Genomic DNA, 70,465 nt, shown 5'->3' on the forward strand with positions numbered 1-70,465 from the left:
TAAAAAAAAAAAGAGGAAACAGGTACAAATTGCCATTTGTTATATGCTAACCAACGCCTGAATGTTCGTACCCCTCAAATACAGGGCATGCTGATAGAAACCGGAAGCCTTCAGAACAAGCAGCACATCATGATGAGTTATTTATAGACTCACTGCATACTCCAGCCAATGGGATTCAACTGGACAAAAAGCCTCTTCATGGATCAGAGCGAGATGGCTCAGCCTATAAAGCACTTGCTGTATAGACTCATGACCTGAGTTTGACCCCTGGGACCTATGTAAAGTGGAAGAAAAGAACTGACTTCACAGAAATATCCTCTGACCTCATATGCATTTCATAGAGCACACATAACAATAACAACAATAATTATTATTTATAATTTTTAAAAAGCCTTTTCTGAGATCCTAATTAATGTATCCCACTATGATTCCCCTTCTATAACGCATCTAAAGCAGCCAAACTTGTAGAAATACAGCGCAGAATAATGGTGGACTGATGGAAGATGTCATTCTGTAAATATGTCTCTCTTATTGGCTGATGAATAAAACACTGTTGGCCAATAAGGAAGCAAGATAGGTGGGACTAGGCGATAAAGAGGATTCTGGGAAATGTAGTAGGAAGTCACCACGTGAGTCCCCTGAGGGAAGGACGCATGAGTCCCAGGCGTTCTAAGTAAGATAAGTAAGACCTTGTAGAAATACATATATTAGTAGTTATGGGTTAATACTTAAGACAGAGCTAGCCAATAAGAAGCCCTAAACATTGGCTAACAGCATAGTAACTAATAGAGTCTCCGTGTGTTATTTGGGGTTGACGCAGCACTGGGACCAGGCTGACGGGAAGAGTTATTGTAACAGTGGACAGGGGCTGGGGGCAAGGTGGCTAAGACATTAGTAGCAGTGTACTATGCATACAGTTTCATCTGGGTCAGATCCTAAAGTTTTGGGGATGGATAGTGATGATGGCCAAGCCACAGAGGCAGTTGAGTTGCACACTTAGAATGGGGTGGGGTCATGCATAGTTAAGAACTTCCAGAATCTTCAGATTCAAATGTCCTCTATCTTGCAGTTGAATGTGCTGCCATACTGCTCAAACCAGCATTGGGGAGCACACCTCACTCCTCCTCACGGCCTGACCACTCCGGGTCCATCTCGTGCCTGAGTGAGTGTCCATCTGTCAGCGTTCCCTTATTCTCTACCATCTTCTTGGACCAAGCAGCCTTCATTTCTCACTTGAATCCCTAAAGGATTCCCATCATAGTTTTCCTGCATCCTGCTAGGTCCAGCTCCCCATAGGCTGTTCCCCACCAACCTCCATGCTGAGCCTTTACAGACTGAAAGAAGGGGCTGCTGTGTCCTGCTTGGATGCTTCCGGCCACACGTGGAACAGACTCTGGGCACCTCTCCCAGCAGTCCTTGTCCCTGCACTCGGCAGATCTATCCCAACCTGTGGCACATTCTTCCTTCGTCTGCCTGCTCCACATACTTTGAAACTCCTTTAGGTTCTCAAAGCAACTAGGTTTCCGGCTGACTCACAGCCTTTATCTACAGCAGTGCCTTTGCCTGGAACATCCTTCCCTCCATCCTTTGCTTGGCCAAATCCTCCTTTGATGTCAGCTACCAGCAGAAATGGAATTTTATTAAAGTTTCTGTCAGTGATGCCATGGCTATCTTCTACCCTCCCTAGTGTTCTCCTCTCTTCCCCTGCCCACAACACTTTCTCTTTATCCATATTAGTCTCTTCCTTCCCAGACTGTCAGATTCCTGAGGTAGCAATCATAGCTGTCTTAATAACCCTGGCACCGGGGAGAGATGGCTCAGAGGTTAAGAGCACTAACTGCTCTTCCAGAGGTCCTGAGTTCAATTCCCAGCAACCACATGGTGGCTCACAACCATCAATTATGAGATCTGGTGCCCTCTTCTGGTGTGCAGATATACATGGAAGCAGAATGTTGTATACATAATAAATAATAAAATCTTTAAAAAAAAAAATAACCCTGGCACCTAATACAGTACATGGTGAACCATAGGCACTCAGTAAGTGTATGTTGAATGAATCAATAAACCAAGGAAAGGATCATCTTTTAGGGCACCCTAACAGAGAAATGAAAAAATCTATCTTTAGCCCAGGCAGCCTGTGCCTTCTGCTTCTCTGGATACCCAGAGAAGTTTCTGCACAGCGATCCAAACCTGCTCTGTGTACACTATTACATGATCCCACTGAAAGCCACTCAACAAGTACACATACACTCAAAGGTCCTTGAGAAAGAACTTCACCTTTCCTGAGACAGTGTCAGTGTGACCTTCACCAAGGACAGCCCCTCTCTGTGCTGAAATAAAGCCACTGACAAGTGCCACCCACCTGTTCCCTACCCTTGATTTTCAAAGGCATCCTGCCTTCTGCACAAGTGAATAAATTCCTTGAAACCGCATGAGAATGGTAATAGAGATAAAATACAAGACGGTCTGTGGCTGCCAAGTGCCCCAAAGCAGTCCCTATGCCTTATTCAGCAGTAATGAGCCAGCCACAGCTCCTTCTGTAGACATGCCTCTTGCTGGAGACCTTCTCCTAGGTAATGCTCCAACAAAAAGTACTTGGGTAAAGACCAATGCTACAGTGATTGTTATTGTTATGGACTCTATTTTATTCTCATTTAATTAGTAATTATATTAAATTACCTGCCTGAAGTGTTGTTACAGTGGATATTTCCTGGCCCTTGGTGGTTCATTCTCTATCAATGCAAAAATATGGGCTATTTTGAGTTCAGCCATTAAAGGCTGGAGTGATGAACACCCCTCAATGCAATAAAGGGAAGTCTAAACCTAGTGTCTTTTCACAAGTCTAACTTCTGTTGCCCTTATAGAGAAAAGTGTGAAAATTGTCTTCTCTCTAGATAAAGCTCCCATGATGGCAAGCTCTTGAGTGTTAGAGAGAGGGGAACTCAACGACCTTCAGTATGGATGGATGTGGCCCCCTTCATAAAGAATGTTCAAATTAACAACAACAAGAAGAAAAAAAAAGAGTTTAGACAGGACATGGCGGTACTCACTTTTAATCCCAACATTGTAGAGGAAGGCCGATCTCTGATTTCAAGGCCCAGCCTGGTCCAGGACAGCCAGGGCAAAATAAACAAAAAAGAATACTCAAGTTTACAGCCAGCCCTTACTTATGTGACTATGATAATTGCACCTCATCTTTTGGAATTGATATCTGGTAACAGTGGGTATTCTTGAGCCTGCCTGCCTAGGGTGTACATATGAAATAAACTGGGGAACTTGTTCTCTCTTTAAATTTTAAATATGCTGTCTTTAAAATTATTGAATCCAAGGACTGAGTGGGATGAGCTTAGAATATCTTTTGTGTCATAAAGTAAGGAAATGTCCCAGCACTCAGGAGGCAGAGGCAGCCGGATCTCTGTGAGTTCGAGGCCAGCCTGGTCTCCAGAGCGAGTGCCAGGATAGGCTCCAAAGCTACACAGAGAAACCCTGTCTCGAAAATACAAAAAAATAAAAAATTAAAAAAAAATAAAGTAAGGAAATGTTCAAAACAATGATGAAGAGGTATCTAAAGAAAGAAAGAAAAAAGAAAGAGAAAGGAAAAAAGAAGGAAGGAAGGAAGGAAAAGAAAGGTAAAGAAACTAAGTTGAAGAAACTCCCACTGACCAAATTGGGAACTCTGAGCATTAAAATAAATATAAACAGAAGGGCTGGAGAGTTGACTCAGCAATTAAAAGCAATTGTGGCTCTCCTAGAGGACCTAAGCTCAACTTTCAGCAACACAGGGGTTCAAAACAGTCTGAAACTCCAGTTCCAGAGAATATAATGCCCTCTTGTGGCCTCTACAGGCACCCACACATGTGGTACACAGACATACATGCAGGCAAAACACCCATACACATGAAATGATTTTTATATTTATAAAGAAATAAATACAAACAGTGCTGAGAAGATGGCTCAGTGGTTAATTAAGATGCTTACTGCTCTGGCAGAGGACCCAGCTTGGCAGCTCACAGCCACCTGTTAATTCCAGTTCTGAGGGATCTGACTCCTCTTCTGAACTCTGCCCACTGCTGCATACACATGGTATGCATACATATATTCAAGCACACACATACTCATATAAAATAACTGATTTTTAATAAATAAATAAATACAGGCAAAGACTGGGAAGATAGTTCAGTAGATAGAAGTAATTGTTGCATAAACATGAGGAGGTCTAAGTTTTAATCTCCAGCCCCCACATAAAAAGATGGACATGGCTCCATTCATACTTATAACCCTATTGCTGTGGAAGGCAGAGACAGGAAGGTTGCTAGGGCTTGATGGCTGCCAGGGTTCAACAAGAGACCCTGTCTACAGAAAATAAAGTGGAAGGTAATAGAACAGGACACCTGATGTCCTCCTCCAACCTCCACATGTATGTAGGCCTATGCGCGCGCGCGCGCACACACACACACACACACACACACACACACACACACACACACACACACGTTTACATACACACATGGTGTGTGTGTGTGTGTGTGTGTGTGTGTGTGTAAGTAAAAAAAAGTAAATAGCAACATCTTATAATCTCTCGAATAAGATGGACACCATGACAACCATGATAGTAGTAATTAATTCAGGCAAGAAACATCAATGGCTGCTGAAACTCTAGCAAGTGGCAGGTTGATAAGGAAAGAGACATTCACAAGGTCTCAAAGTATATCCTCACAGGATATTAATTACAATGAGAATAACGTGTGACTTTGCCATGGTGACAGGGGCCAGCCTAAGTAACTGAAGTTAAATGCACAGCAACCAAGTAACCACACTACCACTGCAGCCAAAATGCGGCTTAGAGCATACCATGAGGAAACAGGGAAAGAGCAGAAAGGAAGAGTCTGCAAAATGCCTGCCCTACAATCTCCATTTATGTCTAGCTCTTGAATGTCAGGGGAAAACTGAGGAGCTGTTGCTCCAGGCTGAAAGAAACTAGAGAGACAGGGAATCTGGATGCTGAGCCTGAACTTAAACAGGACCCTCAGCAATCAAGAGCACTGCTGACACAATTGATGTCAGAGGATCTCTTTATATGCCACAGATCTGTATAGTTGCTATGCTTTGCCTTTGCAATGTCCCCCTCGGCTCACATGCGTGCACACCTGGTTTCCAGCTGTTGGCCTTGTTTTGGAAGTCATGGAACCATCAATAAGTAGAGCCCAGGGCTGGAGAGATGGCTCAGAGGTTAAGAGCACTGGTTGCTCTTCCAGAGGTCTTGAGTTCAATTCCCAGCAACCATATGATAGCTCACAGCCATCCGTAATGAGATCTGGTGACCTCTTCTGGTCTTTAGGGATACATGTATACTGCATACAGAATACTATATACATAATAAATAAATATTAAAAAAATAAAAAGAAGTGGAAGCCAACTTAAGGAAGTGGGTCACTGAAGACAACCATGAGATCTTATAGTGCAGCCCCACTTCCTGTTTCCTTTTCCACCACCACATGAGGAGGTAAAGAGTCCCAGGTGTGCATCCCTGTCGCCATACCTTCCTCACCATAGCCTCTCAAAAGGTGAGCCAAAATAAGCCCTCCTCCCTTAAGCTGTGTCTATGTTAGGTATTTGATCAAAGCAACAAGAAAAACAATGCAATGTTACCCACAGGACTTGTGTATTTGATGTTATTTCTAAGAACTAAAGGGTGAAGCTCTATGTTGTAAAGTTGAAGATGCATGAGACACCTGGCTTTGGTCTGTAGCACTGTTTATTCTGAAAGCTTTTCGTTAGGTGACATCTTCATTTTTTCAGAAGCAGGTGACCTGTTTTTGATAATGGTGTATATGAGATATACTTCCATTTTTCCATCCTAAGAAAAAGTGTAAGTATAATGAAGAATGGCACTTGGCACTAGAAATATTTATTTCTTTGGTAAAAATAAAGTCATTAAATAATTAAGAAAGCCAAGGTTGAGAATTTGTAATTTTATATGCAAAGATGCACAACTTCACCCATTATTCAGAAAATACAAATCAAAACCAGAATATAGCAGGCTTTTTCTTTTGGGCCACCAACCAGCTCCCAAATCGTGACACAGAGACTTATTATTAGTTTTACATGCTCAGCCTAGCTTAGGCAAGTTTCTGGCTAACTCTTTTAACTTAAATTAGCCTGTTTCTCTTTATCTACCTTTTGCCTTGGGTCTTTTTACCTTTTCTTGCTTTCTTTTTATTTCTGTGTCTGGTTGACTGACGACTGCCTGGCTTTTGGCTCCGGGTGTGTCCCTCAATCTCTCCTCCTTCTCCTCATCCTTCTTGTTCTCTTGAGCCTAAATTTCTCCTCCTATTTGTTCTCTCTGCCTGGCAGCCCTGCCTGTCCCTTTCCTGTCTAGCTATTGGCCATTCAACTTTTTATTAGACCAATCAGGTGTCTTAAGCAGGCAGGTGAAACAGATGCAACACATCTTTTCATAATTAAACAAATGCAGCATAAACAAAAGTAACACACATTTGCACAGTTAAAGCAATATTCTGTAGCATAAACAAATGTAACACATCTTTGCCCAGTTAAAATAATATTCCACAGTCTGGAGAGATGGCTCAGCAGTTAAGAGATCCTGAGTTCAATTCCCAGCAACCATATGGTAGCTCACAACCATCTATAATAAGATCTGGTGACCTCCTCTGGCCTGCAGGCATACATGCAGGTGGAACACTGTACATAATAAATACATAAATCTTTAAAAATAATAAGAATATTCCACAACACTGGAATGAGGTATTGCCCTGCACTATCATGATGGCTAGGACAGAAACACACATACAGCAAGTGCTAGGAAATACATGGAGAAGGTGGACACTCTGTGCATTGCTGGTAGGAATACAAATAGAGCAACAAGCATGGAAAACTATTTCCAAGCAAATATTCAAAAGTGAAGGCAACTCTTCAGAGATTTGCTAACCAATGTTCACAGCAACAGCATTCACAACAACCAAAGGGTAGTCATCCCCCAAGTGTCCATCAGTGATGAAGGTGGAAAAAAGTACATAGTGGGAAAAAAAAAAAAAAAACAATGGAGTACAAGCCAGCCTTTAAAAAGACATTCTGGCACATCCTACAACATAGATGAACCTTGAAGATATTATGTTAAATGAAATAAGCCAGTCACAAAAAAAAAAGTAAAGTCGGACGTGGTAGCACACTATTTCAACACCAACACTAGAAGCAGGCAGATCTCTGTGAGTACAAGGCCAGCCTGGGCCACACAGTGAACTTCAGGCCCACCAGGAATACACAGTGAGATCCTGTCTATAAATAAATAAATAAATAAATAAATAAATAAATAAATAAATTCACTTTAGTCAAATTCCATTAGCTTGAAATATCTGGGACATTCAAATACATAGAGATTAAATGTCACCACACTTCAGGGAGGGAAAGGGGGAGGGATAATCATTTAATGGATAAAGTGATTGGTGTTGGTGCTCGGCAAGCATTCCAGCTGTACTTAGTTCCACAGAATTACACACTTTAAATGGCTAGGATGGTAAATTTTATGTTATCTGTATTTTATCACAATTTTAAAAATTCATTTCAACTGTGACGTCAACTCTGAATTTGATTTCTAACTCTGCTACCTGTTGAGCTATTGTGGCTAATTATTTCATTTTTCTGACCCTCAGATTTCTTTTTTAGTTCATTAGGTCATGTGTATGAGTGTCTTGCCTGCATGCACGTCTATACAACACACCTATGCAGGTACCAAGGGAGGAATGAAAAGGGTATTGCATCCCCTGCAACTGGATTGTGAGCTGCTGTGTGGGACTAGGAGTCAAGCCCAGGTCCTTGGGAAAAGTAGCCAGTACTTTAAACCACTGAGCAATCTCTCCAGTCCCAGATTTCTAATTAACAAAGCAGAAACCAAATTAAAGCCTATAAAACAAAATGATTATGAGGAGGGAAATGCTTATAAAACACAGACCTAGCACACAGTAGGTGTCTGACCACACTGACAAGACTATATAAACATCTAGAGCACAAGAAAGTGTGTCAGGTGTGAACTAAGTCAAGTTTGGCCTGGATTTATAGGCCAAAAAGAGGTATATAGACTTTATCCCAAGGCCTGTGGAAGGCCATTGGGAGTCATTTAAGTATGCAGTAGGATAGCACAGACTAAGGCAGAGAAGGGCACAAAAGCTAAGCTTAGTATTCAAGGACATAGAAGATGCCTATACATTTCACTTAGCCATGGTCTACCTGCCCACTAACAGAGGCAATTAGCACATCGGCCTAAGGGCAAGCAAATGATGAAGGGAGACTACATCTAACACTCAGCTGATCTGGGGCTCCCTACAGAGAAGTGCCTAGCCAACTGAGCCTTAAGCATGCACTCCCAAAAGAGAACCCTCTTCTTCCCTCCCACTTTAAACACAGGGTGGGGTATAGAGAGAGTGGCTTCCTTTGCTTCAGTTACTTTCCCAAGGCATCCCACTGTGTTCCCCATCTGTCCTGTGCCCTGTGCCAGACCTTCTTTGGACCTTAACATCTGTAACGAGCAGGCCTGAGTCAGAAACAGTTTTGCTCCAGTTGCAAGCTGTGCACACACCTAGACCACAGCTGCATCTAATTCAGCTACATCATATGATCATGTCCTTTCCGTCATCACTTAATGTCCTTTAATTGCCTGCTCCCCCTGCCTTTCTCTCCTCGTGTGAAACCTCAGCTTATCTGAAAAACTCAAGGTAATGAGAAGGCATATTGCATTCCGTAGTCATTGACAGGCACCTACCTGTCCCGATATAGCAGCTGGAGAGAACAGCCTCTTGCTGCCTCCGATATTCATTGTGAACATTCTGTGAGAACTCCGGAAAACTCTGGAACAGGCATGGCAGCCAAATGTCAACTCCCCTTCCCCCTCAGCTATTCCTGATCTACTTGCCACCCCACACATGGATTTCAACAATGTTTTACAGCTTAGCTGGTTTCTTCTCACACTCCATCCTCTCTGACAGAGTCAGGCTGCACAGGCCCCCTCTCCCCTACACCAAGCTCATCTCTCTTGGATTAGGTTACACAGGTCATCACTAACCTTATCTCTCAAGGATTCGACAGGAGTCATAATTTTTGCCATTTGCCTGCTGTTTTCCTCATTGTTGTGGGGGAGCGATGCATTTTTGCAGCTTCCTATCATAAGAAGAAACATAAATCCATTTAAATGACAACTTTGTCCGCTAAGAAATGTGTATCCTGAAGCCTGGCTGAGGACTACTTTGATGGCTACACAAGAAGAATACTGTTTTAATAACAAATCTTTTCCCTAGCTCTGTCAGTCTCCCTTCCATCTTCCAAAATCTCCTCACCCCTTATTAAGCTGCACAGGTGGCCTTAGATTGATATCATCTACTATAAAAACCTGGTGGGTTTTTTTATTAGTATTCAAATGGCCTTACCATTTATTCCTTCAGGTCCTTTGGTGATGCTTTACAATTTTTTTAAAGATTTTATTTATGTATTTATTTATTATGCATACAACATTCTGCTTCCATGTATATCTGCACACCAGAAGAGGGCACCAGATCTCATAACTGATGGTTGTGAGCCACCATGTGGTTGCTGGGAATTGAACTCAGGACCTCTGGAAGAGCAGTTAGTGCTCTTAACCCCTGAGCCATCTCTCCAGCCTGATGCTTTACAATTTTATTTATGTATGCCCAACTGCTTCATTTAGCCCTAAACATTTAGTTTTGTACTAGCTTTTTTATATTACTATCTTGTATTTTCTGATGAATGTTGATTTTTAAGGATAAGCTCTGGGGCTTACAACCTGACTTTCACACCAATTGCCTTACTGAACTCTCCTTATAAGAAACTGGGAGGGGTAGTGTGTGTGTGAAGTATACACATGTGTGCACAAGTATATGGAGGTCGGAAGACAGACTTGAGTGTTATTCCTCATGCACTCTCCACTTTTATTTCCAGCAGAGTCTCTCCCTGGAACTTCACCAAATAGGCTAGGCTAGCTGCTACACAAGCTTCCAGGGGTCCTCCCCCCTGCCCATCTCATCACTGGTGGAAATACAAGAAGCACCACAGAGCCTAGCTTTTGACTTGAGATTCAAAGGTCCTCCACTTACACAGAAAATGTTTACCAACTGAGTCGTCTCTTCAACCCCTTCTAACAGTCCTCACCAGCTTTCTTGGGTTTCTCAGTAATATGCGGTAATAATCTCTTCATTTTCAATAAAATCTCTTGGATTTTTTTTACCACTTTGACGGAACTCTCGGAAAATACTAAATAATAGTGGACGTTGGGCCTTGCCTGACCCTGGTGGGACACACCCAGGAAGTCAGCAAGTATGATTATACGTGGGGCAGAAACTACCTCAGAGCACCAACCTCAAACAATGTTACTGTGAGACTAAAAGAGATGAAGCATGCCAGTGTGCTGGTGGCAACCTGTCATCCCTGGGCTTGGGAAGGGAAAGCAGGAAGACCAGGAAGAGTTCCAGGTCCTCTTCAGCTGCATGGAGAGTTTGAGGCCAACCTGGACTTTGACGGACCTTGTCTCAGGAAAATAAATAAATAAATAAATAAATAAATAAATAGCAAACTAATAAATAAGATGAAGCTAGTCATGTCATAATTTTGTCTAAGAAGACAATAGTAAGGTTATTGTGGCACTCACAAAAAGCCAAACATCTCTTTATTCTGGCTAAAATAGTGACTGTTGAGCCGGCAAGATGGCTCAGTGGATAAAGGCACTTGGCTGCCAAGCCTGACAACCAGAGTTCAATGCTTCAAACTCATATGGTGGAAGGAAAGCACCAACTCCAGAAAGCTGTTAAGATGTTCGAGAGAGAGAGAGAGAGAGAGAGAGAGAGAGAGAGAGAGAGAGAGAGAGAGACCATAGCAAAATACTTACACACAAAATAAGGAAATAACTAAACACAATAAAAGTGACTATTCATTCTTTAACAGACAATGCCTATTTTCTGTCATACCTTGTCTGGGAACTGGCAACAACCATCTGTAACACATTTTGTTTGCTAAAGAAGCCACAAAAGGGACTGGAGAGATAGCTCAGCAGTTAAGAGCGCTGGCTGCTCTTCCAGAGGACCTGGGTTCAATTCCCAGCACTGACATGGCAGCTCACAACTGTCTGTGAACCCTCACACAGACATACATGTAAGGAAACACCAATGTATAGGGAATAAAAATAAATTATTAAAAAAATATTTAAAACAAAAAAAGAGGAAAAGTTGCAAAAATCAACCTAGTTCCAAAGACTCCACCCTCTTAATGACAAGAGCTGCAGAGTCATGCTGCAAAGAGCATGTATATAGGAGAGAGGTGAGGAGGCTCTTGGTGAGCAAGGCTTGCATCATCAACATCAGAACTTCTCACCCCGGAGCCCGTCCGCCACGGACTCTCAGGATTCATGGAGCTGATCTTCAAGGGGTTCAGATATTTTCTCAAATTAACTCCAGAATATGCTCCTCCTCATGTACATTAAACAACACTTTGGGGTTCGTGTGACACTCTTTCCTTAAATTCTACTTTCTTTGACAGTAATATTGCCATCCCCTGCTTTCCAAAGTGAAATTTTTATGATCATTCTTAGGCCATAAGTGAAAAATGATGATTCATTCAAGTCTTTAATGGAGAAATGTTTAAAATGTTTTATTTTAGTGCACAAGTATAATTCACCCGCCAGTATTTCCTCCTTCATTCGATGTACCTACAATATCATAACAGACATATCCTAAATTATACATTTAAAAATTCATAGTAGACCGGTTTAAGAATATAGCCTAGAGCTGGGATGAGGCTTAATTGATAGAATGCTTGCCTGGCATGCAAGAAGAAGCCCTGGGCTTAATCCTCAGCACCATACACAGCAAGTGTGGTGACACAGGCCTAGAATCCCGGCCATGGTAGGTAGAAACAGGAGGACCAGAAGTTCAAGTGCATCCTTGGCTACATAGTGAGCTCAAGGCCAGTCTGGGCTACATGAGACCTTGTCTCAGAAAAAAAAAAGAAAGAAACAAAAGATGCTCATAAAAATATAAACCATGGGGCTGGAAAGATGGCTCAATGGTTAACAGCACTGGCTACTCTTCCAGAGGATCCTGAGTTCTATTCCCAGCACCCATATAGTGGCCCACAACCATCTGTAGTGAGACCTGGTGCCCTCTTCTGGCGTGCAGCATACATGCAGGCAGAACACTGTATAGCTAACAAAAAAATCTTTTAAAAATATATGCATATAAACTATATACTGGACAGTTATCAAGTTCAGAGACTCACCCCTAAAAATGTTAATGTCCTCTTAGTGTTACCTCCTCCTGCTTTGGAATCTGTCTGGGTGCTCACGTAACTCCAAAAACAGTTCCTGTTTTAAAAACACATGTGTAAATGAGCCTCTTCTAATCAGCTAAAATTGGTAGTGTTAATTAAGATGAAATGCAGGGAAAATATCTAATTACACTTCAGCATTTGCAGAGAAACAGATCCATTTTTTATTTTACATTGTCTTCAGGACATGTCACACATCTGTCTCCTTGGACTTAGACAGAGTCCTGAATGGATTATTGAAACCCAGTCATCTCTGAAGGTCATGTGTATGCCATCCTACATTCCACACAGGCCTTGAAGGAGTGGTGTAGTCCTGACGTTCATACTATAAAAACGAATCCCCTTGATTTTCTATAACTCTTTATGGTTCCGTATATTTGTGGATCAATATCTTTACCCTTTTATTTTCATTGCGTCTCTTGTTATTTTAAAGATCGGTTTTGTTTCTTAATTATGGGCAGTGCTCGTAGAGGCCAGCAGAGGGCGGCAGATCCCCTTGGTGCTGGAGTTGCAGGTGGTTGTGAGCTACCAGAGGTGGACACTTAGGAACTAAATATGGGCCCTTTGCAAGCGAGCGCAGTGTATGCTCTTAACTACTGAGCCTTCTCTCCAACCATCATTGTACCTCTTTAAGGAAATAACGACCCAGTATCCTGTCCTTCCAAGTTTGTCACACACAGCACAATCATCACTTTCTATGACTGATTTTTAGCCTCTTTTCCTGTCAAAAATGGACTCCATTGGACAGTAACTGTATTTATTCTGTGTCCTCAGCAGCAGGCATATAATGGGTGCCCAGAGAATTATATGAAGCTGAGCAAAAAAAAAAAAAAAAAAAAAAAAAAGCTGACTACCTTTTTTTTAATTATCTTTTGTTAGTTACTACCCCATGTTGCTGTGCCTGAAGCCTGGCCTGAAGCTTAGCTTAGTCCACAGAGTCCTAAGGTCTTTCCACATGTGAAACAGATTAGCTGGAGAGACCCCAAAACCCATCTGTGCATTTGTTAAAAAATGCAGACGCAGCCACCACAGAAACCTAATATAAATCAAAGTGCTGATATTTACATGCTGCATGACTCTGTGACAATTGCTTGAGTCCTGTGTGCCTCACTTTCTCCCTGTGTAAAGTGGTAAAACAATACATTTGCCTCATGGTGTGAAAGATTGCATCTTAATTAAACACTAGCACAGAGCTCAGCAAATAACAAGGTCCCAGTAAGCAGTGACCATTAATCCATCTTAAGACATGGTACCCCAATTGTGTTCCTCACCAAAATGTTCTCAAGAGTGGGGTGCTGCACCATGTGATCACCTGGAAGTGTTGCTTGAAAGGGGATACATTTCCAGAACTAGCCTGTCACAAGACCTAGTGGATCACAACAGCAGTGGGATCCAGAAGTCTACATTAATAAGCAAGGAACCAGATTCATCCTTTAAAAGATTTATTTCTTTATTAACTATAAAGTATTTCACCTGCATATATGCCTGCAGGTCAGAAGAGGGCATCAGATCTCATTACAAATGGTTGTGAGCCAACATATGGTTGCTAGAAATTGAACTCAGTGCCTCTGGAAGAGCAGCCAGTGCTCTTAACCAGTCTCCAGGCCCCAGACTCTTCCTCTATACAAAGGCGTGAGGTACATTTGACTAGGGCTGTAGAGTGAGTGCTTCTTATCAATGAAAAGGTGTACAGGCAGAGGAGAATACTAATAAATGAATAAGAAATAAGTGAACACCACCTACTGGTTCTCTTTAGGATGTCCAGCTGGAGTTGGGGGGAGATGCTCAGTGGCTCACAGCTCTTCCAGAAGATGTGAGTTTGTTAACTCCAGCTCCAGGGTACCCAGTGCCTCTGGCCTCTGAGGGCATCAGCACTTATAAGCACAGATACACACACACACACACACACACACACACACACACACTCTATGCAATATATATATATATATATATATATATATTCATAATGCAAGGCCTGCCCTTTGAGCTGCCTCAGTGGATAAAGAAAGGTGCTTGCCACCAAGACTGATGACCTGATCTCTGGGATCTACATGGTGGTAGATGAGCACTAACTACTGAAGGTTGTCCCCTGACCTCCATATGTGCACTGTCACACACACACACACACACACACACACACACACACACACACACACACCTATCAATCAATCAGTAGAAATCAAGGCTAAGGTTGATTCCAATCCTTTCTCCATAATTGATTTTGCCTTGGAAAAAAAAAAAAAAAAAAAAAAAAGGATTGATGCTAAATGTATCCAAACTGCAGAAAAGCAGTCTTCTCTTGGTAGTGAATATGAACAAGCAATTTCTTTAACTAGAAGAGAACTTTCAAAATTAAAGCATTTCTGTAGTCTGGAGTTAGTGTACATAATAACTCCTGTCCTGTCACGTCACTGCCAAAACAGTAAAGGAAGATGCAATCCCTCACCCAATCGTCCGTGGCAAAACTAAAAGGAAAAACAGTCGCTAAGTGCCTTAAAACCTTATAGTGAAACACCACAAAGCTCACTGACTTCTACTACCCCTTCCCCTGGTCCCCAGGGAAAAGGAAATTGGGACAAGTATTCTTATCCTGGTGTTCTATTTGATTCTTGTCCTAACTCTGCCACCTACAGGACAAGACTAGAAAAGTTGACCATCCCTCCAAAGCTACTCAAGATGGTGAACCTAATTAGCACTGTTACTATGTTTAAGACTGACTTCCGGTTCTAGTTGCACAGGCCCACACATATGCCCATCACAGAAGATGGGCAAAGCCTTCCAAATAACTATATAAAACTTGCATCTGGGACTGGCAAGATGGCTCAGCCAGTAAAAAGGCTTGCCACAAGCCTGACAAGCCAAGTTCCAGCCTGAGACTCAAATAGTGAAATGAGAGAACGGACTGTCTTGGCTTCAGCAGGCATCATCTTGAGTGCCTGTGCTGACAAGTTTTCTGTCAATTGGACACAAGCTAGAGTCAGTCACCTAGGAAGAGGGACCCTCTGTTGAGAAAATGCCTCTCTAAGACTGGCATGCAGGAAAGAGTGTGAGGCACTTTCCCTCAGATGATGACCTGAGACTTGTAAGCTAAAATAAACTCTTCCTCCTTACATTGCTTTTAGTCATGATAGACAGTACCTCAGGCAGGAGAGAGAGTCTTTCCTCCAGCTTCACAAGGCTGTGGCCATGAGCCTCTCCAATGCCAAAATCAACCTCTGCTATGGTAACAGATGCTTTTCAGGCACCAGCCTCACCCTAAGGCAGACCCAGCTACAGAGAGGAAAAAACAAGAGAACTAGAAGAAAGACTGCCCTCATAGGTCCTGAGGTTGACCAGCTGAACAATCCTGTTCTGACTTGATCCTAATATTACAGGCACTGAACAGTTGGCTAGAAACAATTAACACACACACACACACACAAATGCACACATTTAAAAAATAATGAAAATTGGGGCTGGATAGATGACTCAGGGATTAAAAGGACTTATTTGCAAAGGACCCTGGTTTGGTTCCCAGCACCCATAGAGCGGCTCTCAACTCCCCTAACTCCAGTTCCGCAGGATTCAATGCTTTCTTCTGATTCTTCTGATCTCCATAGTATATGTGCACAGACACACACATAAATAAAATGCCATAGTATATGTACACACAGAGACACATAAATAAAATGCTATAGTATATGTGCACAGACAAACACATAAAGTAAGACAAATAATATTAAAAGAACTTAGAAATGAAGACTATGAATTAATTCTCTTTTTTAAAAAGTAAGATAGCATTTTAAATGTGATATATGTGAAAATGTGTAACTTCTTAGTTTTAATTCATTATAAAACTGTGTCACCTTTAATCTAAGAAGTCAGGAAGCAAAGACAAGCAGATATCTTTGAGCATTTGGCCAGCCTGTTCTAAGTAGTGAGTTCCGGGCCAGCCAGGGCTACACAGTGAGACCCTGTTTCAAAATAAAATAAACTGCCATCCAAGTGTCATCATAATACCTAAATATCTAGCCAGGTGGTGGTGTGCATAACTTTAATCCCAGCACTCAGGAGGCAGAGGTAGGGGCATGGGATGGGGAATCTCTGTGAGTTCAAGGCCAGCCTGGTCTACAGAGGGAATTCCAGGACAGGCTCCAAAGCTACAGAGAAACCCTGTCTTAAAAATAATCTGAACATCTAATAAAACCTGTACTTTTGTCATACATATTTAGGTTCCAATATTTTAACTAAAAAGTACAGAACTTGGATTGATGGGGCTAAGAGCAGAGACTGTGGAGCGAAGCAGGCCTGGATCAAACCTTCATGATCTACTAAGTGAACGGCTCAGGGATGTCACATAACTGTCCACATCCCAGTTCTTTAAAAAGTAAATAGAATAACAGCAACTACTTTATAGATTCCCTAAGGAGCTCAAAGGAGATGCCAAGAAAAGCAGTCATCAGTCTTCCCAGCTGTGAACCATGTGAACTACAACTGAAAAAAACCAAACCAGTCTGGTAAGATATGTCACTGGTGCAACAGTAGCCCCAGTGTTATGGGAGTCACCACTTTCTGATTGAATTTAAGGCCTGCTCCAGAGGACAGCACTCATGCCTGGCACCATTAACTGTGTCAAGAACCCATGGGGTTAGAGAGATCGTAGTCCCCAGGAGAGAACCTAGTACTGCTATTCTGCTAAATGGAAGTCGTATTAAAATGATTCCTATAACTTACTGTTATCCCTGGAGATTGGTGTGTCACTCAACCCCAATCAGAGAAGCTGCTTTTTGCAGTAGATGGTTATCAACACAGAGACACACAACTAATCAATTTGCAGGCTGAGCACTGAACAGGACATGTATATCAAACCCCCTCCTCCAAGCCTCGGGGATTATCAAGGAAGAGGAGGGCACAAAGATTGTAGGAGCCAGAGGCAATGGATGACCACAGCAACATGGTGTTTTCTGAAGCTAACAAGGCAGTTGCACATATGAGCACACAGTGGGCTCTTCACAAGATCAAGTCAGACAAAATCCCAGCATGGAGAGGGGAGGTCAGTAAGCTAAAAGCAGCAGCTGGCAGTTGGTGACCGCTGGGAGAGGGACAGTCTGTTTTCTTTGAGGATGCAGCCCATTGAGAGGTTACCCATCTTTCAGTGGGTGAGCCTATACATATACTGGCAACACTAAGTGAACTCAGTATTTATTTTATATGTATGTATAGGGGTCTTTTACCCACAGGTGTATCTTAGTGTTTATTTTATATGTAATTATAGGGGTGTTTTACCCACGGGTGTATCTTTGCACCACTTGAGTGCCAGGTGCCCACAGAGATCAGAAAAACCAGATGCCATGGAACTAGATGGCTGTGATCTGGCATGTGGGCGCTAGGAATCAAACCCAGATCCTTCGGAAGAGCAGTCAGTGCTCTTAACCACTGAGCCATATCTCCAGCCCCCTGACTCAGTGGATTTAAAAGACAGTTCACACATGACATGAAATCTAGAGGGAACAGAGTGTGTGGGGGGGTGGGGGGTGACAGAGAAGAAATTGGAGGGAGGAATGATCAAAATACATTACATGCATGTTTGAAATCAAAAAAATATAAAAACACAGGGTTGGAGAGGTGGCTCCGAGGTTAAGAACACTAGCTGCTCTTCCAGAGGTCCTAAGTCCAATTCCCAGCAACCACATGGTGGCTCACAACCATCTGTAATGAGACCTGGTGCTGTCCTCTGGCCTGCAGGCAGAACACTGTATACATGAACCTTTTTTTTTAATATATAAAAGTACAAAAATATGGCCAAAATTTAAAATTCTGTCCATACTCTGCGGGGCAGTGTCACACTGGGGAAGCACAGGCAGATTGATCTCTGATCTCTGTGAGTTCCAGGCAAACCAGAGAGACAAAGTGACACCCTCAGATCAAAAAAAAAAAAAAAAAAAAAAAAAAAAAGGAAAGAAAAATGGCATCGGTGGAGCAGAATGCACATGCCACAGCACATATGTTGAGGTTGGAGACAATTTGAGGGAACCTATTTTTCCTTCTACCATGTAGGTCCTGGGCATCAAATTCAGGTCATCAAGTTTGGTGACAAGTACCTTTCATGCTGAGCCATCTCACTGGCCATAAAATAGATTTCTTAATGGTTTAATATCAGTAAGTGTTTCATCCTTATCTCTGCTTTATATACCTCTTGCAGTGGTTTGAGTAAAAACTGTCCCCGAAGGCGCGTGTAATTGAACACTTGTTGCCCAGTTGGTGGCGCTGTTTCCAGAGGCTATGGAACCTTTGGGAGGTTCAGCCTTCCTGGAGGAAGTGGCTTTGAGAGTTTATAGCTTGATTCATTTCCTCCATTGGCTCTTGTTCCTTCCTCCTCACTTTCCCTCTCTGCCAATTAAAATGTGGATCAGCCAGCTTCTGGTTCCCATCAACATATGGACTCTAACCCCCTGGAACCATAATCCAAAATAAACCTTCCTTCCTTAAGCTGCTTTTGATTATGGCATTTTGTCGCAACAACAGAAAAGTAATTACTATAGCTACATATCCCCAGTTACCTAGAAGTTTCTTGGGCAAAAGGTGTCACAAGAAGAAAACGTTTGCGAAGTTCTGGTTTAGATAGAATATGACGCCTAGAGTCATACTGCCTGGATCCAAATCCGTACTGCTGGGTTCAAATCCCAACCTTTCATAAAGTACCTGGCTTTGGGCAGATGACTTGATTTCAGTCTGTCCTTTTAGAATAAAAGTCCTACCTCAGAGGGCTGGTGAGTGAACAACTGCAGGTAAAGATTTAAAACAGGGCCTCCCCGGGTGGATGTTGGTTGTTACTATGGGGCAATCAACAAAAACTTGGAAGCTCCTTCCAGACCGCACACTTTGTTCTGATAAGGGCCCAGTCTTGTCTCCACTCCCAAGAGCCTGATGGTATACCTGGTAGGGAATGAAGAGATGGGGGTGAAGGATAAGCCTTCCCCTGCTCACAATTTCTGTGGATCAGTCCACACGCTGGTGCTGGGCTTGACCCAAGCTCCTGTGGTCTTGAAAACCTACCCAGCAGAGTGACCTTCTCCTTCCTCATTCCCTCCCTCTGCTCCACCACGTGACCGCATTCCGTCCTACACTTGCATTTTCTTCAACCTCTTTGCCAAAATTCAAGGCAGATATCACCATGTCTTGGGGCTTTCCCCTCACTAGCTCTTCTTCCGGGCTCAGAGTCCTGGTATCTATCATCTGTGCGGAATGTGAGTCAGAGCCAATCAGAGTGAGTGGCCCTCTTACACAGATTTCAGATACCTTCACTGCCCTGAGTGGAAATCCAAGCTCGACTTAATCAACATACCCATATATTTTGAAGTAAAAATCAATACAATATCCTAATCATATAAGAAAGTACTAAACTAAAAATTAAATGAGGTCTGACAACAGGGCTCAGTGGGTAGTGTTGCTTGCTGTCAAGCCTGACGACCTGTTGATCCCCAGGTACCTCCCACATGGTGAAAGGAATAGACCTGACTCTTCCACGATGTCTTTGATTACACACACACACCCCGGGGGGTGCGGGGGGGGAGGTAGTGCTTAATTTACAGACGGTTAAAGTGGGAAGCAAAGCGGACACTAGATGGCAGCACCGAGCTCCAGGATCAGAGTTTTGTGGAGGTGTTTGATTTTTTGCGAAGTTTGCTTGCTTGTTGTAAGCCTTTTTCTACATGTGGAACCCTTCTTGTGAAGGGTCTGGGAATAGAAATAAAAAAATATAAATTTGTAAGCCTAAAAGAAATGGGAGCTGACAGTCATCAGCTTTGTCAGCAGCAAGGGATTAACTTTTAACAATGCCTTTTTGCTTTACAACTACCACCTCTGTCAAAGGCCAGGGGTTAAGTTTTAACGATAGCCCCGATGCCCCTTACAGCCGACAACTGTCGTGGACCAAGGTTAACTTTTAATAAGTTGGTCCTACTGACTTTTGACTTTACATTGTTTTGTATCCTTCCCTGCTATGGGAAACCGGTTAGGCCAGAAAAGTTGTAAAGTCCTTTACAAATACTGGGAAGGAAATCTGGAGGCCTCAGTTAACACCATTTTAGCTGAAACATTGCTATCGAAATTTGTAAATCTTTGTGTTTGTTTTTTTGTTTTTCGAGACAGGGTTTCTCTGTGGCTTTGGAGGCTGTCCTGAAACTAGCGCTTGTAGACCAGGCTGGTCTCAAACTCGCAGCGATCCACTTGCCTCTGCCTCAGGAGTGCTGGGATTAAAGCATGCACCACCACCGCCCGGCGAAATTTGTAAATCTTTTTTTCTTTTTTCTGTGAATGTAAACAGTTTTATTGAGACACTGGTCTTTTTTTTTTTTTAATTTGCAAATCACAAAATGTCTCTAAACTTTACCTCGAAATTGTAAAAATTCCTTTGTCTATGTTTAATGCTTACTTCTTGCTATAAAAAGGGGGTCAGAACCCACCCCATTGCCACAGTTTCTGAAGTCTGAACTCTGGACTCTGGCTGTGGTCTCTGCAAGCTAAACTTTTTGTGCCCACGGTGATATTTTTTTTCTGGAAAAAAAGTTTGCTTTAGACTGGAATAAAGTGTCATAGACTTTGGTGGGCAGTCCCCCATCACTGCATGACCCCAACCCAACATTTTGAATGTCTGTTTATTTCCTGATGAGTGTTCTACCCTCTGAGTGTTCTTAAAGATTACCTCAGAGCGGGTTGTTGGTGGCACACGCCTTTAATCCCAGCACTTGGGAGGCAGAGGCAGGTGGATCTCTGAGTTCAAGGCCAGCCTTGAAAAGGCCAGGCTCCAAAACAAGACAGAGAAACCTTGTCTCAAAAAACAACAACAACAAAAAAGTTTAGTTCACACAGCCCGGCAGTCCAGATGTTCCTGTCTCTCTCTTCATGTTGTGGAATACTTGTTTGCACTGTGAAGACATGTCTTTGCCAAGGTGCCTTCTGATTGGTTTAATAAAGAGTGGCCAATAACTAGGCAGGAAAAGGTTAGATGGGACTTTCCAGGACAGAGAGGCCTCTGGGAAGAAGAAAGGTGGGGTCCAGGCAGCACAGAGGAAGCAGAATGGGCAGTATGGAAAGATAAGGTATCGAGCCGCTCAACTGAATGTAGATTTAAAAATATGAGTTAATGCCGGGCGGTGGTGACATTGACCTTTAATCCCAGCTCTCAGAAGGTAGAGATGGGTGGATCTCTGTGAGTTGGAGGACAGTCTAGTCTACAAACCCAGTTCTAGGACAGACTCCAAAGCTACACAGAGAAAACCCTACCTCAAAAACAAACAAACAAAAATGGGTTAATTTAAGTTATAAGAACTAATTGGGGGCTGGAGAGATGGCTCCAAGGTTAAGAGCACTGGTTGCTCTTCCAGAGGACCTAAATTCAATCCCCAGCCAACACACAATGGCTCACAACCATCTATAATGAGATCTGGTGCCTTTTTCTGGTATGCAGGCAGTATGCAGACAGGACACTATATAATAAATAAATAAATAAATCTTTTTTTAAAAAAAAGAAAGAAAAGCCGGGCGTTGGTGGCACACACCTTAATCCCAGCACTCGGGAGGCAGAGGCAGGTGGATCTCTGTGAGTTGGAGACCAGCCTGGTCTACGAGAGCTAGTTCCAGGACAGCCTCCAAAGCCACAGAGAAACCCTGTCTCGAAAAACAAACAAACAAAAAAAAAAAAGAAAGAAAGAAAGAAAAGAAGAAAGAACTAGTTAGGAACAAACCTAAGCTAAAGCCGAGGTTTCATAATTAATAGTAAGTCTCCATGTCATTATTTGTGAGCTGGTAACCCAAAGAAAACTCCATCTACATCCCCTGGTGTGAGTAGTCCCAGGAATACATAGATCTGTGTGACAAGGATGAGCACAGGTATGTGTACACAGGCCTTGTAACCTTGTGCAAGGGTGTCCAAGCTGATAATCCCAGTAGAGGGATAAAACCAGAAACCTGCCAAGTTTTGAGGAAGGTGGAAGATGTGGCCAGGTTCCTGCCAGAGTCTCTGACACCTGGCCAAAAAGCCAGGCTTATCTCTTCACGATGTGCTGCTAGAGGAAATTATATAGGTCTACAGAATGGATAAAGTTTTAGGGAGTCAGGTGTGCAGCACTGGGGGAGTTCTGAGCCTCACAGTAACTGGTTGGCTATAGCCCCCAAGGACATGCATCTCTAACGAGTTCCCTGGCGGTGATCATTAGTGTCTAGGGACACTTTGATATACTAGTCTATACAATTCTTCCTTCCTCACACACATCACTGTTCTGGATTTCTGCTCGCAGACCCCTGACTCCTAGCACCTTCCCAACCCAATGTGTTCTCCAGTACAACTTCTCTGCCCAGATCCACCTTCTAGACTCGTCTCTCTGTTGGACCCTGAGCTACCTCAAGAACATGTATGTCTCACTTCATCTCTGTGTTCCCACACAGACATCTACCTACTTCAGTGTCTGCTCAACAGATTGTATCAAAAGAAGTTATTGCATAGGGAGAGAAAAAGGTATGCCTACCTGTAACCCCAGTGCTGAGGGAGGAAGAGAGCGAACTCCAGGGGCTTGTTGGTTGCCATTCCAGCTTCAAAGAGAGATCTGTCTCAAGGGAGTAAGGTGGAGAGTGACAGGACACCCACACAAGTGAGCATACACCACATACTCACACACAAAAACAGTCCTCTGAGAGCCAAGGAATTTTAACTATAAGCCCTTGTTTAAAAAAAAAAAAAAGTTGAGATGGGAGAGATAAGCTTTAGCATGCCTATAACACAGGAATGATGCCTGGCACAGACCTTCTGGCTTTGCACTGGCATGCTGGGAAGTTCCCAGTCTGTCCCGAAGCAAGGCCCCCATGTCCCTGTTCCCACAATGTCACACCTCCTACCCAACAGTCAGCAACAATGTGCAGGAAGCCAGGTAGTGGTGACACAGGCCTGTAATATCACCACTTGGGAGGCAGGTGGATCTCTGTGAGTTGGAGGCCAGCCTGGTCTACAAAGAGAGTTCCGGGACAGCCAGAGCTGTTACACAGAGAAATCCTGTCACACACACACACACACACACACACACACACAAAGAGTGCAGGGTATTTATGCTTTGAAATTGTAGTACCTTTCTCCGTTTACCCTTGCTGGTGGCTCCCTGTGACAGTGGATGACCCATGTAGCAATTGTAGAAATGGCAGAACTAGCCAACTTGGAGTTAAAGAACAAACCCTGACCTAGAGATGAGCCCATGTCCCACTGAAGGGTAGAAAGGCAGAAGCTAGGAGCCTGCTCTCTGCTGGACTGTCTCCCTTACGAACAGAGGGGTCAGAGGGTGCCTGTACAGACCTGAAACCGACCCCTCGTTTATCTTAACTCTAGTTTGTAAGGACATGGCACCAGTCATTTTCTGGGCCTTATCAGCCCTTGGCTCAAACACATCTCCACAGTGACCCCTTTTGCCCCCACAAGGACCTTTCTCTCGCCATGAGGAGGCAGCCCCTCTTTGCTCTGCTTAGAAAAGGTTAAGATCTGTACAGCCACTTTGGACATCAGTATGGAGGTTCCTCAGGAAAATGGGAATCAGTCTACCTCAAGATTCAGCAATTCCACTCTTAGGCATATACCCAAAGGATGCACATACATACAACAAGGACATCTGTTCAGTTATGATCGTAGCAGCATTATTTGTAATAGCCAGAACCTGGAAGCAACCTAGATGCCCCTCAGTTGAAGAATGGATAAAGAAAATGTGGTACATTTACACAATGGAGTACTACTCAGCGGAAAAAAACACAAACAAACAAACAATGGAATCTTGAAATTTGCAGGCAAATGGATGGAACTAGAAGAAACCATCCTGAGTGAGGTAACCCAGTCACAGAGAGACAAGCATTAGCCTTCATCCAATAGCTGATGGAAGCAGAAGCAGAGACCCACAGCTAAGCACTGAGCTGAACTCCTGGAATCCAGTTGTAGAGAGGGAGGGTTGATAAGCAAAGGGGTCAAGACCATGTTGGGGAAAACCACAGAAACAGCAAGGGGGAGCTCATGCTCCCCAAACTGACAGCTGGGAAATCAGCATAGACCTGAACCAGGCCCCCTAAACATGGGTGTCAGTTAGAAGGCCTATGCAATGGGGCCTCTGGTAGTGGATCAATGTACAAATAGACTTTGGGAGTCCATTCCCCATAGAAGGATACTTTCTCAGCCTAGACACATGAGGGAGGGTCTAGGCCTGCCCCAAAAGATGTGACAGACTTTGATGATCACCCATGGAAGGCCTCACCCTCCCTGGGTGAGGATGGGTGATGGGATGGGGGGTTTGTGTGGGAGGGAACTGGGATTGATATGTAAAATAAGATTGTTTCTAATTTAAAGAAAAAAAAAAAAAAAAAAAAAACAGGGACAAGATCTGCTGAGCTGATTCAGATCCGCTCTCCAGAGCATACCTCTGTATACTGTTCTTGACTTCCACTGTGTTTGCCTTCTTCCATGTGACCAGCTTTATGCTCATGCCTCCTCCCAAGTACTGGGATAGTAGGGCATGTGCCACCATGCCCAGTTCATGGTGATAGATATCAAACCCAGGGCTTCATGCCTACTAGACAAGTACTCTATCAAATGAGGCACATCCCAGACCATTTTTTAAAAAGAAATTTACGGGGAATGATGATGAATTTCTTTCATCCCAGAAGCATCAGTCCGACTTCAGCTTAGTTGGCAAAAATTCTAGGCCACAACTACATAGCCAGACCCTATCTCAGAAGTATAATTTTTAATTAGGTGTATGCCCTTGTCTTTGTTGGGGTATGTGCCCAAGTGCAGGTGCCTTTGGAGATCAGAGGCATCAGACCCCTTGGAGTTGAAGTTGCAGGTGGTTGTAAGCCATACAATGTTTATCAGGACCCTGGACATGCTCGGTTTCAGAACCAGCTCCCCAGACCCTTTCTCTCCCAAAAGCCCCCTCAGGTTTGTTTGTTTTTTGTTTTTGAGACAAGGTTTCCCTGTGTAACAGCCCTAAGCTGTCCTGGCTAGCCTCTGCTTCTCAAGTGCTGGGATTAAAGGTATGTGCCACCACCACCTAGCTCAGGTATTTTTTTTTAAGATTTTATTTATTATGTATACAACATTCTGCTTCCATGTATCTGCACACCAGAAGAGGGCACCAGATGGATGGTTGTGAGTCACCATGTGGTTGCTGGGAATTGAACTCAGGACCTCTGGAAGAGCAGTCAGTGCTCTTACCCTCTGAGCCACCTCTCCAGCCCCTCAGGTATTTCTTAAATGTTGAGCTCTTTCAAACGGAATTTCATGAAAAAGTCTGATTTATTTTCTACTCACTGGGGAGTGAATACAAGGCCTAAGATGTGCCTACTCAAAAATTCTATCAAGCTACAGTCCCTGCCATTACTTTTTTTAAAACTTGTTTTGTTTCTTTTTATGACTTTTTTCTTTTAATTTCTCTCCATCTTAAAAATGTTTTCTTCTTCTTTGGGTGTCTGTTTGTAATGCAGGTGGAAATGGGTTCCCAGAAGACTTAAAAGCAGAAGGCCCAGGGCTCAACTTGCTGAGTTTACAGGACCCCATGTTCTTCTGGGAAAAGCTGAAAAGTAAGAGCAACTAAGGAACTTTTATTTGGGGCAATATTTATTACAAATATATTCTTAGTGGCTGGAGATTGCTCAACAGCTAAATGACCAGGTTCAATTCCAAGCACCTACATATGGCTTACAACCATCTGTAACTCCAGTTTCAAGGGATTCTATACCTTCTTCTGGTCTCTGTGAGCACCAGGCACACACAAGGTGCTCAGACATATATGTAGGCAAAGCACTCATAATAAATAAAAAATAATTCAGTTAAAAAATGTTTGCTGGGCGTTGGTGGCATATGCCTTTAATCCCAGCACTTGGGAGGCAGAGGCAGGTGGATCCCTGTGAGTTCGAGGCCAGCCTGGTCTACAGAGCAAGTTCCAAGACAGGCTCCAAAGCAATACAGAGAAACCCTGTCTCGAAAAAACCAAAAAAAAAAAAAAAAAAAAAAAGAAAGAAAGAAAGAAAGAAAAGAAAAATTCAGTGCTCACAAGTGCCTATAACTCCAGCTCCAAGGATCCAATCCCCTTTTCTGGCCTCCACCAGCACCGGTGTATATAACAAACATACACATTAAAAGAAAAATCAGTCTTAAAATACATATGTGCACAAGTGCATGCATGGACGCGCTGTGTATGTGTGAGTGTTTGTTCTTAGTATGAAACAATGTAAAGAGCCAGGAATATCTCACCTTACAAGTTTAAAAAAAAAAAAAAACAAAACAAGGAAGCAGGGGCAGGTGAGATGATTCAGTGGTAAAGTTGGTTGTCACCAAGCCTGACATGAGTTCTATCCCCAGAGCCCATGGTGTGTCAAGGGAACTGACCCCCAAAAGTTGTTCTCTGATCTCTACACACATACCATGGTACATGTGTGTATGCACGCATGTGTATGCGCGCACACACACACACACACACACACACACACACACACACACACACACACTTAAATTTTTAAAAAGAAAAGAGGTGGGGTACTATCCTGGTTTGCTTTTCTCTTATGGTGATAAAACATTCTGACCAAAAACAACTTGGGGAAGAAAGGATTTAATTTTGACTACAGGTCACATTCCATTATCAAGGGAAGCCAAGGCAGGGATTCAAGCAGAAACCTGGAGTTTGTGGAGGAATTCTTACAAGACTGCTTCCCTTGATTTGCACAACCATCTTTCTTATACAGCCCAAGCCCACCTGCCTGCAGATGACACCACCCTCCCGCATCAATGGGCAATTAAGAAAATGCCTCATCGACACAGCAAAAGGCCAGCCTGAGAGGGCAATTTATCAATTGATGGTCCATCTTCCCAGCTGATTCTAGGTTTGTGTCACATTAATAGCTGAAGCTAACAATGACAGGTATCCAGCCCATGAAGGAAGCAGAGACATCCCTGGAGCAGCAGCAGTTCTTCCTGACAGTCTCTTGTTCAGCTAAGCCTCTGAGGTCCCTGCACAACAACAAAAACTTTAAAAACAAGAACAAAGATGCTCGATGACAGAATTCTTGGATAGAATATATGACGAAAGAGCAGCCTCTGCCCCGCCAGTGACTCCAGTTGAAGTCTAGTTGACAGTCCCTAGTTGAAGTTAACCATGAACAGTAGCAATGGCAATGACTGTGACAATACAAGAATGGGGAGAGAGGGGTCTGGAGCGCCTGCTTTCGGGAGCCTTCACCCACAACGGGGACATGGAGAAGATTCTTCTAGACACACATGGTAAATCACAGCAGAGCAGCTGGAGAGGTGGTTCTGTTATGTCCCTCCAGCACCAGAAGATGGGCAGCTCATGCCTGCCATGGAGATGCACGCCGATAGGTACCACAGCTCCCAGTCAGGAGTTGTAGAAGTGATGAAGAGTGAAGACTGGGTATCAGACAGATCCAGGAATCCTGGAAACATTCCACCCAAGTCCCACTTGAGACACCCTGAGCATGCTACGTCTCTAAACATAAGGATAATGAAACCAGTAAGGGGCTGTTTTCTTTGCAGTTCCAGAAAGTGTTTATCTCTCCACTACCCCACCCCATCTCTCCTTCTAATTTTGGCTTTGGGGCTATGCATCTATACAAGAAACACTAAGCACACCTTCCACCAGCACCCACCCAGGGAAGTAAAAGGCCCTGGAAATATGGGTGGCCTGTGAAGGGGCATCTGCCACAGTAGCTAACTTCAACCTAAAACTACTGTAAGCATAACCCTAATTTCCCATGTCCAAGAATCAGAACTCTCAAATCCAGTATTTTCTTCATGTTCTTTGGAGTGGTTAGCTAACCTTGCTCCCTTTTTGGTTGTCAAGACAATTTAGAATCAACAGTTTACTGATGCTTGGGGCTTCTTTTCTGCAAACTGACGGCAGCAGGTTACAATTCTGTCAACAATGCTATTTTCTCCAATTAGTCCCTAGAATTAGACCTGGATCAGAATGTTAAATGGGGGGGGGGGGCATAAAACAGTTTGTAATCCCAGTTCTTGGGAGAAAGAGGCTGATAGATCAAGAGTTCAAGGTCATCCTTGAGTTTGAGACCAAAGATACTGTCCCAACAAAAGTATACATTTTGTCTTTTGCTTTTTGAGAAATGGTCTCTTAGTATAGTCCTAGCTGCCCTGGAACTTCATAGATAGACCAGGCTGGCCTTGAATTCAAAGAGTCTGACTACCTCAGCCTCCTGAGTGCTGAGATTAAAGACATATATCATCATACTCAGGTGAATTTCTTTCTTTTGAGTTTTTTCTCTTTTTATTTTACTTTTTTTTTTTTTTTTTTTTTTAGCGGGGGTTCAAGACAGGGTTTCTCTGTATTGCTTTGGAGCCTGTCCTGGAACTTGCTCTGTAGACCAGATTGGCCTCGAACTCAGAGAACCCCCTGCTTCTGCCTCCAGAGTGATGGGATTAAAGGTGTGTACCACCACCATCCAGTTTTTTGTTGTTTTTTTTTTTTTTAGATGGAGTGTGTGTGTGTGTGTGTGTGTGTGTGTGTGTGTGTGTGTGTGTGTGTGGCCTTGGCTGTCCTGGAACTTGCTCTGTAGAACTGGCCTTGAACTCAGAGATCTGCTTGCCTCTGCCTCCTGAGTGCTGAGAGGTGTGTGCCACCACTACCCAGCTTTTTCCTATTTTTTTTTTAATTTTCATTAGTGTTTTGCCAGCATGTAAGTTATGTGAGGGTTTCAGATCTTGGGGTTACAGTTGTTACCTGACATGTCGTTGTTGCAAACTGAACTGGGTCCTCTGGAAGAACAGTCAGTGCTCTTCTTATAAGTGTCTAGCCCTTTATGTGTATTCGTCTGTATCTATGTGAATGTATATCTTGTGTGTGTGGGTCCTCTTGGAGCTGTAGTTACAGAAGGCGAGCCACCAGACAAAGGTGCTAAGAACTGAACTGGGGTCTTCTGCAAGAGCAGCATGTGCTCTTCATCACTGAGCCATCTCTTCAACCATGAGTAGGTGTGTGTGTGTGTTATTTCTTACTCAGGCTCCTTGATCTCAATATGTATCTAGAGAAAACCTTTATATCGTAGTCCTGTTGTTGCCACCTCCCAAGTTTCACTTGTATTCTTTACTCAATATACATGTTGGAAATGCTTGCTGTCTATTGTGTGTGTCAGGTGTGTAGAAAATGTTGTGCAGAGCTGGGCGTTGGTGGCACACGCCTTTAATCCCAGCACTCGGGAGGCAGAGGCAGGCGGATCTCTGTGAGTTTGAGGCCAGCCTGGTCTCCAGAGCGAGTGCCAGGATAGGCTCCAAAGCTACACAGAGAAACCCTGTCTGGAAAAGCCAAAAAAAAAAAAATGTTGTGCAGAATGCCCTTGTTCTCTGCAACTTAATAGTTTAGCTCAAGCCCAGAAATATAGAGAAAGGGCTTCAGAATGTGTTGAAGGCTCCCCTAGGGTAGCCTGCCAAACTGTTTCAGCTTGCTCCTCTCTACTGTGGCTGCACCACGGACCCCATCTTCACACAGATTTCCTAGTATCTAAAATCCTCAACTCCTTAGCTCCAAGGCTTCTAGTATATTGAAACACACCACAGTAAGAGTCACTCTGCAGCTTCATAGAGCCCATTCATTCTGTATTGTTCCCTTCCCAACTTATTAGACACTTGCTAGCATTATATCTTATGTGACTGAGCCTGGACACCACAGGCATGAAGAGCTGGTCCACACTTGAACTAGATTAAAGATTCTCAAGCTCAGAATTGATACTTTGAACAAGATAATTCTTTGGGGTTGAGGAGCTGTTCTGTGTGTTGTCAGATACTGAATGTCTCAAGATTCCAGTTAACAGGGTAACACTTGCCCCCTCCACCAGTTATAACAGCATCAAATGACTCCAGAAACTGCAAAATGTCACCTGTGGGAAAACTCAAAAATCATCCCCATAGACCTAGATAGTTGGATTAGCAGTTAAGAGCACTGGCTGCTCTTCAAAAAAAAAAGAAAAGGAAAGGAAAAAACAAAACAAACAAACAAACAAAAAAAAAAACAGGCCGGGAGGTGGTGGCACATGCCTTTAATAACAGCACTCGGGAGGCAGAGGCAGGCAGATCTCTGTGAGTTCGAGACCAGCCTGGTCTACAAGATCTAGTTCCAGGACAGCCTCCAAAGCCACAGAGAAACACTGTCTCCAAAACAAAACAAAACAAAACACAAAAAAACAAAACCAAAAAAAAAAAAAAACAAAAAAACAAAAAACCCAACCAGGTTCTATTCCCAGCACCCACATGACTGCTCACAACCCTCTGTACCACCAGTTCCAAGGGGATCCCACACCCTCTTCTGGTCTCTTTGGGCATTGCATACACATTACATAGACATCACAACACCCATCACATTAAAAAAAAAATTGTTTGAATATCCAATTGAGAACCACTAGTGTAAATGCAAGCCCTGTAGACTTAGTAGTGTAGACTGAGGCCCCATAGCCAGAACATGCATTGGTGTTCAGCAATGCTCAGTGGAAGGACAACCTGGTCTAGTCAGAACCCTACTAACGGTATCCATGGCATCTGTGTATTGATGGATATATTGCCCCAATTCTCCAGGTCTCAGAGTGGAGGCAGCAGGATCCCCTCAATAGTTTTTAAATGTTAGAGCAGTTATGTCATGTCCAGCTGAGAAAACAAGGGCCATCACAGACAAAGCAGGTACAAAATCAAGATCTTGGGGGCTGGAGAGATGGCTCAGATGCTAAGAGCACTGACTGGTCTTCCACAGGTCCTGAGTTCAATTCCCAGCAACCACATACACAACCATCCATTATGAGATCTGGTGCCCTCTTCTGGTGTGCAGATATACATGGAAGCAGCATGTTGTATACATAATAAATAAAATCTTAAAATTAAAAAAAAAAACGAGATCTTGGAACTAAGAAATAAAAGAAAGCTGCAATAGGGCAACGGTTTTGTTTAGATTTTATGAAGAATCACAAGTCCAGAGTCTCTTTGCTCTTAACCTAAAGAGACTAGGTGGTGGCATATGTCTTTAATCCTAGCACTCAGAGGCAAAGGCAGGTGGATCTCTGTGAGTTTTGAGGCCAGCCTGGTCTATACAGTGAGTTCCAGGACAGCCAGGGAACACAGAAATCCTGTCTTGAAAAAACAAAAACAAGAGAGAGAGAGAGACCAGACTGACTGAGAGACAGACAAACTATTATCAGAACAAAATTCTGATTTTCTGAATTTCTGTCTAAATTCTCAAAGCCAAGACTCTACATAATGATCCCTTATCTCGAACACCCTTCTTTTGCCATTTAAAAGTAAGTCTGTGAGGCAGACCACGAAGATTAGAAGCTTCTACAGTCCAAGTCCTCAATATGGTGCTGAAATATAAAACGTGGGCAGAAACGGACCAGCCCTATCCAGGACACTCAAAAGGGACGTTCTTTATGGCTATGAGAGCACCAAAGGACCTGACCTTGACTTGAGGGTCACGGAGCACTTCCCAGCAACCTCAGCTGAGATCCAAGGAAGTTTAGTTTTAGTTATGAGAGGGGAGGGGAGGCTATGGAGGGCCTGCTAGGCAGAAAAGTAATGTATAAAGACTTGTGTGGAAGAAAATGAAGAGTAGGAGAAGCAGAAGAAGACCCATGAGACCACACAAGGGCCTGACAAAACCAGTCACCATGAATTTGCATTGCCTAGAGCCCAGAGAAGGCTGACTGATTCTCACCACACACATGTTTATCTACAAAGAGACCCCACCTCCAGAGTACTGAATGCTGGCAAGAGTGGGTAGAACCTAAGGTCACAGAGCTACACACAGCTTAAAAAGCTAGCTCTCTGTATACTAGGTGGGTCCTGAGGGCTTCTACAAAACAGAGACCAACTTTCTCAGAAGCCTTTCCAGTTTCCTAAGGGATAATTCCCTTAGGAATGGAAGCAGTTCATGAGGACATGAGAGAAGGCATAGCACTGAAGCTGTGTAGTGACACACAGCTGAACTTCAGGAAAAGAACAGTGGGCACAGCCAGGAAAGGTTCTGTAGGGGACAGTGTAAGCCACGCCTGCTAGAAGCTGGCTACAGGTGTGCTTGACCACGCCTGTCAGGGCGTGGTCAAGGTGAGGTCAGGATGATGAGTTTTAAGGCAGATGGGAACCCCTTCTCTCTGGCCTGCCTGCCTTGCTGCCCTTGGCACGCTCTGGCTTGCGTTTGGCTGGTGTTTTTCTAATAAAGGTTATCTTTATCCCAAGCTCCTTTTATTTCTCAATCAATAGGGTTCTGCCAACCTGGTATGGGCCAACCCGGAATCTTTTCCCAAAGGCCAAATTGGGGGATGGGGGGTGGGGGGTTGGGGGTGTCCAATACTCTTCTCATCTCTACAAGACTAGAGGAATGACAAGGGAGTAAGAAAGGAGCCAGAAGTCACTCATTCCCAAGATTTGCCAACTTATTTTAGGAGTGTGGCTGATACTCAAGCGTCCCGTGGCTGAGGGGTGGCTCTGAGAGCAGGAGCTGAGAACCTTTGCAGACCAAGAGTCAAATGTACTGATCCTTCCCCCAGAAGTAAACAGGAGCATTTGATGATGCCACAAGGGAGCTTCAGAAAACAAGTGATGAAGGGATGCTCAACTCCAGTGGGTGAGGAGCAGGCAAGGCAGCTCCTCTGCCAGCTAGGCCCATACCCCAAGCTACACTTCAAGAAATGCCCACTATTACAAGGCACTGACCCTCTAGGTTCTATTGTCCCCCAGAGGCCATAATGGCCTGCACATATCCTCTTTGGTTCCTGTGAAGGAACTAAAGGAAGACTAGCAAAGGAAACCCTAGTCCTTCAGAGTCCGGTTGTGCATGGGGTCTACCACATTACTTTTCTCCCTGTTTTATGGTTGGCATCACCATCTTAGCCAAGCTGAGGTCCAAAACAACTTTTAAATTCTCCCTGTAGGGGTCTAACAAGCAAAGGAGGATGAAAGCAGCTTCAGGTCACAAGTCTCAGTCCGGGTCTCACAATCCTAGGAAAGAAGGTGGTACCTGAGGGTGGCAGAGATAGAGCAAGGTAGTGGTAGGCAGGGACTCTGTGAAAGGCAGAGTCTCTGTGGGCAAGGCTGCCCCACACACACCCCGCCCCCAACCTCCAGTTCCTGGGAAAAGGATCTGCAGCAGTCCCATCCATCTCAGGCATCCCAGGAAGGTCTGGGAAGCATTCATTTTAAACTTAGACTTCCAGGCTAGCTCAGAAATGCTGATTCTTTTGGACGTCCTAGGGAGAGATCAAGAAAAAAAACAGGTAACAGGGCTTGGTGGAGCAGGCCTCTGATTTTAGTAGTAGGATGGTAAAGGTCAGCCAGAGAGCTGCACAGTGACACCCTATCTTGGGAAGGGGATGAAGAGAGGAAAAGAGGGCGGTAAGGGAGGAAGAGGAAAAAAAGAAAGGAAGCAAAGGGTCTGGGCCAGGCATTGGTGGCCCACACCTTTAATCCCAGCACTGGGGAGGCAGAGGCAGGCAGATTTCAGTGAGTTCGAGGCCAGCCTGTTGTACAAAATGAGTTCCAGGATAGCCAGGACTGTTACGCAGAGAAACCTGATCTTTATTTTTTAAATATCCCCCCCCCGCTTTTTTTTTAAGATTTTATTTATTTATTATGTATACAACTTTCTGCTTCCATGTATATCTGCACACAAGAAGAGGGTACCAGATCTCATTAAAGATAGTTGTAAGCTACTATGTGATTGCTGTGAATTGAACTCAGGACCTCTGGAAGAGCAGACAGTGCTCTTAACCCTTGAGCCATCTCTCCAGCCCCCTAAGAAACCCTGTCTTGAAAAGGAAAGAAAAAAGAAAGAAAGGAAGGGAGAGGGAGAGAGAGAGAGAGAGAGAGAGAGAGAGAGGGAGGGAGGGAGGGAGGGAGGGAGGGAGGAGAGGGAGGAAGGAAGGAAGGAAGGAAGGAAGGAAGGAGTATGAGATGTAGCTCACTGGCAGCATGCTTGTCTAGCAAGACAGTCTAGATTCAATCCCCAAGACCAGAGGAAAAAGAGAATGACTTTTTTTTCCAAAGGGAAATAAATGTCAGTTCATCGAAAGGAAGCTAGAATGTGGGTGTAGTGATTCACCTTTCTATTTACGAAAAGCAGTACAGAGACACAGAAAGGTGCTAGCATGACCCACCTAAAGGGCAGCAAACTGATTATGGGGTGAGTAAGGACAGGTGACTTCCAGGACCACCACAGAAACAAAACAATAGAAAATGAAAGTCATTCAGTTGGGTTTACCAAGGACACAGGTGATATATAACCTTAGGGTCCTAAAAAGACACTCATCAGGCTGTAAAGGAACACATCTAGGACAGCACCCTGTGTAGTCCAGAGAGTCGGGAAGGAGCGGGGGGGGGGGGGGGGGGGGGGGGGGGGGGGGGGGGGGGGGGGGGGGCGGGGGCCTGCAAGAGGCCCAGAAAGCAAGTGGCCTTAAGTGAGAAGCCCTAGTCTTTGCACAGCTGGGCAACCACAGGGTGCAGCAGCCTTGCCACTATACTCGCCTAACATGTTCCTTTCCAAATGCCTTCAATGTACCTTGCTCAGCGCTTACCCTAATCTAGCAGGTTCTGTGCCAACTCTCACTGTTCAGCCCTCATATACCAGTCAAGAACCTTTGCAATAGAACATGATCACAGGAGATTGCTTTCGCATCTGCCTATGTCTTTACTCCAAACTTCACTTTTTTTATTTTTGGTTTTTGGAGACAGGGTTTCTCTGTGTAACATTCTTAGCTGCCCAGGAAATCACTCTGTAGGATAGGCTGGCCTCAAACTCATTGAGATCCGCCTGCCTCTGCCTCCCGAGTGCTGGGATTAAAGACATGCGCCACCACCACCCAGCTCCCTACTTCACTCTTAACCACATTGCCTTACTCTACCACAAGATGTAAATTATTGCAAACAAAATGGCCATCTGGCTTTTTCTTTCTTTCTTCTGTTCATAGCTGTATCCTAAAGCCTAAAACAGCAGTTCAGCAACAGAACTAAAATAAATAAATGTGACCTTTAGTTCATAGATGTTAGTGGTTGCTACCATCCTAACTGGTGGTCCTTTTTAAAAATATTTAAACTGGAGAGATGGCTAAGAGGTTGAAAGCACTGGCTGTTGTTCTTCAAGAGGTCCAGAGTTCAATTCCCAGCAACCACAAGGTGGCTCACTACCATCCATAACGAGATTTGCTCTCTTCTGGCGTGCAGGAACATATGCAGGCAGAACACTATATGGATAAATAAATTTAAAAATTAAAAAAAAAATAGGCGGGCTGGGCGTTGGTGGCGCACGCCTTTAATCCCAGCACTAGGGAGGCAGAGGCAGGCGGATCTCTTGGAATTCGAGACCAGCCTGGTCTACAGAGTGAGTTCCAGGATAGGCTCCAAAGCCACAGAGAAACCCTGTCTCGAAACCCAATTCCCCCCCAAAAAAACCAAACAAACGAAAAAAAAAAGTTGTAAAATTTAAGGAGAGATCTGTGACATCGGAGGGCCACTGCAAACTTAAGTGTTGAGATTAAGGTCATCAGGTTACCAAATTATCAGTGTTCCTCCGCTTCCCTGTCCAGCCACTTCTTTCAGGGCTACACAAGACAAACTAGCAGGCTTTTCTGTGGAATGGTCAGAGTCACAGAAAGGGATTCCAATAAAAATCCCTTAAAACAAAAGGGCCAGATTGGACGGCACACGCCTTTAATTGCAACTTCAAATATACTTCCTTAGGTCATAGCTTAAATCGGAGTCGCCAACCCAGGAACCGGAACACCAAGCGAAAAGGGCGGGGCGCCGTCTCTGCCACGTAGCCGGGGAGGGAGGAGCCGCTGCAGTATGGCGATGAGCCGGTCGTCTTACTTTTCCTTCCTGAACACGTACTAATCTGCCGAGGAGCCTTTATTAAAACCCAGTAAAGCTTACTTAAGAACGCATTTGTTCAGCAGTCGCCAAATTATGTTCCGTGGCAGAAGAAACGGCGACATTGCGACTTACCGCGCCCAGCCCCTCCCACTACCTGGTGACGCCATCTTTGAGCAGCAGGGAATCATGGGAACCCCCGCCTTGCTCTCCGGGTATTTCCGGTTCCGCCGGAGGCCGCTCTTTCTTTTTCTCCGCGGCGTCGCTGTGGCTGCCGCTGTGGTGCTTGGCTCTCTGAGCTATCCGGTGCCATCCTTGTCGCTGCGGCGACACTCGTATCAGCTGCAGCCATGACGGAGCAGATGACCCTTCGTGGGACCCTCAAAGGCCATAACGGCTGGGTAACACAGATCGCCACCACCCCGCAGTTCCCAGACATGATTCTGTCTGCGTCTCGAGGTACGGGCTGCATGCCGGGCGAAATAGCGCGTTTCCCGGGGACTGCGCGTCTCCTGGCTTCGCAGGTGGCGCGTGGGTTGGCTGGCTTGGTCCATTCCCCCACCCAGTTATGAGTTGGGGCGTGCAGACCCGAACCTGGGCCCCAACTAGGGCGACCCTTTGCACATGGACGGAAACCGAGAGGTGTCGCATAACTCCCATAAGATTAGGTGACTAAATCTCTTCGTCTGTCTTCTCGAGATATATTTAAGTAGTTAGGGAGCTACAAGCCAGGCGGAGCAATGATGACCCCAACATGCCATCTGAGCTACTTTGCTGAAATCCAGAGGCTGTTTCTGAGCTGCCGTCTGGCCCTGAGCTCTGAGCAGTGCGTAAACTAAGGCTTTTTATTTTTCCTCATGACTTATCTTTATCATGATTTGCCCACCCAGGTCTCCCTATCTGCCCAAATTTATGTTCATTCTCGTGTGAAGCTTATCAGGCACTTTATTCGTTTCTGTATGGTTTGACATGGTGCATGGCTAGGACTGTCTTATTCTACCATAGCTACTGCATTTCTAGTCAACCCTTAAAGGCACAAAAGGTGGTCTGCTTATCCCACACCCAAGTGACTTTGCTACTTTTGAGTTAGCCTTGTGCTGGAGTGATGATAGATAAAACTGGCTCCTCAAGGGGACTAGGTAAGGTTTGTTTCCCAGAACCCACATGGTGACTTGCAATTGTAGGTAGTTACAGGGAATCTGACACCCTCTTCTAAAAACAACATGGGCACACATGGAGGGGAAACATTCAACACAAATTAATCTTGGGTTGGATTTGAGTTTCAATCCCAGCAAGTGTGGTACCCCATAGTCTCGGGTGTGCCTTACATCTTTTCAGTTCCTCTCACTGAATGTAGTGATGCTCCCCTTGTTATTACACCAGTAACCGTAAAGCACTGTAAATTATGCCCAGTATATAGGTGTGGGTGCCTATGTAATTTCTTCCCCAACCTTTTCAGACAAGACCATCATCATGTGGAAGCTAACCAGGGACGAGACCAACTATGGCATACCACAGCGTGCGCTTCGAGGTCACTCCCATTTTGTCAGTGATGTCGTTATCTCCTCTGATGGCCAGTTTGCCCTCTCAGGCTCCTGGGATGGAACACTGCGCCTCTGGGATCTCACAACGCAAGTAGCTGCTTTGGGACCTTGGGGGAGAGCTGGGCAAAATTGAGGTAGATTCCCGAGGGTGTGGTCTCCCTCGGAAATTGGTTTTTTTATGGAGGGTGGGGTAAGATGTTGGTGTTGACCTCTTTGAGGAGGGAGCTAGAGGGCTGTCGTGTAGTTGGAGCGTTTTTACCGGGTACCGCCAGCTGTTAAAATAAGTGTTTCATCTTGAAAGCTGTCCTAGATGAGCATTTGGCAGGTGTAATAGAGGATCCTAGTGATGACAAGAAGACATTGTCAACCAATCCCCACAAGGGAATGAGGACATGTCCTGCAATTCTGAATGGGTTCTCTGGCACATACCAAGAATGGGCTAATAATAGAACAAAGCCACATATAAGCTGTGTGGAGTGATAGAGCCTACTGGAGCAGCAATGTAGCCAAGAAAAGGGTCTGACTAAAAGGATAAGATTTGTCTAGAAAGTGACCAGGTTCTCCCATTTAGGGGCACCACCACGAGACGATTTGTAGGCCATACTAAGGATGTACTGAGTGTAGCCTTCTCCTCCGACAACCGGCAGATTGTGTCTGGATCTCGAGACAAGACCATAAAGTTATGGAATACTCTCGGTGTCTGCAAATACACTGTCCAGGTAAAGTGATGGAGGTAAAGGCTACAAGTTAGAGGTTATCTCCCAGCCCTTGGGGATTTTGTTGCAGTTTTGAGATGGTTCATTACTATGTAACCCTGCTTAGACTAGAACTTTGGTCTGCTTATTGCATGCTGGGATCAAAGCTGTGTGCCACCATCTAGCTCTTTTGTAATGTGTGGCATTTGTCTGGGATTTGGTTGGTTTTTACTATATATTTAATGCATTCTTGCTCATGAGTGGCTTGGGACTTGGGAGTTGATTTTTCTTCTGAGTTGGGGCATGGAACCCTAGGCCAAGGCATCTATTGGGCAGGCCCTTACACATGAGCAAATACCCAGATGTGTCCCATAACTTCCCTAAGGGTTAGGGGGTTTTAAAATCTCTACCTACCTCCTGGAAGTATGTTTAAGTACTTGGGGGCTACAAGCCAGGCAGAGCAGTGATGACTCCAACATGCCATCTGAGGTGCAGTGCTGAAATCCAGAGGCTGTTTCTGAGCTGTGCCTGGCACTGTGCTCCATGAGGAGGCATCCTAGGACTCAAATATGAATCAGCAGGCTTGACAAATGACTTTACCAACTGTTCTGTTGATCCAGAAGTATAGGTTTGCCAGAGAGTGCTGTTGCCCCACTTAGGGTAGTTATCTGTAGTCCTCTTACTTACCTTGCATCTTCTGTAGGATGAGAGTCATTCAGAATGGGTGTCTTGTGTCCGCTTCTCCCCGAACAGTAGCAACCCTATCATCGTCTCCTGTGGATGGGACAAGCTGGTCAAGGTGAGCTTCAACAATGGCCTGGCCCCATTAGAAATCTAAAAATGTTCCCATTCCTCTGAGATGGTAATCACTCCGGTTTGGAATGTTTTGCAAATTAAATTACCTTGGCTTTGGCTCTTGATGCTTTATCTAAGTTCATTAGGGATTGAGTTTGTTTTTGAGGCCAGATCTCACTCTGTATCTCTGATAGGCCTGTGTCAGCCACTCAAATATTGGGATTACATGCGCTTGCATAAAAACCTGTTATGAGTTACCTTTAAGGAAGATGCTATTCTTTCTTGTGGCCATAATCCTGGTCACTCACCTTTTTCCCTAGGTATGGAACTTGGCTAACTGCAAGCTGAAGACCAACCACATTGGCCACACTGGCTATCTGAACACAGTGACAGTCTCTCCAGATGGATCCCTCTGTGCTTCTGGAGGCAAGGTATTTAGGGGACCTCTGATCTTTATTTATGGAGAACACTTTCATCTGATAGCATGTACCAGTTAAAAGATGAGCTTAAAATGTGGGAATGTTTCTAAGGATTATCATAAAATATATAGAAAGGCATACCAAAGAAATTTTCCTTTAAAACTAAGTTGGTAGCTGAATAGATGGCTCTGGGATTAAGAGCACTGACTGTTCTCCCAGAGGTCCTGAGTTCAATTCCTAACAACTACATGGTGGCTCAAGACCATCTAATAAGATCTAGTGTCCTCTTCTGGATTAGGGCTACACACAGGCAAAACACACTGTATACATAAATAAAAGTAAGTTGATATACGTATTATACATTACAGGGAAGGTCTTAGGACCATGAACGCTGACACTTCAACCATTAGCTTTATCTATCCTAACTCACCATTTATGTCCGTCCAGGATGGCCAGGCTATGCTGTGGGATCTCAATGAAGGCAAGCACCTTTACACACTAGATGGTGGGGACATCATCAATGCCTTGTGCTTCAGCCCCAACCGCTACTGGCTCTGTGCTGCCACAGGCCCCAGTATCAAGATTTGGGTAAGTGATCTGTTGTGCACCACATTGATTTCAAGCTTTATTGGTAGATTCATCATTCAGCTGCTGTCAGTTGACAAGTTGGGATTATTTTTTCTTAACACTTAGCAGCACTGGGCAACATTTGACTAATAAAAGGGAATGCCCATATTTGGCAATTTGTTGAGTCATTTGGGCCAAAGTAATTCTCCTTTGAGAGGCTATTTTGTCAGCATATGTGGTATCTACTCACTAGATGACCATTAACAGTTACAGCCACACACCATGAAAGATAAGCAAAAATAATCCCAGTAGTGTGTAGCAGGTAGTAGAGCACTTAGCTAATGCATGAGAGGCATAAATCAAATCCCTACCACATGTGCCACTAGTATCAACTAAAAGACTGGGGATTCTATGTGGTATTTTTATGTTTTGGACAGTGTGTAACCCAGGCTGACCTTACATTTATGAGGAGTCATCTTGACTAAGTTACATGGTCAGATCTAGAACTTGGCAGTCTGCCTCAGCCTTCCAAGTAGCTCCAATTGTATAACTAAACCACTGGCCCTCTAAATGATTGTGGGTTGCTAGGGTGGGGGTTGATATTTCATATGTCCTTGAAAGAAAAAATAATCTGGAAATCTGAATTAGAAATAGGCTTTCCAAGTAGTTCATTACTGTCTGTGGTACAGGATAACTGGCCCATAGCCAGGGAATTCTGTCTCCTCCATAGTTTGAGGAATAAACTGTTTTAGGTGTCAAGCAAAGGCCCTTTAATTTGCCATCTTAAGGTCTCCATTTAAAAAAAAAAAAGCTATGGTATGACAACATACTACAGACCATAAAAGTCCATTGCATAATTGTTATGGGCATCCTTACCTGATTTTGGTTTGTTTTCAGGATTTGGAGGGCAAGATCATTGTAGATGAATTGAAGCAGGAAGTTATCAGCACCAGCAGCAAGGCAGAGCCACCCCAGTGTACCTCCCTGGCATGGTCTGCTGATGGCCAGGTAAGTACTTGATTCTGCCAACTCAGCTTCCAGCTTACTCTTCATATCACGGGCATAAGACTAATATATTAGCAGGGCAGTGGTGGCGCACACCTTTAATCCCAGCACTCGTGAGGCAGAGGCAGGAGGATCTCTGTGAGTTCAAGGCCAGCCTGGTCTACAGAGCTAGTTCCAGGACAGCCTCCAAAGCCATAGAGAAACCCTGTCTCGAAAAAAAACAAACAAACAAAAAGACTATTATATTAACAAATGAAATGATAAAGGGTGACTAGTTACAGAAAATACTATAATCTATCTGGGGAATGATTCATGATTTGGACCTCTAGAAGAGGCTTCAAAAGTATAGCAAGCTGTTTCTTCTGGGAATGTGTGCTGAGCATGTCTTAGACAAGTTCTTTGTTTGGGGGCCATACAATTCATTGTTGGGCATGACCCTGTTGCCATTCTCTTTTACAGACTCTGTTTGCCGGTTACACAGACAACCTGGTTCGAGTGTGGCAAGTGACTATTGGCACCCGCTAAAAGTTTATGACAGAGTCTTAGAAATAAAGTGGCTTTCTGAAATCTTTTCAGTTATGGTTTGTCTAGTGAGCAAGTTCCTAACTTGCCCGCCTACCCACCCTTCTCCCATTTGTTGTGTTTTGCTTGCATACATGTCTATGCCAGGGAATATTAGGGTGATGGGAAACTTTGGGACATTCAACATGGCACTGTCTGTCCTAAACTCAGGCCCACCTATGTTTGCCTTCCTCAATGGTGTATCTATCCTTCTTGGTTGCACTTCATTCTAGCAATAGCAGCAGAATAGTTTTTTCCAAGGCAGGGTTTCTCTGCCCAGTTTGAATTTAGCCCCATCTACTTGGATCTACGTATAACATTTAGTCCTTACTAAGTAAGCTACATGAATAAGGACCTCCCATTCCTCACTGAAACAGGAAACCCTAGGAATGCATAAAGAACCAGAAATTCAGGGTTGATTGTATGCTCCTGACAGCTAAGAAGCAGTTCCAGGGCTTCTATGGGAAAGTACTTCATGAAGCAAAATTGCTGCTTCAAAAGAAAGACTCCACAACAGCAGCAAATAAACACTTTATTATCTGCAACACAACCCACCTTTTACCCCAAGAACATGAATTGACCTCAGCCACAAGCAGAGGACAAAAGCTGTTAGGTGACAGAAGGCAAGGGGTTACTAGAAAAATAGATTATACCCAAGGCTCTCCCAAGGATCCAGACCCCTGTCCCAAGCTCCTTAACAGGGCTTACCAAATGGAACTACAAGGTGCTGAGAGGCCAGAAACTGAAATTCACTGAGGGGAAAAGAGCCTGGCAGTGAAGACTTGGAGGGGTTAGGTGTGAGGAGCTGGGCTCCTAAATAAAAACTGTACGACAGAGAGAAAATAATTTATTGGGTGATATAATGGTGTGCAGTGTCACGTTGACCATTCCAGATCTTACTGAAGCTAAATTCTGGCCAGTCTATGGAGGTAGAAATTGGGGGCGGAAGGAAAGCTTTAAGAGTTCCTACTTCCCCAAGAAAAGTAGACTTTACACAGCTCTACCCTTTTGCCCAGCCTGCCTCCCCACAAAAGCTTCCAAATCCCTTAACTGGAGCTTGCACCAAAGCATGGAATTGGAATGGGTAGGTCTTGCCCGAACCCTCCAGCCTCAGAAATGACAAAGACTGAAGAGTAGATGTGGAAAAGAGAAGTTAAGGAACAAAACTTCCACTCATCCCTGCACTCAAACTGGGACTCAGAGCTGGACTGAGCTAGGCAGACAGGGAGGGAAGATCAGGCAGCTGTTCTTATTATCAGGGACCCATGCAGACCTGTCAGACAAAGTAGGTGAGAGAAGACTGAGCTGGAGGAAGTCTAGAAGTTGTTTTAGGCTCCTATTGGGGGAAGCAGCCTGGGTTCAAGGAGGAGCAGAAAGCAACTCAGTAACAAACAGTGGGAGGAGCCTGAGCTCACAAACATAGTGGGCAATCATCCACCACCACCCGCCCCCCCAGCAGTGACTGGAGGGGCCCCTGCGGGTGGCAGGCTGATCAAGGGCAGAGCTTGATGCGGGTGCCCTTGGAAAGCACCCGAAAGAATGGGAAGACACGCTCGCCAAGGAAGGCAGCTGAGAAGGTGTGGACGTGGGCTAGGGTATCCGCATTATAGAACCCTAGGCGCCCAGCCTCATAGTCCAGGTACACGCCAAATCGCCGTGGTTTCTCACATGGGCTCAGCAGTGTCTGCTCTGTTGAGCTCTGTGCCTGGTATCGTTTGCCGTGAGTACCCACACACCACACTTCCCGCTGGAGCAGAAGCTGCTGAGGCAGGTGGAGCCGGCGGCGGCGATGGTGATGGCGTGAGGAGCTGGCGTCCCCACTGCTAACAGAGGACCCCCCAGAGCTCACTTTTTCTTTATGATGGGTTGATTCACGGGCAGCACCCACTGCCCAGCCCCGCCGCCCGCCCACCTCTACCTCCCAGTAGTGCCGGCCAGAACGGAAGCCTTGGGCCCCTAGTACACAGCAGTCAGCTGAAAAGCGCTTGGAATGTTCAGGAACCTCCTGCCGACGTTCTGCCAGCCGGACCCCACGACGATCAGGGGACAGCATAAGGGCTGGGTGAGCTGTGTCAGGGTCCAGCGTCAGATCGACTTGGAAAGAGGAAAGATGAATATAGCAGAGCTAAAACACCTTATCCCTCACAGGCTCATCTCTATAATCCCCTCCAATCCCATTCAACTCTTTAAGCTCTCAGCCCATATTGGGGGCCAAGCTCCGGATCTATGGGTTCTAACATTCATCCTAATTCTACCACCTGCCAGCCTTCCCCTGTCGCTTTTTGTGCACCTCACCTACCAAAAACAGCTGGGCCACCATAGAAACAACTCTTGGCTTGAACCCTCAGAGTAGCCACCAGTAGTCTACTCCATCCCAGCTACCCAAACTTCCCTCAACCTCAACTCGGGTCTGTAAGAAGAAAGGCAAAGGAAGGTTATTGACCTCCCTACCTCTTGCAGCCTGACAGAACATTCGGCTCATTTTCCTCACGATGGCATCTGTCAGGAAGTCGTGGCTATGGGGTTGGCATGGGTCAGGGGACCAAATCTCTGGGGGCTGCAACTGTATCTCTTCACACCTGGAGGAGGGGGGACCAGGTAGGGGGTGGGAACATGATATTCCCAGAACAAAAGCCAAGGGGGGGCGGTGAAGTGGAGGGTCTAAGAAGCAGGAACTTAGGTCCTGGGAGGAAGGGAAGGAGAGGGTGGGAAGACAGGGAGGGAGGAAGGGAGTCTCAAGAGAGGCAAGAGTGGGGACCCAAACACTACTGGGTCACAAAGGGTAGAGTGGTAACATACCTATTGAAAGTCTCCTTGATGTCCTGGGAACAAAAGACAAAAGGGGGGAGAGGGAAAAAGAGAAAGTGTCAGCTGCACAAGGCTCACTGCTCTCTCCCAGTCCCCTAAAGAAAGATTGAGCTTCAACAGGAAGGGAGAAAGCAGCACCTTCCCGGATCACAATAAACATGAACACTCTTCACCTACCCTGACCACCAGACCTAATATATCATCCTGCGGTAAGCCCCAGTAACAGAATTTTCACAATCTGACCCAGACACCTTCCTCAAGCTATCAACTCTTAAGCCCCTATTTCTAACAACTGAATCTGCCTTCTATAGGTATGACTGGCACATGCATCATACTCAATATTTAAAAAAAAAAAAAAGAAAGAAAGAAAAAGTTTGATCTTCAGATTAAAAGAATTAGGGTTCTTTCCAGTGAGGAACAGACAGTTCTGAGCAGTGGCTGGTGAGCACTGCCTAATAGGACAAAAAGGGAGCTGGGGAGTATGAAGCAGGGCAGAGGCAAGAGTGCTTACCTGCAGCAGCCGCAGGCCCCCCTGCTGGCTCCGTTCTTGGGCTTCAGCAAGCAGGCGGCTTAGCTGGGCAGCTTGCTCCTCAAGGTGGTTCGCTGCTGCTCCTGCCCGTCCCAACTGAGCTTCATGCATCTCTCGAAGGCGCCGCTCTAGTCCTGCCTGCTCTTCAGCCAGAAACCGTGTTAGTCGCCCAAACTCTGAGGCCACAGCTGCCAGTTCTGACTTCATCTGACTCTGAAAAGATGCAAAGGCAGGCATGAAGACATAGTTCACTGATTACGAGTACTGTCTATTCTTCCAGAGGACCACAGTTTGATTCTCAGCATCCACGTGGCAGCTCACAACCATCTGTAACCAGTTCCAGGAGAAGTGATGCTCTCTTTTGACCTTTGTGATCACCAATCATGCAATGGATACATACATACATACATACATACATACACACACACACACACACACACACACACACACACACACACACACACGGAAAGCACCCATACAGTAAAATTTTAAAAATTAACAAATGGAGAGCTGCAAAGGGAATGGAGGCCACCACCTGAATACACAGAAAGGTATAGTTGCAGTTTTCTATCTGCTAACTCTCAATCTCAGGCAAAGAAGTTCTGAGAATGGAAAGAGAAGTTTCCTTCCCCATCTCAGTCTTATGTGCCAGTGCAATAGCGCAAACCTGGCACACTGGTCCAAAGTCACCAATTCCTTTCTGGAATACCTATCTCTCTCTGCCCTAACTAATTTACTCTTTAAATGGAAGCTAACATGTTCTAAAGAAGCTTCTCTCCAGATCTGTGCAGCACCAACTCCATATCACTGTATTGGAGATGCTATGTTATAATGGAGATGGGCTGGGGGAACATGTATGGAGGTCGGAAGACAACTTGCAGGAGTTGGTTTTCTCCTTCCACCACGTAAGTAACTGGGATCAAATTCAAGTTATCATTATCAAACTTGATGGCAGACTCCTTTACTGAGTCCTCTTGCCAGCAAAGTTGTTTTGTTTTTGAGACAAAAGTCCAGGCTGGCCTCAAAAATCACAATTCTCTGGCATCAACCTCCAGTTTGCTAGTTTAAAGATATAAGCTGTGGGCTGGAGAGACGGCTCAGTGGTTAAGAGCACTGGCTGCTCTTCCAGAGGTCCTAAGTTCAATTCCCAGCAACCACATGGTGGCTCACAACCATCTGTAATGAGATCTGATGCCCTCTTCTGGTGTGCAGGCACATGTGCAGACAGAACACTGTATACATAATAAATAAACAAATCTTAAAAAAAAAAGATATAAGCTGCATGCCTAGCTTAATATTATCTTCTTTTTATTATCCTCTTCTATGCCATACCTCTCACAAATAGGACCTATGCATGCCTTTGTTTGCCACAGTGCCACCAAAGGCCGGCATAGTGCCAACCATAGTGTATAGGTATTTGGTAAGAATTTTTTGGAATTAACAAATAAGAGAATTTAGGAAGCAAGACTTGAAGTAAAGCTGGACATGAGGGCTCATGCCTATAATACCAATATTCTTGAGGCTGAAACAATGAATTATTCCACATTTGAGGCCAGTTTGGGCTACAATATAATATCCTGTCTCAAAACATGAAAGGAAGATGCTACAAAATTAAATCCTGACTCTCAGTAGTCTCAGCTGCCATAGGAGAAGTCATTCACACCCTTTACAAACTCTTCAGTAAAGGTGCAAACAGCAAGTATTATACACTTAGGGGCCAAAAGGTAAAATGCTTTGTAGGTACAGTTGTTTCTAGATATTCAAGTGGGTTTGTTTCAGGAGACCCAAATCAGCAGATGTGGAAATCCCTTATATAAAATGGCATAATAAAAAAAAAAAAATGGCATAATAACTGCATATCCTCCCATATACTTTAAATGTCTCATAATACCCACTACAATGTAAATACTACCAAATAGCTATACTTGTGGTGTTTTAAATGAGAATGACTCTCCATAAGCTCATATATTTGAATACTTGGCTTATACTTGGTCCTCAGTTGGTAGAACTGTTTGGGAGAATTAGAAACTGTGGTCTAGTTGAAGGAAGTGTATCACTGGGAGTGGACTTTAGGAGCTGGGGCCTTGTTGAAGGTGTCACCCAGGGTGGGCGCTTTGAGATTTCAAAAGCCCATACAATTTCCTGTTAGCCTCTCCCCACCCTGAATATTGAGGATCAATAAACATTTTATAAGTTGCCTTTATCATCATGTCTCTTCACAGCAACTGAAAAGTAACTACTACAATGCTGTATACTTTAAAGACTGGCCAGAAGTGGTGGTCCATGCCTTTAATCCCAGCATTTGAGAGGCAGAAGCAGGCAGATCTCTGAGTTTGAGGCCAGCCTTGTCCATAGAACAAGTTCTAGGACAGCTGGGGCTACACAGAGAAACCTTATCTCAGCCCTAAAGCCCCCTAAAAGTCTCTATTTTTGGAGGGTGGGGGAGACAGGGACACACTATGCAGACTAGGCTGGCCTCAAATTCTCAAAGATCTGCCTGCCTCTGCTTCCCAAGACCCACAGGAATAAAGACTCTATTAAAAAAAAAAAGTTTGTAAAGCCATACATAGTGGTGTCCCTTTAATCCCAACACTCAAGAGACAGAGGCAGGTGGATCTCTGAGTTCAAGGATAGCCTAGTCTACAGAGTAAGTTCCAGGACAGCCCCACAGAGAAACTATCTCCAGGAAAAGAACAAAAGTCAAAGGGCTAAGAACACTGGGAAAGAGGACAGGAGGTATGTGCGATGCTAATGACCACTAATTCTTCCTTTTCCTAACATGACTGCCCTTCCACGGCACACCAAGCCTTTCAGACCACACCCTTTAATGTTCTGCCTACCATCTGTGTGTATCCTGGGACTTGGTACTCTTCTAGCAGCTGCTATATATATTTGCTCACTTGCTTTCTGTGTTATCCGGGGTCAGGGACTGGGTCTACTCTGTAGCTTTACACCAGACAACCAGCTTTAACGAGCCAGACCTCAGTTTTCACTACATTTTACAAACTAGAAAGGAGCATGCTTCCGAACTTCAAAACCTGCATCACTTCAAATTCCTAGAAAAGTGTCTACCCACCTCCCAGGCCCTGGCTACTCTTTTTTCAGGGACAGTCATCATATGCGATAGTTCTCAGTCTCATCTCATCTTCCTTACCCTGACAACAGAATCAGTCAGCCATTCACAGACATCACCCACCTTCAGCTCTGTCACCCGCCTCTCCTCCTTGGCCTTCATCTTCTGCACAGCCTCTAGGTGCTTCCTAAGTGGCTCCACGTGACCTTGGAGCTTGGCCTGAGGGAGCAGGAAAGGGAGATTAGTCGGGGGATAAAGAGAAGCAGAGCCTCCCTCTCCAGTCCTCTCTACAATGGAAACTTAATGCCTGATTATTAACATTGTTAAATGTCAAGTAAGTCCTCCCTTCCCACAACTCTTCTCTCAGATGACCATACATGCCTCCAACTCTCCCCTGCACTCATGATGCAGAAGCCTTGTGAGGACCTTAGGAGGCTGGATCTGAGCTGGAGCTCAAGCCATGTATATGGCAGCTATCGAGTACAGAGTTCTGTAGCCATAAAGATCCAACCTCTTTTTTGAGGGGGAGGGGCGTTTCGAGACAGGGTTTCTCTGTGGCTTTGGAGGCTGTCTGGAATTAGCTCTTGTAGACCAGGCTGGTCTCAAACTCACAGAGATCCACCTGCCTCTGCCTCCCAAGTGCTGGGATTAAAGGCGTGCTCCACCACTGCCTGGCAAGACCCTTCTATACAGTGCCTCAAGTTGTGGTGGTCCCTAACGGTTGTTACTTTATAAATGCAATTTTGCTACTGTTGTGAATCACTTAAGTATCTGATATGCAGAACATCTGATATTCCATCCCTGTGAAAGGATGGTTCATTCCCCCAAATGGGATGCGACCCAAAGGTTGAGAAACACTGTCCCAGAGCATAAACAATTTTACAAATGTGCTTTCCAGGCATTACCGGGTCCTTCACCCTCACTTTTCTTTCCTGAGGCAAGGCCTCATATAGCCCAAGTTAGTCTGGAACTTGTCTTACAGCTGAGGATGACCTTGAACTTCTGATCCTCCTACTTATACATTCCTGGTGATGGGATTATCACTTTACTTAGTTTCTATGTTCTCTCTGCTTTGTTTCACATTCAACTGTCATCTCATGAAAAACAAAAGCCCTTTCTTCTTTTAGTTACAATTCTAACAGCAATCAGATGCATGGGCTTTCCATTCCAAGGATTTATAGCTATGTCTTTTTCCTTAAAGGGTGTTGCAGAGACCAGGATGGGTATAATAAACTCTGCCTTATGCTCTTTCCTCTTTTTTATGTCTTCTCCTTATGACCTGCTCCCTCCTTTTCATTAGGGGAAAATACAGGATGGACCTTGAGCTTAGCTCTATGAGAACCAAAACTACATTTAGGTAATTTGAGGCAAACCATGCTTCCAGTTCCCTCAGTTTTAAATGGGAATAATGCCAACCTACCTCACAGACAGCAAACTTAGCAAAGTTTCTGACATATGGCAAAAGGTCAGTAAACATCCAAAATTTGCTAACTATGGCGGTAAGCTGCCAGTGACAGCCTGATAATGACCCATGAACTAAAAAGATAACTGACCCTGAGTACAAAAGGCAATTATTACACAACTGGTTGTAGGAAGTATCACAAACATAATAAATCAGTCATCCCATTCAATAGTATACACCAAACTATGCCTTTTGATATTACTATTTCTCCACAGTAGAATCAGATATCTCTACTCCATCAATTCAGAATTTACAAGCTTTAATTCACCCTTTAGTATTGGTCAAAATTGACAAATAAATTACAAGGATGGATCCAAATAGAATGTACAGGCGTTTGGTTTGAGATAGGGTCTCACCATTCAGCATGGCTGACACAGTACTTGCTGAGTAGATCAGGGTGGCCTCAAACTCACAGAGATTCGACAGCTTCAGCCTCCAAAGTGCTAGAATTAAAAATGTTGCCACCACACCTGACCCTTTTTCTTTCTTTTTGAACAAGCTCTCTGAGCTGGCAAGATGGTTTAGCCAGTAAAGGCCGTGGCTGAACATGATGATGAGTTCAATCCATTCAACCCAAACGTGGAGGAAGAAACTAGTTCCCAAAATTGTCCTGTAATCTTTGCATGTACTTACAAAATAAAAATATAATAAAGCCAGGAGTGGTGGCTCACACCAACCAGCAAAGGCAGCTCAGAGATTTCAAGGCCAGCCTGGTCTACACAGAGAGTTCCAGGACAGAAAGGGATATGGGAAAATCTGCCTCCTAAAACCAGAACTAAAGTAATTTAAAAACAAAACATACATATAAACATAAGCAGGCAGTGGTGGTTCATGTCTTTAATCCCAGCACTCAGGAGGCAGAGGCAGGTCAGTTTGAGGTCAGCCTGGTCTACAAATGAGTTCCAGGATATCCAGGTCTATTACACAGAGAAACCCTGTCCAGGAAAAAACAAACAAACAAACAAACAAACAAGAAACAAAAAGGGTTTCTTGCCCTCAGGTCTCATGTATCTTGAGCTAGCCTCTATCTTGCTACATCAAGGATGACCTTGAACTGTTCTTCCTGCCTCTATTTCCCCAAGTGTTGGGATAAAAAGCTTGCACTATCATGCCCATTTTAGGATGACTATTCTATAGATACTCTAATTCAGAACTTCTGCAGTAAGGCCCACTGTACTTTTGACATCTCCTCAAATAACTGACAATCAGCTGTGAAGCCTTAGACTCTAAAGTTGAGGAGGTGATGATCACCTAAATGAAGTTACTGACTGAATTAGGAGGAGGCATAGAAACATTAGTCACAAACAAAGCTCTGGGCAGCCATACAGAGGAGGCTACCCTCTCCTCCTGATTCTATGGCTTCAAATCTGAAGATAGTTCTATCTGTGCTGGCTGCTTCACAGACACATGTCCTTTACATATGTCCAAAGAATTAGAGAAATAAAGAACAAGCCAGTTAACCAAACAAGAATTAGATTCCTAGAACAGTCACATCAGAAAAGTCAAACTAGGCCAGGCGTTGGTGGCGGATGCCTTTAATCCCAGCACTTGGGAAGCAGAGGCAGAGGCAGGCAGATCTCTGTGAGTTCAAGGCCAGCCTGGTCTACTGAGTGAGTTCCAGGAGAGGCTCCAAAGCTACACAGAGAAACCCTGTCTCGAGAAAAAAAAAAAAAAAAAAGTCAAACTAAAATATCCAAGTAGTGTTACCTAGGAGCCCCAAGAGGAAGATGTTCATATCCAAGTCTATCACTTATTAAAGCTGTATATACATAAACATCCATGTTCAGAATTTAACCCTGTTTCCCAATCAATAAAATGAGAATGGCAAACATCAAACTCACATGGTGACTTTGAATTATGAATGATAATCCACAAAAAGTGACCTGCACAGTACTGACTATATGTGAAGTGCCCTATAAATATTAACTCCTGTAATAATTAAAGTTCAAAGTGAAGCCGGGTAGGCACACCTTTAATCCCAGCACTCCAGAGGCACAGGCAGGCAGATTCCTGTGAGTTCAAGGCCAGCCTGGTCTACTACTGAGTGAGTGCCAGGATAGGCTCCAAAGCTACACAGAGAAATCCTGTCTCAAAAAAATAACAAAAACAAAAAAAAAGTTTAAAGACACAAGATTTTTACCCTAAAACCCTCCTTTCTGGTTAATACATGAGACTGGGTGCTGAGCCAACCAGCAAATCTGTATCATAGGATGGGTGTGGAACCCGTTAGGAAACAAGTGCAGAGTATTTGGGTCTGACACTAGTTATTTCTATGCTCCTGTTTCAGACTCCCTTGTTCTTTTTGGTCCCATTTCTTTCCATCTGGAAGTGACTCTGTCATGGATAAGACTTAAGATCCATCCAGAAGGATGAATGCACTCTCTGTCACTTGCACTCCTATCCTTAAGCCACAGAGGAAGTCTCAGGATCCTTGTAATTTATCGACCTTGGAAGTCAGTGCTTGGACAGGGAGAATCATTTCTGCAGGACATGAGGTCCTGTAAGAGAACCCACATTCCCTTTGCCCGATGTCCTCTATTTCCTCCCTACCCTTACTAAACTCTTGCCTTGCTTAGTTCACTCACCTTGTACTCCTGCACCACCTCTTCCAATGGCACCACACTATGCTGTTTGTGGCTCCTGGATTCTCGGCACACCACACAGATGGCTTCTTCATCCACCTCACAGAACAATTTCAGGGCTTCTTGGTGTCTCGGACAGATGCCTTGTTCATTCACACGACTCCCTCGACCAGGGGTTGGATGCATCTGACGAATCACCTGGACCATGTTGGCCAACTGCAGGTTGGGGCGGAAGCTCCGCCGAGGAAAACTTTTTCGGCACTGGGGACAAGTGAAGCACCTCCGAGGGGCTGGAGGTGGCGGCAGTTGGGTGATCGGATCTAGCTCCTCTTCCTCATCTTCCTCCAGCACTTCCTCCTCCTCGTCCTCATCTTCCCCCCTCAGGTCCTCCACATCTCCCAAGTAATAGTCCAGATCTTCCTCCTCCTCCTCTTCCTCCCACACATAGTCCATGTTGTCCCAGTTGGACCCGCCTATACCACTACTCCAGAACACACCCTCCTCTTCCTCCTCGGCCTCCTCCTCCATGTCACCCTCATAATCTTCATCCCGCATGGGGGTGTCCCAACCCCCGCCTGCTCCGACAGCCTCCACTTCTTCCTCCTCTCCGACCTCCTCCTCCTCCTCCCGATCCAACTCATCCCTGTCCTCCTCATCCTCCCCGCCCCACAACTGGGTTACACACACTCGGCAGAAGTTGTGCCCGCAGCCGATGGACACGGGGTCCGTGAAGTAATCGAGGCAGATGGCGCACACCGCCTCCTCCTGAAGGGTCTGCACAGGGTTGGGTGTCATGGCAACGGCAGCCATCTTAGTGTCCAGTCAGCCAGTGTAGAAGTGTGGTGGGGGCCGAGGGGGGGCGGGGGGGTCTTCCTTCTCAGAAGCCCAGGAGACCCGTCCCCACCCCAAGCCCTGCTTCCCCACACCTTGCCTGCGGCGAGGCCGGAGGAATGTCCTCCCGACCAGCCCACCGCTGCACACACAGTCCCCTACCCCTAGACGACAATCGCGTCTCAGAGAGGGGAGGGGACTGAGGTGAGCACCACCGACAAGTATCTCAGGTGGACCTGAGTGCAAATCTGCCCCAACGCTCCCCCGGCCTCCTCATAAACCCCCGCCCCTCCTCACTTCCTGGCCCCGCCCCCCAGCTTCCGGCCTCCCTCCCGACGCTTCCGGCGTCTCCACACGACCTAAACTCACGAGTTCCCTCCGAGGTTGTGCTACGCCCCCCTTCTCCCACGCCCCGCCCCGGACTCCAGGGCAACCGGAAACGAGGAGGAGACGCTCTAGCGGACACGCGGGAACAGGGCGGGAGGGCTAGGACGGCGGAGGTCCGCATCTCTGTGATGACTGGCGGCGGGGAACGCGTACAAAGCGGAAGAAGCCCCCATGCCCCGCCAGCGGGGACAGATGGCGGAGGGCAGCGAGGACGTGGAGCAGCACCCTGCTCTCCGTGCTACAACCGCAGCGGCCTAGCGCCATCCTACCGACCAGGCACGGACGCCTGCAGAAGGCACTCCCAATAGCAGTGCCGGAAGCTGAGGGGCGGGCCCGCTCAGCGTCCTCAAACACTTCCGGCCCCTGTAGCCCTAGAACTTGCTGGAGACTCGATAGATCCCTGCAAGTGGGGGTCGTGGGCGGAGTCTGACGAGATAGCTGGGACTGGAGTTCGGGAGGCGCCACCCTCTGCGGGGCATTCCCACGCCCGTTTCAGCAGCTGCAATCTTGCGGGCACTCCTGTATGCCTCCCACACTTGGGAGGGAGAGGCAGGAGGACCGCGGCAAGTTACAGCCTTGTCTAATCTGGGCTACAAAGTCAGACCCTGTCCCAGGAAGTAACCACCAACCAACCAGAGCAAGCAAACAAACAAACAAACAAAAAAACACTGTCATCTGGCCACTGGCCTATCATTTATTATTAATAGCTACATTCACATTAAATGGAACACTGTCCAGATATGTGAACAAGAGTCTTCCCGGATGTGTTATGCTTAAAAAGCGCAGATTGCTGGACACTCTGGAGTATACAAGGTTAAGTGTATTTGGTGCTTTGTATGGCTGTGACTACTCCTTTAAAGTAGACCATAGGTCGTCGCCTCGGGGTTTTGTGAGGATGTCACGTAAAGCGATCAGAGGGTTTCCTAGCACCTGGTCCGACTGCTCAGGGTTAGCTAGCTACTCTACCATATCCGCGTCTGTGGAGGAAGACAGAATTTCTCTAGGAAAGATGACCGGGTAGGAAAGACGCTTTTCCTAACATGTAGTTCTTTTTATATCCTTTGAGTTTTGAAACAAGTCCATATGTTCTCTTTAAAAATAAATAAATAAATATATATATATATATATATATATATATATATTTCCCCCTTGCTATGGAGTCATTCAAATTTTACTACTTCTTAATGGCCGTGCACACTTTCAATGATTTGCAGTCCTTAATGTTTTTGAGATTTGTATTCGTTGAATTCCAGTGTAAAAGGAAGGAGTGTCTCGAATTGTGTTGTGGAACTGGTGTTATGTTTTTGTTGTGAGGGAATCTTGTCCTGGATATACTAATAAAGATATTCCTATTCCTGTGGTCCCCAACGCGTTTCTGTGTCTTTTTTTACTTGTTTTTTTTTTTTATTAGTTTGTTGGTTAGAAATAACTGATGCGTTAAATCCTCTGAGCGCTGATTTAGTTGGGAACCGTGGCTCACCGCAACTCCAACTGAATATACCAAAGTCACGGACCTTCATGAGACAATTCTAGTCTTAGGAAGTGGGCGCAAGTCTGTCGAATCGTAGCTTCAGGGACTTACGGGTGAGATTCCTAGCAGGATTGTTTCCGTAGTGTAGTGGTTATCACGTTCGCCTCACACGCGAAAGGTCCCCGGTTCGAAACCGGGCGGAAACAGTTTTAAACACACTGGTTTTGCTTTCACAAAATCCTGTATGGTATTGAAAATACTAATCAGAAAGAGAGAAAAAGAGAAAGAATAATCTAGGGAAAACAGAAACTGAACGAAGTAACTGCCATTGCCATCTCTCCAAGAACAGGGGCCACTCGGATGCATGTGACCATTTTAAATAAAACAATTGACGAAGCTCCATGCTCATAATCTCAAGGTCGCGTGTTATATATACCAACATGGGGTGAACTTCCCTTTAGAAAGGACAATGATTTTAGGCACGTTTGTGACCAAAGCAAGACGGTACTCTGTTGTCTGCACTATTGCAAAGATGGGTGAAGACCACTAAATTGGAAAGCCAGAAAACGAGTGAGAAACGGGTACCATTTGACAAAATCCTGGAGGCCGGCCATCATCAGCCTACATGCATCTATGTATTAGGTTACTTTACACCCATGTGTCAGGACCAGTGAGGGTAGGCTGAGACCCCAGGATCCGGCAGGCCTATGTAAGCTTCCAAACTATCAGTTAGGATTCAGACTTGTATTTCCAGGAAGGGTGCTTTGTACGACGAAAACCTCAACTTTAGCTAATGTTTCTTTTTTTTAAGTAAGAGTCTGTCTGTGCTGAGATATTGCCCTGCCCACTTTGCCACCGTACATAAGGGGATATAAAAATGTCGTTTTTTTGTTTTTTGTTTTTTGTTCTTTTTTTTTTTTTTTTTTTTTTTTTTTTTTTTTTTTTTGGAAAGCCCTAGCACGAACATCTTCAACTCCAGGAAATTCTTCATTAATGTCAAGTGAGATACACCACCTGTTCCTTAGTCTTGTAAATACAACCCCAGCTCTACTAAACAAAGGACACCCTCACCTTCCATTTCAGAAGCATGTCAAAGGTGCAGTTGGGGTCTGGAGAGTGGATGTATTACCCTATATAGGGTGATCATAGCAAGAATTAGAGTTCCTAGCATGATCCTAACACACAAATTCCTGGAGAGTTACTGTGACTAGGTCTTTCCTCGAAATGTATGGATTGAAATAAGCAGTTTTGGGGTTTTGGAGAAGTATTTGAGCACCAACCCTCTGCCCCAGCAACTGGAAATTTCCCAGCCAATCCTGGTAGCTCAGAGCTACTTGGGAGACCGAGGCAGAAGATGGCACATTTAGGACCAGTCCGACCAATTTAGTGAGAGTTGTCTTAAAGCTCAGTGGCAGCGTGCTTGATACCAAGAATGAGACCACAAATTCAATATCTAGTACTGCAAAAGAAAAACACACATGTATATGTGTATATGAGCATGTATGCATGATATGATATGGCTATTGCCCTATTGAATGCTCAGTGGCATGAAATTAGACCCATTAAAAGTTCCATCATTAAGGAAGGAATGATGAAGCCCTAACCCTCCTTCTTGTTCAGAGAAGGGCTAAGATATCTTAGCCTAAGGATATTTAGTTGACAATTGCTAGGAAAGAGGTTTAGGAGACCCTGCCTATTCCCAAGGATATGACAGCAGTTAATGGTTTCCAGGGAAGACATTTTATTCAGTAGTGTAGCCACTAGTAAGCTGCCTATGCTCCTATTAATGCCCCTCCCATGCTCCTGTAAGTAACCCTAATTAGACTCATTGTTTCACCAAGCTAGACAAGGATACAATTGTTTCTTTGTTCTGCCATTGGTGCCTTATCTGGGGCAAATGAATGTGTGTTCATCTCCCCAGGAAAAGTTCACACAATAATCATTTTTCTAAATACCTGAAGTTCCTCTTTACTGTGTGGTTATGTTGTCATTTGTAATGAGTTTGGGTATGTTTGTTATTATTTGTCTTTGATTTTGGCTTCCTGCTCATCCAGGTTGGCATTTTGGAAGGATATGCTGTAAAGAATAGCACATTGCCAAAAAGAAAGAAAGTAAGAAAAAGCAGGGCATTGGTGGTACAGGCCTTTAATCCCAGCACTTGGGAGGCAGGCCGATCTCTGTGAGTTCAAGGTCTATAGAGCTAATGCCAGGATAGGCTCCAAATCTACACAGAGAAACCCTGTCTCGAAAAACTAAAAAACAAAAACAAAACAAAACAAACAAACAAACAAACAAACAACAAAAAAAAACAGTGCAATGCAGAAAGCATCCTTAAACAGGCATCATTCCTTTCACTATTCCGTTCCCATTCACCCTATGGTGATCACCCATCTCAGTTGTTTCTGGTATATTCTTCAGACACTTCTTTAGAAGCAATGATGGATAAACGTGCATTTTTTTTCACCACCATCCCTTTCTTGTAGAAGGAACAACACACTATAAATACTTCTTCACATCTTTTTGTTCAAGAGCCTTGTTTTCTTCTGTGTTTTGAGAAAAAAGTCTAAGTAGCTCAGGCTGCCCTCAAATTCGCTATGTAGCTGAAGATGACTTTGAACTCCAGATCCTCCTGCTTCTACATCCTAAGCTCCAGGATTTTAGGTGTGTATTACCAAATGCCTTTTTATTAAAATATACAAACTAAATTACCTTCAGGAATGGATAACAGCAGAACTAAACCAATTGTATATTGGCAACTGAAACGAATAAGGATTATTATGATTTGTTTTAAAATATCAGCTAGCCATTCACCTTACTTCTCTAAAGTTATTGGTGAGGGACTTCAACTTCCCAGCCAGCTCATTAGCAACGGTAAGCACTACTCTAGGAGTCAGAGTGAGGTCATCTTGGAGATTTGAACTTTTTGCATGAAGTTCTTTTGCAAGGTCTTTTGCAGATTTTTAGGGTCATTTCTTACCATTATGAGTGGCATTGAAAAAATTTCTTATAGAGTCATGGCTTTTCCATTAAAAAGATGTGAAGTGGACAAGTGTCTGCCCCCTTGCCCTCCCTATAAGCATAATGCATGTCCCCTAGAGATTGAAAACAGGCCAGGGACAGGGGCATAAAATCGATGAGCACAGGCTTGAATGGGCTGAGAGGCTATGAGAGAGCTTAAAGGACGTGTCCCAAGACACAAATGAGTCTGAGTCTTGGGAGATTGGCCACTGCTATTGCCTGAGACACAGAGTGAGGGTGTGGGTTATGCTGTGAGCCCAGATATGGCTCTCCAAGGATATGACTTTCAGCTAAAAGGAGGATGAGTTGGCACAGGAAGAAAAGAGTAAATCTCCCACTGGATCCAGAGGGAGAGACGTGGGGAGAATTAAACCCTGCATGTCATCTGGGAAGAGGAGGAAACGCATCCACATCCTTGGTCTGGTCATCTGTGGTCACCTGGCCTTTGTTTACCTCAACCAAAGATCCAAGCTAGCCCAGCGGTTCCACGGGTTCGGGTGGAGAGCGGACTCTGACTCACAGGTCCATCTGGACCACCGGCGTTACAAATCCTGACTCCTCAGGTATTCATTCGGCAATCAGTTTGGATGATAGGAAATCACTGCGAAATATTAAACAATTCATTATGCTCTCAAATTTGCACAACGCAGATCCTAATTCTTAACATTTAACATGCTAAACTACAGGTTTGATGAAATTTATTTTTATTTAGAAACTCCTTCAGTGAAGTTTTAATGTTAATAACACTTTCAGCTTTGCATAAGATTAGCTTAAACGACGATGCTCCCTAATTTCAACGTATCTTTATTTTAATAATTTTTCATGTTTTCTGAAAGCACACACAAAAACTTTCTCTTTTGACATTTGCGTCCTCCTCTCCATCTCCTCTCCTCTGGATTGTTACTATCAACACAGCCCAGGTTGGAAAGGCATTTAAATCCTTCCGCTCTCCCTTCCTTGGAATAAAAAGCACAAACGGAGTGAGTTAGTCATCCACCGAAGTTACATTTACTTTGTCTGCTGCCAGACTGTTTGTTTTGTTGTGTTTGGGGGGGGTTGTTTGTTTGTTTGTTTGTTTGTTTTAAATTTTCTCTCTCTTTCCCAGGATCCCCAAACTGGTTTTCCATATCTTAACTATATCATATCATTTAGTGAACAGGGTCTAGAAATCCCGGAAGACAAAGTGCTCTGGGAAAAGTGGGATCAAAGAGTGCCACTATTCCTACATTTGGAAGTACTAGAAGGGTGTTGGTCACAAGTTTCCGTAGTGTAGTGGTTATCACGTTCGCCTAACACGCGAAAGGTCCCCGGTTCGAAACCGGGCGGAAACAAGAAGAGCTGTGACTTTTTTTTCCTTCCTATGGCTAATGAATAAATTCTTCAACTGTGTATTTATCGTGGGAGTGTGTATGTGTGTATATATGTATTTCCCATTGCCATCTATACTCCTTTCTCCAATCCACTATCAGTTTTCTTAATCAATACTACACCCCAGGCTTAGGTCTCGGGATGCAAGAGGTAGTCTTTTGTCCTTAGACTTTGTTGTCCTCAAAGAACTTGAAGTCCTAGTAGATCTCGCGGGTCGGGAACGCGGTGTATACACAAAGGGAGCACACTACAAGAGCGATGTTTTGAAAATGTGTGTTGGAAGCCCAGGCTAGGGAAGATGTTCATTGGCAAGGTAGCAGCAGTGTTAACAACCACAGCTACAGTGAATCGCACCTCCCTCGGAGGAACTTCTCCATCCAGCAAGCAGGACGCAGTGTCCTCAGGTTTACCACGAGGCCTTGAATCAGCCGTGGCGCAGAAGGAGAAAAGAAAGTCAAAGGAATCAATGAGGAAAAAGGGACAAGGGGAGTCCTGAGACACATTAACGAGAAGTGCCGGGCAAGTAGCAATTGCTGGTCAGGAGACAGCGGTAGGAAAAGCCGCTTGGTCACACCCTGTGTGGCCAATGGTTTGTTTGTTTGTTTGTGTGGCCAATGGTTTCCCACTGGATCTCCTATTGTCTGCTCAGTTTCCAAAACTACCCTGGCTTCAGCCTCTCCCTCTTTGGCTATCTCCTTACCTGTAGTTAGGACAGGTGGACTGTTGGGGACAAGAGGAGGGCTCAACTGCAACGAGGAAAAACAATATTGCAGCCGGCGTGACTGCTGGCCCCCTATCTAAACGTCTCGACAGGGGAGCGACTCTTTTGGGTGCACCCCACAGCGCAGCCTGCTCCAACAACGTCTTCACACACTGAACACAACATGCTTACTCGGATGCTAGGCAATTGTCTCTCAGCAGTACTGTCAGACTTGAAAGTCACACAATACATCCGCCGAAGTAACCAGCGGTGTCCTCTTTAAAGGGCCACACATCCGAAGTACGGGCACAGCATGGTTCAAATCAGTGCAGTGGTGTCAAAACTGCTCAGGCCACTGCATTAGTCCAACTTCACCCAAACCACATCAACACGGTGCTCGTTGCATAGTCACTCCTCTGTCCGGAATGCACAGATCACTAAATCTAGGATCCAGAGCAGAGTGGAAGTGAAAAGTGAAGTTAAAAGCCCATGGAAGTGAAGAGTGAAACAATCCTAGACCGTTTGAGAGAATTATCTCGGTGTTCTTCTGCTTACACGATTTTTTCCTTTTCCTTTTTACGTTTTCGAATAGTAGAGTTTTCTCATAGTAGACTTAGTAGAGGTGTGTCTCTCCATGTCCCTGGCTCTGGATTGCCAGGGTATCTTCAGCCCCCACGTCCCTTCCAGTTGACCTATTTGACCACACTGGAACTCTGGGACCTCAGCATCCATCACTAACCTCTTTATCAGTCTTATCCAAGTGAATTCTATTGATGCCCCAGCTAATATAAGGCAGTTTTCAATTGCTTCCCATGTGGAGACCGGAAATAAATTGATAGCAACATAGCTAATACCAAGCAATCTGCTGGGATACCTAACAGCTGGTACAGATAGCTGTCAATTTTGAGTCAGATATTTTTTGAATGAGACAAGAACTTGTCAGAGCTTTACAACCTTCTTAGACTCTGTTTTAGCAGAGCAAATATTGATTTAGTAATGAAAAGTTCCAACAGAACAACAACGCACTTCTCCTTTTAATCAACTAACAGCTGATCTTTAGCTGGGTGTGGTGGAGTATGCTTACAGTCTCAGCAGGAGGGAGGCTGAGGCAGGAGGGCCTTAAAACAAAACAAAAACAAACAAACAAACAAACAAACCCCTCCTTTTAGTGTTTAAATGTAGCAACTCTTGCCTGACAAACAATGGAGGATTAGGTTATTTTGGGTCATCTTACTGGTCACTCTTCCTGTTTCAGGCATTCGTCTAGAATTAGGTTGCTCTGGTTGACATTTTGGCTTCCTCATTGCCTACTTTTCCTATTCCTCAGAACAACGACATGTGGTTGACATGGTCTTGTGTCTGGGAGACTTGTACCCTTGCACAGATGTGGTACAGCAATGAAATAATGAAGTGAGCATGAGGATTGTTGAGTCACTCTCTTGACCCTGGGAGAATGATCTCAAGTTAAGCAAAGGAAAATCAGTGATGGTTGAAAAACTATGGGATTATTTTTAGAATAGTTTGATAATACCCACAAATATACTAAATGTGGTGATAATTTCCATATTCAATAAGGCTTTTTTTTTTTTTTTCAAGACTGGGTTTCTCTGTATTGCTTTGGAGCCTGTCCTGGAACTCACTCTGCAGACCAGGCTGGCCTCAAACTCATGGAGATCCGCCTGCCTCTGCCTCCTGAGTGCTGGGATTAAAGGCGTGTGCCACCAACGCCCATCGAGGCTTTTTTTTTAATTAAAGATTTTGTTTTTATTATTAGTGTATGAATGTTTGCCAACATGTATGTTTGTGCACCACATGTGTGCCTGGTGCCCTTGGGTGCCAAAAGAGGCCATTAAATTTCCTGGAACTTCAGTTAGAGATGGTTGTGAGCTGTCAGCATGTGGTGCTAAGAACCAAACTCTGGATTTTTGTTTGTTTCTTTGGCTTGGTTTGTTTGTTTTTCAAAACACGGAGGGTCTCACTGTGTGGATCAGGATCAGTCCTCAAGAGCCTCAATAAAAGGATATCAAATATTTGGGGGGGTGAACACTCACGAATAACAATAAGGTAGAGAGCCACCACAGTCTTGTTCTACCCTGGGTCAATGGAAGCTGAGATCACATATCCGATCACCCACAAAAGAGAGACCCCTCCTCTTTCTTATAAGAGATTATGCACACAGAAGTCACACCCTGAGACCTGTCCCCCAAAACTATTGGCGGAATGAATTCCCACAACGTATGTATCCTTGGGATTAATTCCCAGAACTGAGAGTTGCTGAGTTGAGGTTTATATGTATTGGTAATTTTATGGAAATGGATAAACCTCCCATTTCTAGGTTGTTGATCCTTCCCAGTCCCTCCCAAGACAAAAGGTGGAAGGAAGGCAAATATCCAAAAGAAGATGGATGAATAAAAAAACTGTGGATATACATGTAATGGAATGTTATTTAACCTTAATGGAAGGAAAATTTAATACACACTACAACATGAATGACCCTAAAAGATGTTTTGTCCTGTGAGATAAGACAGTTAAAAGGCATAAATACGTCTGGCATACTTGCAACCTCAGCACTTGGGAGATGGGACCCAGTAGAATCAGAAGTTCAAAGTCACCCTTGACCCAGAACGAGCCCGGGCGAGATTGGGCTGTATGAGACTGCCTTAAAAAGAGCCCTCTATACACACACACACACACACACACACACACACACACACACACACACACACAGGATTAATTGAATTGATAGCTATAGGAAAAATATAATTCACAAAGACAATGTTATGATTATCAGGGGCCGAGTAAAGACCATAGTGGGGAGTTAGTGTTTGATAAACAGTCTTATCAGGACAGATGGAAAAAGGTCCTCAAGGCCAGGCATGGTGGTACACTCTGGCAGGCCAATTTCTGAGTTCGTAGGCCAGCCCGTCTGGTGTACAGAGCAAGTTTCAGGACAGCCAGGGCTACACAGAGAAAAGCCTTTCTCAAAACAAAACAAAACAAAACAAAACAAAACAAAAGGTCTGCTCGCCTAGAAATAAATGATAGTGAAAACGGTACAGCAATGTGAATGAATGTAGATAATGCTACAGACCAATGGCGTTTTTGCACAGCACACGCAAGGCCCAGGGCTTGGTTTTTAAAAGAAAATATTTATTAAGATGATAGATTTCAAATATATTTGCCACACAGAGAAACCCTGTCTCGAAAAAACCAAAACCAAACCAAAACCAAACCAAAACCAAACCAAAACAAAACAAAAACCAAATATATATATATTTGCCACAACAAAACTGAGGCGCAGAGCTCGTGGTCTTTGCAAGCAGGTACTTGGTAAACCGGCCGATGCAAACCTTGACACTGAAAGTGAACAAGATTACTTTCGATTTTAAGTTTCCGGAGGGTCATTATTTGTTTTTCCAACAGTGCCTCTGGCAAGGTATGAATTTTGGGATAAACACTGCTAAAGTTTTGTTTTCTCAAACATCATCCTGAGGTCTAAAAAGTACCACACACGCCCAACGTGGGGCTCGAACCCACGACCCTGAGATTAAGAGTCTCATGCTCTACCGACTGAGCTAGCCGGGCGCGCTTACCGCAAGGAGCTTATTTCTTCACAGCTAGGTTTGGAGAAAAGTCAGAAGTTCCGGGTTGAACGAGAATTTAATAGAACTACAAAAATTTGGACATTTTAAATTCAACTGTTGATGCCTGACCATCTTCCCTATTTCCTTCCATTTTCAGCTTACGTTTTTCTACCAAAATCAGAGATGGAGGGGGCGTACTTACTGTCGAATTTTATCGGAAGTAGTTTCAAGCTGGGTGAACTGAATGTAGTGAAGCACGCCTCTACCAACGGCCTTTTCTAACCCGTGGGTCCACCATCTGGGGTTTCCGCAGCTCTTGGCTGCACACTCAATTTGTAAAAAGAAAGGCTGACAAACCTAAAAATATCACCACCACTTGGAGATGCCGGGGATCGAACCCGGGGCCTCATACATGCAAAGCATGCGCTCTACCACTGAGCTACATCCCCACTCGCGCTGGTGCTCGTCTCAGGACTCCTCTAGTGATTACGTAGTGTAACGTTCCTAACCGCGGATTGAATTTTGCTACCATAAGACGACAAACATTTGCAAAATTCGAGAGAGGCCGCCCCGCTGCGTGCTGTTCCTGAGTCTTCCTTCGACCCTCAGTAAAGAAGCTGTTCTTCCCGGAAGGGATCCCCGAGGGCGGATAGATCCGGGACCTGAAACTGGGAAGAGGGTAGAAAACAGGAGAAAAGAGACCCATACATTAGATCTTATGAAAAAAGAGAACTGCTACCCGAAAAAGAAAGATACGTTTGGTTTCTGTTTTAAATGCAAGATAATGTATTTAAGCAAAATAATGAAGTTAATCGCTATAGATAGGGAAAGTGCATATCAGATGGGCGGGTTTTCATATGCTCGATTTTTTCACCCTTAATTTTGCGTTTACATCTGTGTGTGATGGCTGTGTGTGATGGCGTGTAGGCTTCGCGGATAAGGTAACATTTGAGAGGCAGATTTCTACAAGAAGACAGATCAGTAGTGCGAGCCCAGGAGCTGGTTGGCTGGGATTCGATGGTGGTGCCGTTATTTGTGTATCTGGGTAACATTTGTGTATCTGGGTAACTTGCCAGATACACGTTATTGTGTATCTGGGCAAGTCAAACATAAACTAATCAAACCGCTTCAGCATGGTGTACCCATGAGTCAGTTGCCCTGCAGCCCACTGAAAAGGTCTTTGCCACATTTGATTGCATGCTGTATGGATGAGGGATTGTATTATTTATTTATTTATTTATTTATTTATTTATTTATCTTTGGTTTTTCGAGACAGTGTTTCTCTGTGGCTTTGGAGGTTGTCCTGGAACTAGGACTACTCTTGTAGACCAGACTGGGCTCGAACTCACAGAGATCCACCTGGTTATAATACCTCCGGTGTGCTGGGATTAAAGGCGTGCGCCACCAATGCCCGGCTGGATAAGGGATTTGAATAGAAAAAGTGATCAAGTAAAAAAACAAAAAAAACAAAAACAAAAAAACAAACCAACAAAAAACTTCAAAAGTATCAATGAGCTATTTGCGGGCTATAGTCCACAGAAATGTTCCCCCTTTTGAATCTGGGTCTCATATAACCCAAGCTGACATTCAGGTGGCCATGTAGGCAGAGATGACCTTGAATTCCTGATCCTCTGCCCTTTAACGCAGTGATTATAAGTGTGCCACCAGGCCCAGCAAATAACTGGAGGCCCTTGAGGCCTTCACTCTGACCTCTTGGTAGGTGTACTGGCCCTGCTCACCACCTGCAGTTCTGCGCCCAAAGGTGGTGACATTCCTTAGTCCCGGGACTCACTTGTTTCTTCAACAGACTTATCCTTATCTTAAAAACAATTGTAGTTGAATTTGCAGAAAAATTGAAACGTTCCATGACAGAGGAGGAGAATCAAACAAGAGCCCTTACACAGGAGTCTTTTCGACATGTAGGAATATCAAGAAGGTTCTCGGGGCTGCACTGTGGTCAACACCAAAAGTCATAGTAGATGAGGTCAGGAGAGCAAGAGAATAGGAGCTGGACACAAAAAAGAAGGTGGAGTCTTCAGGTTATTGTGAGGACTTCAATTTTTACTGAGAGTTAGCAGCTACTGGTGGGGTTTAAACAGAGGGCTCTGATTTTTACTGTGGAGACATCAGCTCCAAAAAGGGTTCTCTAAAGTAAAAAAAGTGGAAGTGTTGTAGGGTATTGACCAGAGAAGACTGCTCAGACATGGGTTTAAGTCAATAGAAAGTTTTTATTAGCCAGCAATTATACTGGGTGTTTGAGATCCCAGTGTAGCATGGAGCCTTTCTCAGGGTCAGCTTTTAAGCACACACACACACACACACACACACACACACACACACACACACTCAAACATGTTCTGGGTTGACATATACTTTAATTAAGAAGAATGGTTAGCCAGAAGCAGAACTACAGAAGCTAAAAAGCAAGATTAGTATATTTTGAGATTTTCCTAGTACTGTATGGACTTTGATGAATTAGGCCTTTGTTTTAGTTTTGGCAGGCGTTACTATCTACATGCTGAGTTTTACAGCCTGAGTGGCACTTCCATCATGGAGTCAGTTGTGCTAAGGTCTGGGGGCCTGTTATAGAAGAGATCGCAGAGTGTTGACACTGAGACCTAGGGACTGAGTCAGGTCAGGGAGTGGGAAGCCATAGAAACTAAGAAGAAGATAGGAGGCCATAGACTGGAGAGAAGGAATGCAGTGTGTTGAGTGTTGAGGAGAAAATGCTATCAGGAAGGACAGATACATCAGAGAGCTGGAGAGGTGAGGTCTGTACTTTTTGATTAGAATTGCATGAGTCGATGGTGACTTTGACAAGAAAGGTTTTGAGAGGGGTGGAGGGGGAAACCTGACCCTAGTGGCCTACAGGGACAAACAAGAGATACGGGAGCAACTTCAAAAAGAGACAGAGAGGTTTTTGGGGGGACGGGGTGGAATAATACTGAATGAAATGAGAAAAGGTGGTTGTATTACATGTTCAAAATTAAAGGGGGGAGAATTGTAAGAGATGTAGTTGCAAAAGAGCACAAAGGCCGTGCTTGGGGTGAAGAGGTACAGCCAAATTCTAGACCCAAGTTTAGCTCAGTGCAGTGCCGGCGTGAGTCGGTATGCGGGGAACCAGACACCTTGCCCAGGGAGCCAGGCCTTTGCCCCTGCAGTGTAGGGTCAGCCTAGGTCGCCAACTGGGAGTGGAGCCCAGCTGGGTTTGTTCACTCACCTGTCCCGGATAGTTTCCTACTGCTGACTGGATCATACTGGGGCCTAAAGAAGCTGAGGAAGGGGGGTCGATAGAAGGGAGGTCCCCGGCTGGAGTGGTAGCTCTGGGAACCCAGAGAAAGGGCACCACCTGCCTCCACTCCCGGCTTGGGTACACCCCCAGCTCATGTCTCAACTTGCTGGGTGCCGGCCCCGCCCTTCCTCACCCCGTGGGTACTCGGTAGTCCAGCCCAGCTTGGAGCGTACAGTAGCGTTCAGGAACCTCCCCAGCGCCACAGGACTTGGATGTCCCAAGGACACGGATGGCGACAGTGGGACCGCGTACAGGGCCGAATGCAGGGGCCGAAGCGCTGGCTCTGGCGGCAGAGCTCCAAGGAGAGGCGACGTGCTCTATCTGCCTAGAGTTTTTCCGGGAACCCGTGTCGATCGAGTGCGGGCACAGCTTCTGCCGTGCCTGCATCACGCGCTGCTGGGAGCGTCCCGCAGGGGGAACAGGCCCGGCGACCCGCACGCTGCCCTGCCCACTGCCCTGCCCTCAGTGCCGGGAGCCCGCTCGCCCCAGCCAGCTGCGGCCCAACCGACAGCTGGCCGCGGTGGCCTCGCTGCTTCGGCGCTTCAGCCTGCCCTCGGGGGTCGTTGGGGAGCGCGGGACCCCTGCGGTGGCAGCCGGGGCGGCGGCTGCACGGTGTTCGCAACACGGAGAGCTGCTGAAGCTCTACTGCCAAGATGATGGACGTGCCATTTGCGTGGTGTGCGACCGCGCCCGCGAGCATCGTGCGCACGCCGTGCTGCCACTGGAAGAGGCGGTGCAGGAGGCCAAGGTGCGTGCAGGATCTCCTGAACCCCCGGCTCTTCTCCAGCCTCCCGGCTCTCCTGGCTGATTACAGCAGGAGGCCTACGGCGGAGCTCACGTCTCCTTTCATCCTAAACTGCGGTTTTCCAGGACATTCCTCACCTCCCCTGGTCCTTCAGAGCCGGATGCCTGGAGACGGCCCCAGGGATTAGAAGATTTTCTTGTCTGTTACAAACAATTTACCAGGGTTGTTGCAACTCTTCCTAGGAGAAAGTCTCTGCACGCCCACACATCCTCTGCCTTCACTTAACTCCTTTCTGAGGGGCGTGACACTAAAAGTACCCGGTTCTTAGAGGGCCACAACCTGGCTTCCTAGTGTATGTGTTCTGCCTCAAGAGGTCTGGGTTGGGCGAAGCCTATGGGTTCTGGGCGCCTCCCCTTTGTGTGTCCCGCACAAGAGGTGTTTGCACACCCTAGTCTTTGCTGCCCTGCCCCTCTCCAGCCCCCTATATGTATGCTTTCTGTTGCTTGAGAGGAGAGCAGGAGTCAAGGTGGACTGAACCAATGTGGGAATCTTGAGTTTCAATGCAGGCCATGTGGCTGATGTCCTTGGGGAAGTGAGATTCCTGGGCAATTGGAGGGCCCCTGCATTTGTTCTGTGCTGACAAGCTTAATCTGCACAGGCTATGTTGGACCCCACAGCCACAGATGACATCTATCCAGTCTCCTGCTCCCAGAGCAGAAACTTGGCTTTCTTCCAGATGGTTCTAGGATGGCACATGAGAGGGTTTCCAGAATTCTCTTCCCACAGTGTCTCCCTTCATATCACAGGAAGTGCTGGAGTCCAGGCTGAGGACCTTGAAGAAAGAACTGGAAGAGTATGAAATGTTCCGGTCTACGGAGGAGAGGGAAAGCAAGGAGCTTCTGGTGAGTTCAAGTGTGTGTGGGGGCTTAGGACTGTGGATGCCCAGAGCGGTGTGTGTGTGTGTGTGTGTGTTTGTGTATGTGTGTGTGTGTGTGTGTGTGTGTGTGTGTGTGTGCGCGAGCGCACGTGTGTTGAAACAGTAGGGTGGATTTCCGAAAGATAATATGGTTGGTTATACATCACAAAGGTTAACCATATAATTTATAATATAATTTATAATATAAACCAGAGCTTGTGAAAGGGACTGTTCAAATAATTTTTAGAAAACAGTCATTCATAACCAGCCAATTAGGACCTGTAGCAGCATCTTGTAACTGGATGCATTAGTATTTCTTCACAGAAAATGTTATATTAAGTGGAAACATGAATATAATAAGGATTATATTCTGTCCAGACACAGATTCTGCCCTGGAAAGAACTAGCTCTGTAGACCAGGCTGGCCTCGAACTCACACAGATACACTTGCCTCTGCCTCCCGAGTGCTGGGATTAAAGGCGAGCGCCACCACCTGGCAGACAAGGTTCATTTTCAAAGCTTTAATTTAAGAATTAGAGGTTAAGGGAGAAAATGGTGAGAAGGGATCAGAGCTGCTCCTGGCTGTGGCAGAGGAGAGGAGGCTTGGGGACTCAGGTTCTGTGTAGCCTCTAGTGTCCGACACCTCCAATTTGAAAAGAAAGTAAAATGGGACTCATTTTGGTTGCTATGGACAAACATGAGTCACTGTCATTTTCTATCTCACAAATTCAGCCCCTAGCTCAATAAATAGTGCTGAAAGAATGGAAGGGTCCATTAGGGCCTTTTAGGGGTAAGTCATTTGTTCATGAAGCTGGGAATAGAGGGGGAGGCCTGGAGGACCCTCTTATTCTTAAAAAAATTATTATATTTAAATTGTGGGATGCATGTGCCACTGTCTGCATGTGAAGGTCAGAGGGCAAATTTTGTATCAGTTCCTGCCCTCCACCTTGAAGTAAATTCTAGGGATTGAACAGCTTGCCAGGCTTATGAGCCAAGTGTCTGCCTGCTGAGATAGCTCACTAGCCCAAACTTATTCAGATTAGGAAGGGAAAGACTATGGAGTTCAGATAGTCAGGCTCCTCTCTGAGCTCTTTGTTGTTGTTTTGCTTTGTTTGAGACAGCCCTGGCTGGTCTGGAACTTGCTACATAGGCTGGCCTTGAACCTACAGAGACCCACCAGCTTCTCCCTCCCTAGAGCTAGGATTGAAGTTGTCTTGCCACCATGCCTGGCCCTCTCCTTACTCTTTTTTTTTCAAGACAGGGTTTCTCTGTGGCTTTGGAGGCTGTCCTGGAACTAGCTCCTGCAGACCAGGCTGGTCTCGAACTCACAGAGATCCACCTGCCTCTGCCGGAGTGCTGGGATTAAAGGCATGTGCCACCAACTCCTGGCCCTCTCCTTACTCTTAACAGCTTTTACATCTTCATCCATTAGACTTCCAGACTTTCACATTTGATCATTTACTTCCCTTCCCAAAGCAAAGTTTGCCCATCCAGACCTTTATTTCACCTCTACTGGAGAAAGGAGCAAGAGCCCAGTTCTCCAGCCTTTGGTTTACATCTATGACTAAGAGGACATTCTCTATAGCCTGGGCAGCTTCCCAGTCTCCGACCCACCTCCTCAGAATATTGTTTAGCACCCCCATCTCTGCCCTGTCCCAAACCCTCCTCCCCACCTATCCAAACCGGGGCCTTTCACAGCCAAGCAGGTGTTCTACTACTGAGCCACATGTTCCTTGTTCTTCTTGCCATACAGCCGTAGGTGAACCTGCCTCTGTTGGTCCACTAAACAGGGGTTTTATAATTGTACAAATCTTGTAGTCTGGAAGTCAGGGTAGGAAAAGGAGAACACTTTCATCTGAAAAATGCCCTTACCCCAACCAGTAATGTCTGGAGGTGTTTTGTT

General features: G+C 44.9%; 3 protein-coding genes and 7 non-coding genes across 10 annotated transcripts in view; 7 read left to right on the forward strand and 3 right to left on the reverse strand.

Annotated features, from left to right (window-relative positions):
* Positions 1-36,439: 36,439 nt before the first annotated feature.
* Positions 36,440-41,807, forward strand: Rack1 (receptor for activated C kinase 1). Its single transcript, XM_027427679.2, has 8 exons — positions 36,440-36,670; positions 37,671-37,842; positions 38,327-38,474; positions 39,154-39,249; positions 39,566-39,676; positions 40,112-40,252; positions 41,129-41,239; positions 41,696-41,807. Exons 1-8 carry the CDS (start codon positions 36,562-36,564, stop codon positions 41,759-41,761), a joined length of 954 nt encoding a protein of 317 aa, XP_027283480.1. The 5' UTR covers positions 36,440-36,561; the 3' UTR covers positions 41,762-41,807.
* LOC113836830 lies at positions 36,946-37,013 on the forward strand. The gene has a single exon (XR_003487349.1). It is a non-coding gene; the product is annotated as a small nucleolar RNA SNORD95 (small nucleolar RNA).
* On the forward strand, positions 38,092-38,171 carry LOC113836877. Its single transcript, XR_003487399.1, has one exon. It is a non-coding gene; the product is annotated as a small nucleolar RNA SNORD96 family (small nucleolar RNA).
* On the forward strand, positions 38,908-38,975 carry LOC113836829. Its single transcript, XR_003487348.1, has one exon. It is a non-coding gene; the product is annotated as a small nucleolar RNA SNORD95 (small nucleolar RNA).
* Positions 41,808-42,311: 504 nt separating the features above from the next.
* On the reverse strand, positions 42,312-53,370 carry Trim41 (tripartite motif containing 41). The gene is made up of 6 exons (XM_027427678.2): positions 52,255-53,370; positions 48,331-48,426; positions 45,117-45,347; positions 44,597-44,619; positions 44,249-44,376; positions 42,312-43,891 (listed from the first exon to the last, which is right to left on the reverse strand). Exons 1-6 carry the CDS (start codon positions 53,059-53,061, stop codon positions 43,290-43,292), a joined length of 1,887 nt encoding a protein of 628 aa, XP_027283479.1. The 5' UTR covers positions 53,062-53,370; the 3' UTR covers positions 42,312-43,289.
* Positions 53,371-55,073: 1,703 nt separating this feature from the next.
* Positions 55,074-55,146, forward strand: Trnav-cac. The gene has a single exon. It is a non-coding gene; the product is annotated as a tRNA-Val (tRNA).
* A 4,070-nt stretch (positions 55,147-59,216) lies between these two features.
* Trnav-aac lies at positions 59,217-59,289 on the forward strand. The gene has a single exon. It is a non-coding gene; the product is annotated as a tRNA-Val (tRNA).
* Positions 59,290-63,538: 4,249 nt separating this feature from the next.
* Trnak-cuu lies at positions 63,539-63,611 on the reverse strand. The gene has a single exon. It is a non-coding gene; the product is annotated as a tRNA-Lys (tRNA).
* Positions 63,612-63,987: 376 nt separating this feature from the next.
* On the reverse strand, positions 63,988-64,059 carry Trnaa-ugc. The gene has a single exon. It is a non-coding gene; the product is annotated as a tRNA-Ala (tRNA).
* A 2,967-nt stretch (positions 64,060-67,026) lies between these two features.
* The window catches only part of LOC100768248 (E3 ubiquitin-protein ligase TRIM7), a 13,035-nt gene continuing 9,596 nt past the window's right edge, over positions 67,027-70,465 (forward strand). Inside the window, exons 1-2 of the mRNA XM_027427677.2 lie at positions 67,027-67,650; positions 68,454-68,549. Of these exons, the coding sequence (XP_027283478.1) occupies positions 67,132-67,650; positions 68,454-68,549 (615 nt within the window). The 5' untranslated portion in view covers positions 67,027-67,131. The remainder of the gene's footprint in view (positions 67,651-68,453; positions 68,550-70,465) is intronic.

Source organism: Cricetulus griseus, chromosome 7 (genome assembly GCF_003668045.3).
Source record: "Cricetulus griseus strain 17A/GY chromosome 7, alternate assembly CriGri-PICRH-1.0, whole genome shotgun sequence".
Taxonomy (NCBI): domain Eukaryota; kingdom Metazoa; phylum Chordata; class Mammalia; order Rodentia; family Cricetidae; genus Cricetulus; species Cricetulus griseus.

What these genes read in the sequence shown, in the direction of transcription:
- Rack1 (XM_027427679.2), top strand. Translation starts at nt 36,562, where the DNA reads ATGACGGAGCAGATGACCCTTCGTGGGACCCTCAAAGGCCATAACGGC. An exon ending in CGCCTCTGGGATCTCACAAC is followed by an intron (nt 37,843 to 38,326) that starts GCAAGTAGCTGC and finishes TCTCCCATTTAG; the next exon opens with GGGCACCACCACGAGACGAT. An exon ending in TCTGTGCTTCTGGAGGCAAG is followed by an intron (nt 39,677 to 40,111) that starts GTATTTAGGGGA and finishes ATGTCCGTCCAG; the next exon opens with GATGGCCAGGCTATGCTGTG.
- Trim41 (XM_027427678.2), bottom strand. Translation starts at nt 53,061, where the DNA reads ATGGCTGCCGTTGCCATGACACCCAACCCTGTGCAGACCCTTCAGGAG. An exon ending in ATCAAGGAGACTTTCAATAG is followed by an intron (nt 44,377 to 44,596) that starts GTATGTTACCAC and finishes CCCCTCCTCCAG; the next exon opens with GTGTGAAGAGATACAGTTGC. An exon ending in GTTCTGTCAGGCTGCAAGAG is followed by an intron (nt 43,892 to 44,248) that starts GTAGGGAGGTCA and finishes CCTCTTTCCAAG; the next exon opens with TCGATCTGACGCTGGACCCT.